General features: G+C 48.5%; 3 protein-coding genes and 1 pseudogene across 3 annotated transcripts in view; 1 reads left to right on the top strand and 3 right to left on the bottom strand.

Annotated features, from left to right (window-relative positions):
- The window catches only part of LOC113878349 (CMRF35-like molecule 6), a 2,897-nt gene extending 691 nt beyond the window's left edge, over positions 1-2,206 (bottom strand). The window contains exons 1-2 of the mRNA XM_027519365.1: positions 2,146-2,206; positions 1,340-1,669 (exon numbers count right to left, since the gene is read on the bottom strand). Of these exons, the coding sequence (XP_027375166.1) occupies positions 1,340-1,669; positions 2,146-2,206 (391 nt within the window). The remainder of the gene's footprint in view (positions 1-1,339; positions 1,670-2,145) is intronic.
- Positions 2,207-11,675: 9,469 nt separating this feature from the next.
- Positions 11,676-19,996, bottom strand: CD300H (CD300H molecule). Its single transcript, XM_027518903.1, has 4 exons — positions 19,786-19,996; positions 15,777-16,133; positions 14,400-14,538; positions 11,676-11,991 (listed from the first exon to the last, which is right to left on the bottom strand). Exons 1-4 carry the CDS (start codon positions 19,823-19,825, stop codon positions 11,859-11,861), a joined length of 669 nt encoding a protein of 222 aa, XP_027374704.1. The 5' UTR covers positions 19,826-19,996; the 3' UTR covers positions 11,676-11,858.
- A 19,599-nt stretch (positions 19,997-39,595) lies between these two features.
- Positions 39,596-46,981, bottom strand: LOC113878064 (CMRF35-like molecule 4). Its single transcript, XM_027518909.1, has 4 exons — positions 46,785-46,981; positions 43,917-44,246; positions 42,494-42,581; positions 39,596-40,669 (listed from the first exon to the last, which is right to left on the bottom strand). The coding sequence occupies exons 1-4, from the start codon at positions 46,837-46,839 to the stop codon at positions 40,534-40,536; spliced, it is 609 nt and encodes a 202-aa protein (XP_027374710.1). The 5' UTR covers positions 46,840-46,981; the 3' UTR covers positions 39,596-40,533.
- Positions 46,982-58,473: 11,492 nt separating this feature from the next.
- Positions 58,474-69,304, top strand: LOC113878348 (annotated as a pseudogene).
- The last annotated feature ends 1,510 nt before the right edge of the window (positions 69,305-70,814 follow it).

Raw genomic sequence — 70,814 nt, 5'->3', positions numbered from 1 at the left:
CTGGAGCGAAGCTCAGATCAAAGTCCTGCAGCTGAGCCTGAGCTGAATCAGTAGACCCCGTGTCATCTGTCAGCCAGGCCCAGGGCCCCAGGCAGTCCTCTCCGTGGGAGGGCGTGACCAGAAAGATCTAGAGAGATATCAACCTGGTGGACCCCGTGAAATGTGGCCTCTCCTGAGGTAAGTGGACAGAGCCCTTCCCCGACACACCCTGCGGAGCCAGTAACTCTCGGTTCCTTTCTTGTAAACAGAAACATACAAAGGAAACCTCCCTCGTGAGAGAGAAGCCTCGGCCAACAGGAAGGAACTCAGGGAGCCAGGCACAACCTCAGAACAAGAAGTCAAGGGGAGAAAGCGAATATATGGGCATAGTATCGTGACTGGGTCCTTAGGAAACCAGAGCAGCCTTCTGTTAAAGACTTACTGGGGCTTCCCTGGCGGTCCAGTGGCAGAGAATCTGCCTTCCAACGCAGGGGACGTGGGTCCGATCTTTGTCGGGGAAGATCCCACACGCCACTAGGCATGAACAACAACTGAGCCCAGGCTCTAGAGCCCGTCCTCCGCAGCAGGAGAAGCCACGGCAGCGAGAAGCCCGAGCGCCACGGCAAAAAGCAGGCCCTGCTTGCTGCAACCAGAGAAGGCCTGCGTGCAGCAACCAAGACCCAGCACAGCCAAAGAAAGAAAGAAAAGTGTAAAGATTCATTTGCAGCACGTGGCGGTCCGCTGAGGGCCTTAACACCTCCTAAGAGCCCTGTTCCTCATCCTTCTCTGCCCAACGGGCTCCTCTGGGTTTCCTCCTCGGGTGCCAGGTGCCGGAGGAAGAGGGTTAGGCAAGGTCAGGCTGTAGGCGGGAGGGGTCTCCAAAGCATCCAGAGCCCCACGTGGGCTCCGGGACTCCACCTCCCCCCTCTTGCGGCTGCTGCAGACCCCCAGGACCACCACCGCGAGGCTGGGGCCCCAGGAGCCCTCCACGACACTGCAGTGCCCCCTGCTGGCCCTGCTGGTCCCCGCCCCATAAGGCTGGCCAGAGAAGTCCAGGAAGAGACACAGGGTCACCTTCAGAGTGGACCTGACCCTTGTGAAGATGGCAAGGCAGCAGGCCCCCAGATTCAGGGCGTTTCCCCCTCCCTTTCCACCCAGGAGAGCTTCAGGTGTGAGGGTGTGTCGGGGTGGACACAGAGAGGGTCTCGAAGAACCAGAGGTGGACGTGTGCTGTGTGCCTGCCGACCACTCAGAGCCTGGGTCCTGATCACTGACCCTCGACACCCTCTGCTCCAGGTCCTTCCTGAGGGTCAGGGTCCCAGGTACGTCAGCAGCCCTAGAGCTGGTGTCTCAGGCTCACCTGGGATCACAGACACCTCCACCTGGAAGGTGGGGTCACGTGAAAGTGGCACATAGATCCCACATCCGTACGTTCCCTCATCCTCCTCTCTGAGGCTCTCCAAGGTCACTGTGAAGGTGAGGCTTGCAGGACGGTCTCTGATGGACACGCGGCCCCTCCTCACTTCTCTCTCTGACTCTCTGGTCTCCACAATCTTCCACGGTGACACACACGGGTGTTTGCACCAGTATTTGATGTCGTCCACGAATGCTTCCTGGTACTGACACTCCACGCTCATGGATCCCCCCACGATGCCTGTCACGCTTCGGGGGCCACTCAGGGACAAACAGCCTGTAAAACACAACCGAGTCCAGCTCCATCGAGTGAGTCTGGGTCTGGGGAGCCCTGGATGCAGGTCCATCGAGGGCCCGTGGGGTCTGGAGGAGGCCAAGGCAGGAGGCAGGCCCTTCCTCAGACCCAGGTGTGGAGGAATGGGGAAGGAGGTCCCTCCTCACAGAGGAGAGGGTTCCGTGGAGACAGAAAACTCAGGGTGTGTGTGCGTGTGTATGTGAGTATGTGTGTGTGTGTGTGTGGTGCCCCAAGAGGTCATCTCTGACTGTGACTGTTGAGGTTTGACCCTCACAGGCGCCCCCTCCCACCAGCACAGTGGACCAGGCTCACCTGCTTCGCACCCTGAACCCTCCTGCTCGCTGCTGAGACAGGCGACAGCCCTTCTGGAACCTTTTCTCCGTCCCCCGCTGCTGGCCCCCCACTCACCCAGCTCCAGCCCTGCCCCTCCCCTCCCCCAGGAAGGGCTGACTACCTACCTGGGAGCTGGAGCAGCAGCAGAGCTGAAGGCAGCCACCCGGCCCTGCCCCTCGGGGTCATTTCCCCGGCAGGGATGCCACCTGCAGCAGCGCCAGGCCCCGGGCAGGGACAGGGTCAGGCCTCCTCAGGGGATTCCCCCCCGATGCCCACTTCTGCTCCTCTGGGCCTCTCTGCTCCTGGCCCAGCCCTGTCCCTGGTCTCCACAGTCCTCCTGGCAGCCAGTACTGAGCCGCGTGCAGAAATCTCGGGGTGAGGAGCAGAAGGGCCGTGCAACGCCAGCCGGTGACCCCCGGCTTCTCTCAGTCTCGTGACTGGACGTCCGCGGTCACCTTCCGAGGATGAGCGGCCCACTCTGCTCAGCCCACAGCTGCCCCTGTGGGTCTCACGCGCGCCCCCCAACACCTGGGCCACGCTGGGCTCTTTCTCCGAGGTGCGTCCCACCCTTGGTGATACATCATTTCCTCTGTGGTCAGGGTGGACGGCTCCGGGGCAGGTGCCAGTTTCCTCCATCCTCCCTGGCCTGGGTGGTGACCACAGTGGGTCTGTGTCCTGCCAACCTGCAGACCCAGGCACCCGTGAGAGCGTGCTTCCAGAAGGTCCTGTCTTGGGTCCAAGAGCAAATCCCATAGCCCATGGCTTCCCTCCCAGTGTGTCTCCTGGATCCCTGACACAGACGGGGAGCCGCTGACCCCAACCCTCCACGTCCCTCACTTTTTACTCTTGAGAGTGGACTGCATCGTGAGCCTCAAGCACAGAGAACTGAGTGTGAGCGAGGGCAGTTCAGTGGTGAAAGATGCTAAGGGGAAAGCTGGGACCCAGGGAACTCACTCCAGCCCTTTACCCTCCACCCAACGGCGTGGAGGGGGCGGCTGTATAATATGGGGGCGGTCTGCCCGAAGACACCCAAGCTGGCCTCTCTTTAAGTTCGCAGTGATGAGCAGAGATGCAGAGAGGGGGGTGGTCCTTCCCAGGAGGTGGGCAGGCAGGTCTGTCCTCACTCAGAGTGACTCGTCCTCATGACGTCATGGTTTAGGGTCGGTTTCCCCTGGGATTGACAGGCAGGTCGGTCCAGGTACAGGGTCATCTCACCCACCTTATGCGTTTCTCCACCTTTTCCTGCAAAAGCCAGGTCTACTGATTTCCTCCTAAACACTCTCTTCCCAGATCTCTCCCTCTTCTAGACTGCCTTATCAAGATCAGAGGCCACAATAATCCTGGAACCCAAATCCTGTAGTCTTGGCTTTCTCGAACTCTCCCTCTTTCTCCCTCCTCTCCCTCTGGCATTACAATAGCCCTCTCTCCCGACAACACTGTGATTACAGCTGTCTCCATCTCAATCCTCCTGTGCCCTTCCTGTTTGCATGCTCTACCTCGATAAGAGAATTTAAGCACCAGTTTAGAAAGAACAAAATAGTGTTGTGTGCAGCAATATGAACGGACCCGGAGGATGTCACACTGAGTGAAGTAAGTCAGGGAAAGACAAATATCATGTATCATACATGGAGTCCAGTTGTTTTTTTAAATGATATAAATAAACTATTTACGAAACAGAATCAGACTCACAGATTTCAGAAACAAACTTACGGTGTACCAAAGGAGAAATGTGGGTGGGGTAGGCATACGTTAGGGGTTTGAGCTTAACAAACACATAATACTCTACGTAAAATAGATAGCCAACAAGGATTTACTGTGTAAAACAGGGAACTCTACTCAGCATACTATAATAACCTATATGGGAAAAGGATCCGAAAATGAATACATGTATGTGTGTAACTGAATCACTTTGCTGTACGCCTGAAACCAACACAACATTGTAATTAATAAACCTTTTTTGAAAGAATTTAAAAACCAAAACATGGAAATAAAAAATTAAGTCATGAAATTATGCTTCGGAAAGTTTGCTTGATTTTGGTGGGGGGGTGGAAATTGATCATTTACTGGTCTTTTTCCTGTAGTAAAGAGTATAGGGATAAACCTCACCTCTCCCCAACTACCTTTCCCACGAGTCAAAAGGTAAACAAACTGTATGTGTGTGTGTTCAGTCGCTCAGTCGTGTCTGACTCCTTGCAGCCCTCTGAACTGCAGCCCACCAGGCTCCCCTTTCCATGGGATTTCCCAGGCAAGAATACTGGAGTGGGTTGCCATTTTCTTCTCCAGGGGATCTTCCTGACCCAGGGATCGAACCCGCATCTCCTAAATGGGCAGGCAGATTCTTTACCGCTGCGGTACCCGGGAAGCCCAAGCAAACTGGCCAGAAGCATATCATAAGTGACGGTGTCAAGACCCGAACCCAGATCCCCCTGGCACAACAGCCCAAGTATCTCCTCACCATATGGTGACTCTGAAGGGGAAAGAGCCAGGAGCCAGCAAGAGGGAGAAGCACAGTCATCAGAGCCAGGAAGCAGAAGGGGAGGTTTGTTGGTCACCATCAGATCAGATCAGTCGCTCAGTCGTGTCCGACTCTTTGTGACCCCATGAATCACAGCACGCCAGGCCTCCCTGTCCATCACCAACTCCCAGAGTTCACCCAGACTCACGTCCATCGAGTCAGTGATGCCATCCAACCATCTCATCCTCTGTCATCCCCTTCTCCTCTTGCCCCCAATCCCTCCCAGCATCAGAGTCTTTTCCAATGAGTCAACTCTTCACATGAGGTGGCCAAAGTACTGGAGTTTCAGCTTTAACATCATTCCTTCCAAAGAAATCCCAGGGCTGATCTCCTTCAGAATGGACTGGTTGGATCTCCTTGCTGTCCAAGGGACTCTCAAGAGTCTTCTCCAACACCACAGTTCAAAAGCATCAATTCTTCAGTACTCGGCCTTCTTCACAGTCCAACTCTCACATCCATACACGACCACAGGAAAAACCATAGCCTTGACTAGACGAAACTTTGTTGGCCACCATGGTAACCTCAATTGAGAAACCTGATCTGGACTGTTTCCTACACCTTCTCCACCCACCAAGATCTCTCCCTTCTCACTAACTTCCCCAGGGAATCTTCCTTTCCAGAAAAACATTTCTTGAGCCGAAAGCAGTTTCTGCCGGCTCCTGGCTGTGCTGATTGGTTGGAAGAATCAACACGGGCAATGGCAACAGTAATTCAGGAAATGCATCTGGTTTTCTGTAGGGGTTCCTGTTGTGATGGTTAATTTTATGCATCAACCTGCCTGGCCACAGAGCGCCCAGATTAAACAATTCTGGAGGTGTGTGTGAGGACGTTTCCCGGTGAGATTAGCGTGGGCGGGGTGGACTCAGTGAAGCAGGTTGCTCCTGCCCAATGTAGGCTGTTGTTGTAGTTCAGTCCCTAAGTTGTGTCCAACTCTTTGCAACACCATGGACTGTAGCACGCCAGGCTCCTCTGTCCTTCACTGTCTCCCAGAGTTTGCTCAGATTCATGTCCCACTGACGTGGTGAGGCCATCCAACCATCTCATCCTCTGCCACCTCCTTCTTCTTTTGCCTCCAATCTTTTCCAGCATCAGGATCTTTTCCAATGAGTAGGCTCTTCGCATCAGATGACCAAAGCATTGGAGCTTCAGTGTCAGCATCAGTTCTTCCAGTGAATATTCAGAGTTGACTTCCTTTAGGATTGACTGATTGGATCTCATTTGATTTCCCAGGGTAGGTGGGCATCCTTTAGTCGGTCTGATGAAGTTAGCCTGACAGGTGGAGGAACAGGTATTCAGCCCTTCCTGCCTGGTTGCTTCCTATCCTTGGCACTTCTGTTTCTCAAACTTTTGACCTTGGCGTGAACTATACAGACAACAGACGGTGGTATTCCCAGGTGAGCCAGTTCCTTATAATACATCTCTTCATATGCAAACATCCATTGTTCTGTTTCTCTAGAGAGTGTTGACCAACATAGGTGTGTATCTGGCCCTGTGGGAATTTTCTTCTTCAACTCTCAAGTCTGCACGTGAAGACCTAACTCAGAAAGATTTCCTTCGAGGACTTGACAACAGGGATCCCAAACCTCTGTGAGGGAAATAAAGCTGATACTCCTGATCCACTCCCCTTCAAAGAGCAATTACGTGGCTTTAAGCTCAGGCGGTAAAGAATCCGCCTGCAATGTGGGAGACCTGGGTTCGATCCCTGGTTTGGGAAGATCCCCTGGAGGAGGGCATGGCAACTCTCCTATGGAGTGACATCCCCACCCCCTCCGCAGACATTCCCCGGAGCTGATGAACTGTTTGTGTTTCAGTGGGCTCCTAGAGAGACATGTAGAGCAAAAAGCCTAAAGTGTCAAGTGGAGCATTAAATAGCATAGGAACCAACCACAGAGTTAATTTGATAGGGACAGAGTAAAGGGACAAAGTAGGTGATTAAATAGTCACCCCACTAGGGATTGTAAGTAGAAAATAAATGGGTGTGGGGGCAGGGGTGAAAGTGAAAGTCGCTCAGTCGTGTCCAACTCTTTGCGACCCCACGGACTATACAGTCCATGGAATTCTCCAGGTCAGAATACTGGAGTCAGTAGCCTTTCCCTTCTCCAGGGGATCTTCCCAACCGCAGGGTTCGAACCTAGGTCTCCCACATTGCAGGGGGGATTCTTTACCAGCTGAGCTACAAGTCTTGTAATTTCATGATTACTCATGAAAACAGGTTTGCTTAACCACAAAACCAAGCAAGCTTGCTTAGCAACAAAACCTCCCAAAAATAAAACGATGGTGGCATGACCACATCCTGTCCAGTGAGCTCACTAATTAATGATCTCTGCACACATAAAAAAACAATAATTTGTGGACCTAGCTTGACCATGTAGGGACAAGAAAATTCCACTACTCAACCTGGAGGAGCTGATGATGGGAGCACTACGTCTATGCAAGGAAGACAAAGTTCTCCTCCCCCTCCCTTTTCCTTTGATTAGAAAACTGTAGCCCAGTAAGTTCTCAGGCGTGGTATCTCTCAGCCACCCTTTTGTAAACCTCACAAGCATCCTATTCTAATAAATGATTTCTTATCTACCACTTTGCCCTCACTGAATTCTTTGCACTGAGACATAAAGGACTGTGGTACAGAGCTCTTTGGAGCCCGCTGGACGACACCTAACAGTTTCAAATTGGTGCCGGCGCACTAAGCACGGCCGAGAGGAGCTACCCCACGTCCAAGGTCAAGGGCAGCGGCCGAGAGTGCCAGGCTGTGACGGCGCAGGAATGGCCAAGATGAGCTACACCGCATCCGAGGTCGGGGGGGGCAACGAGAGGAGTTACCCCGCGTCCCACCCTTATGTTGGGAGGGATTGGGGGCAGGAGGAGAAGGGGACGACAAAGGATGAGATGGCTGGATGGCATCACTGACTCGATGGACGTGAGTCTGGGTGAACTCTGGGAGTTGGTGATGGACAGGGAGGCCTGGCATGCTGTGATTCATGGGGTCACAAAGAGTTGGACACGACTGAGCGACTGAACTGAACTGAACTTCACTAGGGAAAACTATAATTAATAAAAAGTTGTGTGCTTAATCGCTCAGTTATGTCTGACTCTTTGAGACCCCATAGACTGCAGCCTGCCAGGCTCCTCTGTCCATGGCAATTCTCTAGGCAAGAATACTGGATCAGGTTGCTATGCCCTTCTCCAGAGGATCTTCCCAACCCAGGGATCAAACCCAGATCTCCCACATTGCAGGTGGATTCTTTACTGACTGAGCTTAAAGACAAGTAATTACCTGTCTTTGAAGGGGAGTGGATCAGGAGTATGAGTTTTATTTCCCTCTGGGTTTCAGGGTCTCTCTAAGTTCCACAGAAACCTGGAGAATAAGGTAGATACTTTATAAAATCAGTTCAGTTCAGTCACTCAGTCGTGTCCGACTCTTTGCAACCCCATGAATCACAGCACGCCAGGCCTCCCTGTCCATCACCAACTCCCAGAGTTCACTCAAACTCATGTCCATCGAGTCGGTGATGCCACCCAGCCATCTCACCCTCTGTCGTCCCCTTCTCCTCCTGCCCCCAATCCCTCCCAACATAAGGGTCTTTTCCAATGAGTCAACTCTTTGCATGAGGTGGCCAAAGTATTGGAGTTTCAGCTTCAGCATCAGTCCTTCCAAAGAACACCCAGGATTGATCTCTTTTAGGATGGACTGGTTGGACCTCTTTGCTGTCCAAGGGACTCTCAAGAGTCTTCTCTGACACCACAGTCAAAACCATCAATTCTTCGGCGCTCAGCCTTCTTCACAGTCCAACTCTCACATCCATACATGATCACAGGAAAAACCATAGCCTTGAATAGACGGACCTTTGTTGGCAAAGTAATGTCTCTGCTTTTGAATATGCTTTCTAGGTTGGTCATAACTTTCCTTCCAAGGAGTTAGCGTCTTTTAATTTCATGGCTGCAGTCACCATCTGCAGTGATTTTGGAGTCCCAAAAAATAAAATCTGACCCTGTTTCCACTGTTTCCCCATCTATTTCCCATGAAGTGATGGGACCAGATGCCATGATCTTAGTTTTCTGAATGTTGAGCTTTAAGCCAACTTTTTCACTCACCTCTTTCACTTTTGTCAAGAGACTCTTTAGTTCCTCTTTACTTTCTGCCATAAGGGTGGTGTCATCTGCACATCTGAGGTTATGTATATTTCTCCCAGCAATCTTGATTCCAGCTTGTGCTTCTTCCAGCCCAGCGTTTCTCATGAAGTATTCTGCATATAAGTTAAATAAGCAGGGTGACAATATACAGGCTTGATGTACTCCTTTTGCTATTTGGAACCAGTCTGTTGTTCCATGTCCAGTTCTAACTGTTGCTTCCTGACCTGCATATAGGTTTCTGAAGAGGCAGGTCAGGTGGTCTGGTATTCCCATCTCTTTCAGAATTTTCCAGTTTATTGTGATCCACACAGTCAAAGGCTTTTATTCAAAGCCTTTTATTTTTTGAAGCGCTTAGAGTCTCAAAAAAAGGAGCGATGCCAAAAGAAGACTATAAAAATTGCAGTGTATTTTAAATGCGCCAAGTTCACAAACTGACTTTCTGTTAACTTTCTGTTACTTTCTGTTACATAAAGTAGAATTAACTGGCTATAAAATGACTACTGGATTAAAACTTAATTTGCTGATGCAAGTTTGTGTGCCCGACACACAGTGAGGCCAAACAAATTGGAAAGTCAGAGTCCAGAGGAAAGGAAGTTTCATTGCAAGAAGAGGAGGCCTAGAAAGCCTTGGGCTCCCTGAAAGACTTCAGCAAAGCATTTTTAAAAGCCAGGTTGGCGGGGGGTGGCGGGTGTGTGGTCGCCAGGTCCCCCACGTTCCTCTGATCGGCTGGTGAGGGGGAGCAGGGGGTGTCACAGAGGTTCCATCCACCAGTACTGAGGCTCCAGGAGGCCTGGGGCCCGGTGCTCATGGTCTTCAAGTAGTCAACATCTTCCCTTTGGTGGGGGGTTTCCACCTCTGCAAAACAGCTCAGGAAATGTACATCACATACTATTACCTAGGTACTTCAGAGAGGAGCTAAAGCAGGGGATAAGGGGGAAGGCCTGACCACCCCACACACAGCCCCACCCTGGGAAGGCCCCATAGGGCCCTGCTCATTTATATATCTACTGGTGGTTTGATAGGAATAGCAGCTTCTCTCACTCATGGGCGATACAAGGAAACACTGACAGTCGTCACCACTTCGAGTTCCAAGCGAGTAGACACGTCCAGCCGGAGAAGGCAATGGCACCCGACTCCAGTACTCTTGCCTGGAAAATCCCATGGACGGAGGAGCCTGGTGGGCTGCAGTCCAAGGGGTCGCCAAGAGTCGGACATGACTGAGCGACTTCACTCTCACTTTTCTTTTTTTTTTTTTAATTTTTTATTCCTTTATTTCTCATGTGTTCCCCATCCTGAACCCTCCTCCCTCTCACTTTTCACTTTCATGCATTGGAGAAGGAAATGGCAACCCACTCCAGTGTTCTTGCCTGGAGAATCCCAGGGACGGGGGAGCCTGGTGGGCTGCCATCTATGGGGTCGCACAGAGTCGGACACGACTGAAGCGACTTAGCAGCAACAGCAGCAGCAGCAGACACGTCCAGCAGGGGGCGCTGGGTCTCTCCACTCCTCCCAGAGAGAGAGAAATCCCGAAGAGCAGTTAGGGAGCTGCTGCTCAGGGAAGCTGAAGATCCGACCCCTGGATGTCTGGGTCCTTGTCTGGTCGGTCCCAGGGTGGGAAGGTGACCCCTACTCAGACAGCTCAGGCTGACAAGAGGGAAGGGGCTGTAGGACTCAGCCTGGAGAGGAATGGCTGTCAAGATGCAACGGGTCTTGTTCTGATACGGTGGCCAGGATCAGATTCAGCAGCTGAGAGGCAATCCGGTTAGAGTAGAATTGTTCATATGTCCTTGAAGGAGTGAAGCTCTGCAAGAGGCCACTAGCACCATCTGGTGGTGGGCTGAAGAACTGCCACAAGTGTGCCCTGGTGTGTGCCGACTTGCCTCAGTCGTGTCCGACTCTGCGACCCCATGGACTATAGCCCACCAGACTCCACTGTCCATGGGATTCTCCAGACAAGAATACTGGACTGGATTACCGTGCCCTCCTCCAGGGGATCTTCCCGATCCAGGGATCAAACCTTCATCTCTTACGTCTCCTGCATTGCAGGCGGGTTCTTTACCACTAGCACCACCTGGGAAACCCGAGTGGTTGCCTTCTATTTTCGCCCTTGAGGTCAGGAAATAGAGACACCACATCCACCCAGCACGGTTTCCGGATGACCTGGGGCTCGGACACGGGGGATGGGTCCCAACGAGGTAAACTGCACCTCTACCCGAGCTCCCACTTCCCAGAGAGCAAGAGGCTGTGTTGCATGGAGACTGTTTTTGATGCTGGCTGACTTAGAGGAGATCACCCGGCTGGAGAGAGGGGGTTGTCACAGCCCCTGCTCCTTCTCGACCCAGGCCTTTGCCTCTGTCCTGCCCGTCCACCTCCCCCCTCCCCCAGCAAGCTGGAGGCTCTCATCCGAGAGGTCGTCTCTGCCCTCCTGTCGCCCCATCCTCTGAATTCTGGTCTGTTTTTTTCTCTGTAAGGCTTTTTTTTTTTTTTTTATGTGAACCATTTTTAAAGTGTGTATTGAATTTGTTACAACATTGCTTCTGTTGTTTATGTTTTGGTTTTTTGGCCATGAGGCATGTGGAATCTTATCTCCCTGACCAGGGATCAAACCCTCACCCCCTGTATTGGAAGGCAAAGTCTTAACCACTGGATCACCAGAGAAGTCCCCACAATGCTTATTATAAACCAGTGTTATATCTTTATTTTTTTTTTTTAAACTCCCATTAGAATATAAACCCATGTTTTAATGATTGCTCTCTCTCCGACACCTAGAAACATGCCAGGCTCTTTGTATTTGGTGAGTGAATGAAGAAATGAAGAGTTGAGAATCTACGCCTGGGGGAAAGGAACGCAGATGGGCGAGATGGCAGAAAATCAGGCCCTGGGTTCCCCTGACGAGCGGTGGTGCTGTGCCTGGGACTCCCTCCTAGGGAATGAGGGGTTCTGGGTGCCCTTGTGAAACGCTCTTCCCAGTTCTCCCCAGCCAAAAACCAGGCAGGTGAACATCATACAGACACTTGTATATGTGATATATTTCATTAAACTTTTTAAAGTTGGTTTTTTTTTTTTTTTAATCGAGTCTCTGGATATAAGGTGAAAAGCAACATGAAATTCAAGGTCAGTTCTTCTCTAGTCTGAGCAGCTGTGTCTCTGGACAGGATATTGGTGGGGGGGCGGGGCTGCAGGTTGTCTTGGTCAGACTGGTTCTGTCTCCCCACAAACTGCCCACTGAGGCCTGTTGACCCAGAGGGCAGCACCGAGCATGCCCAGGAGCAGGGGCACCTTCAGGAAGACCAGGAGCAGGAAGTGGGCGCTGCCCAGCAGGGGCCTGTGGGAGGATGCGGTGACCGGTGGTAAGTTTCTGCTTCAACAGGAGGCCCAGGCCCCTCCCCCATCTTCCTCTGTGCTCAGGTCCCATGGCCTCAACACTCAAAATCAAGGTCCAGTCTGGTTGGTATTGAGGCTGCACTGGGTCTTAGTAAGCGGTATGCGGGATCTTTAGTTGTGGCAAGTAGAATCCCTAGTTCCCTGAGCAGGGGTTTAATCTGGGCCGCCTGCATTGGGAGCGTGGAGTCTTAGCCACTGGACCACTGGGGAAGATCCCACTCACCCTCAACAACCGCGTGGGAGAGCATCTGTTCTGTTTAAATGGGTCCGCAGTCTCAACCACAACGACCTCAACTCCTCGCTCAGCCCATGGCCAGTTCTCTCACCTCTGGGTCCCAGGACCTGCCCTCACTCCAGCTCCTCACAAGTCCCATGTCCTCTTCCCATCCTGAGCCTCTGCTTAATCACTCTGCCTCCCCGGCCCTCCGCCTGGCTCCCAGCCTAAGGCGGCCCTCCAGGGTCACCTCCAAGATTACACTGGGCTCCTGTGGCCAACCCTGTTGGTACCCCACCTCGTGCCCTCCTTGCCCACATGACCTCTTGGCTGCTTGGACAGTACTGAGCCCACCAGTGGTCTCCCACATCCTTGGCTTGAGGGCGATCTCTGGTTTTTAGGGTGTGCGTGGCTTCCTGCACCAAGCAGGCCAGACATGCTATAGAATCCCCTGCCTGGACACTCCTCCAGGCTCCTTCTTGGTGGGCTCTCCCACTTCTTCAGGTTTCTGCTCAAGTGTCACTTTTTCTGAGAGGCCGTCCCTCACCACTCTGTATGAAAACCGCCAGCCTCTCCATCTTCTCCCACCGTGAGGACCAGTGTGTGTGGACCACCACCCTGGCTTCCTCACTGCTCTGTGGGACCAACCCAGCGGATGCCCCACAGAGTCTCTCTGAGGGGGAGTGAGCCCCGTTGCTACGGTGACACCTCTTTCACTGGTGTCTGCTTCACTGGCGTTCCCTGCTTCCCTGTTCCCTCACCATTATTCCTGGGATCTACTCGCCAAACGTGTCTTAGGATCGAGTTTGAAGAAACTAACCAAGACAGTCTCTTGGTTATTTGTTTTCACTGAGCATCTTGGTAGCCTTCATTATGCCCGTCATCTTCCCAAACATCTCTCACCCTACCCTACACACCCGCTTCATTTGCCTCACAGTGATTGCCATTAACTGACATTTCCTCTATTATTTATCTATCAGCTATCCAAGTATCTACCTCTCCATCTACCCCTATTATCTATCATATATCTATCCATCCCGTCACATATCTCTATCTCTACCAACTATCCTCTGTATGTATCTATCAATCATCCATCCATATCTATCTATATTCATCTATGTATGTATCATCCATCCATCCATCCATCTGTCCATCCATCCATCTATCCATCTATCCATCTGTCCATCTGTCCGTCTGTCCACCCATCCATCCACCCATCCATCCACCCATCCATCCACCCATCCATCCACCCATCCATCCATCCACCCATCCACCCATCCACACATCCACCCATCCACCCATCCATCCATCCATCCATCTATCCATCCATCCACCCATCCATCCATCCATCTGTTCACCCATCCACCCATCCATCTATCCATCCACCCATCCATCCATCCATCTGTCCACCCATCCATCCATCTATCCATCCATCCATCCATCCATCTATCCATTTGTCCATCCGTCCGTCTGTCCACCCATCCATCCACCCATCCACCCATCCATCCATCCATCCACCCATCCATCCATCCATCCATCTGTTCACCCATCCACCCATCCATCTATCCATCCACCCACCCATCCATCCATCTGTCCACCCATCCATCCATCCATCCGTCCATCCGTCCATCTGTCCGTCCATCTGTCCGTCCACCTATCCACCCATCCACCTATCCATCCATCCATCCACCCATCCATCCACCTGTCCACCCATCCATCCATCTATCTATCCATTGGTCCATCTGTCCATCCATCCATCCATCCATCTAGCCACATCTAGCTATCCTTCCTTTCACACATCTCTATCAATTGTCCTCTGTCTATTCCTATGTGTGTATGTATCTTTATATCTATCGATCATCCATATCTACCTACCTACCTATCATCTGTCTATCTTCTTATCCATCTTGCCATTGTCTAAAATCTACCCATCTGAAAGAAACTTCCATGAAAGCACAACCTTGCCCATTAGTTCACAGTCATATACCTAGCCTTTGGATCAGTTCCTGGCACACAGCAAGTAAATTAAATGTTTGTTGAGTGGTGACTCATTAAGGAAACCCGTATCTAGGAAGCCCTACCCTAGGGAAGAAGCTGTGAAGATGACAGAAGACACTAGGAGTCATGCACCTTACCCTTGCTGCTGGCTGAGCGATCCAGAAGTCCATGTAGAGCTGTTGCTACTGGAGGCTGTGATGGAGGGTGGAGTGAAGAACTGTGGAGGGTGAAGAACGGTGTCCTGTCCACGACTCTTCCCAGCCAGTTGCCTGTCACCTGCATGGTTCCCAGTCCACAGAGGAGAGGAAACTCACAGAAGGGACTGGACAGGTGTTCTGGGACCATCGCCTCCTCACGCTCAGACCCAGGTTTGACCAGCGTATAGGAGTATCTGCACCCAACTCCACCCCCACCTGTTCTGCGTCCAGGTGGAGACAACCAGGACCGGCGTCGCTGCCTCTAGCATTAAGCATTTTCCTTCTCCTCACCTCGTTGAAAACAGGAGTGCATGAAGGTCAGCACAAGAGTTGGACCTCAGGTCCCACCGCCTAGCCAGTGCATCCACATACCACCCCTCCCTCACCCTGGTTCAGAGTCCAGAAGGGAAAGGAGCAGAAGCAGAGGGAAGCTGAGGAGACAGAGAGGAAGCCAGACAGACAGAGACACAGCACTTATGCACAGCACAGACAATATGCACAGCATATTGAGTGCAGCACTTTCACAGCATCATCTTTTAGGATTTGAAATAGCTCCACAGGAATTCCATCACTTTCACTAGCTTTGTTCGTAGTGATGCTTCCTAAGGCCCAGACAGGGGCCAGAGGCTTGGGGGCTCCCTCTTGGGCTTTCCCTTGCCTACAAATCAATCCCCTTGGCCCCCAGCCCAGTTGCTGGTGCCTCCGGGAAACAGGTTTTCCCTGGGTCAGCACAGTGGTCAGAGGCTGAGGAAAGGCCCAGGAGAGGAGCTGGGGCTGGGGCTTGCCCTTCGGGATCATGCAGTCAGAGGGGTGAGCCTGGCAGGCTCGGCCGTCTCTGAGCCTGGGTCACTCGGGGCTCCTGGATGAGGATCTGGGTTGTTGAGAGGCCCCGGTTCTGACAGCGGAAGCCAGGGGAGAGTGACAAGAGAGTCTTCGGGAGTGGACCCCCCACCCACACACACACCTGTGCCCTGTGGGCACAGGGAGATGGCAAGAGCCCTTCAGTCCTGACGGATCCGGGATAACAGCGGGCCCTCCCCCCCAGCCAGCCTCAGAATCCCCGAGGCCCACAGACGTTGTCAGGGCCTGGGCGGTGGCAGGAACCCGGGTGCCCCCCCTCACTCTCACAGCCACTTACACACTCACACTCTCACACACCGGACACACTCACATGCACACGACGCACTTGGCCCTGAAGCTCTGACACACAAACACCAGGCCCAGTTCCTCTCCCCTGGGCTGAGATCTCCTGGGACGCCCCGCAGAGCTGAGCTCAGATTCCTTCACCACCGGTACTAGAGAGAAGGGGGGTCTTACCTGCAGAGACAATCACTTGAACCTGGAAAAAGGGATCAGGCAGGAAGCCGAGGAGTCCTTCTTCCTTCAGCATCGTTGCAACCCCACACCTGTATTTCCCTGCATCGTCTGCAGTGAGGCTTTCCAAGGTCACTGTGAAGGCGAGGTCCTCCGGATGGTCCGTGATGGACACCCGGCCGCTCTTCACCTCCACCTCGGGCCCACTGGTCTGCAGAGTCCGCTGCCAAAGCGGGAAACATGGCTGTCTGCACCAATATTTGTGAAATTCGCTGTATTCCTCCTCGTAGCGACACTCCACGCTCAGGGAGTCCCCCACGGCGCCCGTCACGGTGCTGGGGCCTCTCAGGGACAAAGAGCCTGGAAGACACAGTCCGTCTTGTCTTCATCCTAAAGAGCCTGGGCCAGGGGAGCCTGGGGGGTCAAGTCCTCTGGGAGCCTGGAAGTCACCCTGAGGCCAGAGGAAGGAGGGATCAGAAGCCAAGGAGGCAGCTTGTTAACCCAGTGTAAAGGTCGGGTGAGAAACGGTTTTGGCAAAGTACCAAACTGCTGAAAAAGAATTGTGTGTGTAATATACTTGTGTGTGTGTGTGTGTGTGTGTTAGTCGCTTCAGTTGTGTCTGACTCTTTGTGACTAACAAGCTATCATACTGACTAACAAACGTGTGAAGGAGGCCAGAACTCGGTGATGACTGTTGTTGTTTAGTCGCTAAGTCGTGTCCAGCTCTTTGCACCCCCATGGACTATATAGCCCGCCAGGCTCCTCTGTCCATGGAATTCTCTAGGCAAGAATACTGGAGTGGGTTGCCATTTCCTTCTCCAGGGCATCTTTCTGATCCAGGGATCAAACCCGGGTCTCTGTCATTGCAGGCAGGTTTTTTACCATCTGAGCCAGCAGGGAAGCCCAAATAATCTACTTACTGATCACCTATCTGTCTGTCCATCCAGCCATCCTTCCCTCCCTCCCTTTCTCTTTCCTTCTCTCTCCCCACCCACCCATCCAACCAACCATTCAGGCAATATACTGTCACCCACAGATTGGGAGCCTTTTGCTTTTGTTTAATGTTCAAATTAACATAAAAAGTACATTTTTGCTCCTTCATTTAAAAAAACATTTTTGGCTGAGCTGCCCAGCTTGCAGCATCTTAGTCCTCCACCCCGCCCCAGGGATCGAAACCAGCAGGAAAAGTGCCGAGTCCTAACCACTGGACCACCAAGGAATTCCCACTTCTTCACTTTTAATATCTTGAATTTGGACACTTTATTTCCCAGCAAGTCCAAGTGGCCCACTGACCTATATTCTGCAACAGAACGCTGTCTACTTCTCCCACCAACATCCCCTAGTGCAGTGGTTCCCAAGCAGCAGCGATAGTCTCCGCGGGAGATACCCGGCAATGTCTGAAGACATTTTTGAGGATCACCATTGCGGGGCGGAGAAGGCAATGGCAACCCACTCCAGTACTCTTGCCTGGAAAATCCCATGGACAGAAGAGCCTGGTGGGCTGCCGTCCATGGGGTCGCGAAGAGTCGGACGCGACTAAGCGACTTCACTTTCATGCATTGGAGAAGGAAATGGCAACCCACTCCAGTGTTCTTGCCTGGAGAACCCCAGGGACGGTGGAGCCTGGTGGGCTGCCGTCTATGGGGTTGCACAGAGTCGGACACGACTGAAGCGACTTAGTTTAGTTTATTGCGGGGTGGGGGGAGGGGGGAGAGGGAGGGTGTAAATTGCTCCTGCCATCCAGTGGGCAGACGCCAGGGATGCTGCTAAACATCTCTCAGGGCACAAGGCACCTTCACCACACAGAGCGATGCGCCCCCATGTCAGCAGTGCTGACGTCCAGCAACCTTGCTGGAGGGGGCGAAATGCCCCAGCCGGAGGACCTCCATACTGAGGCTTGGGACTCAAGGCGAGCCGGGGGCAACCTCGCGAAGCCGTCTCTGTGCATCTGCAGCTGTTCTGGGCTCACGCTCTGGGGGCGCTGTTCTGTCCGATTCTGACCGAGAGGATAGGAGGGAGGGGAAGGGAAGAGGGGAGGAGGGGAAGGGAAGAGGGGAGGAGGGGAGGGACAGAGCGCGGGAGGAGGGCGACTTCTGGCCTGGACTCTTGACATTCGACTCTTTCAGTTGCCCGGGACCCACCCTTCAAGATCTGGGGCGCTGCTTCCTCAGATGCGGACGGGAAACGTGAGGGAACGTTCCAGAACCTCCCTGCCCTCTGATGCTCCTCCAGACCCTGACCCCGAGCCAGCGAGAGCGGCTCCCCCAGCCCCACCTAGAGCAAGCTCCCTGCCCCCAAGGGCCTCAAAAAAAAACCTTGACTTTTTCTCTCAGACCAGGACTGACCATATTCCCAGCAGTCTTACTTTCCAGGGGCCCACAGAGCAGAAACACCCCCGCCCTGCCCCACGCGCCCTCCAACCTGGGGCCAGCCCAGACCCCAAGAGAAGCACCAGGCCCACAGTGCGTCAGGGCCTCCATACAAAAAGGGGTATTCACTAGGGGACTTAGAAGTAACTGACATTGTACTATTAAAAAGACCGATGCCCTTGGATATAAAAGTATTTGGTTTGAATCTTGACTATGTCTTTTATATAGATATGTGTGTGTGTGTGCACACATACATATTTATCTACTTATTTTGCTGTGCTGGGTCTTACTTGCAGCATGCAGAATCTTTAGTTGCAGCATGTGGGATCTAGTTCGCTGACCAGGGATGGAACCCAGGCTCCCTTCATTGAGAGGGCACAGCCTTAGCCACTGGACCTCTGGAGAAGTCCATTGGCTTTGTGTGTCTTTATGAACTGATTTAGAATAAATTATCTGCACCTCTCTGAGTTTGCCTCTCTTTTTCTAAATGTATTTATTATTTTTATTTATTTAATACAATAAATAATATTACTGCAGATGGTGATTGCAGCCATGAAATTAAAAGACGCTTACTCCTTGGAAGAAAAGTTCTGACCAACCTAGATAGCATATTCAAAAGCAGAGACATACTTTGCCAACAAAGGTTCGTCTATTCAAGGCTATGGTTTTTCCTGTGGTCATGTATGGATGTGAGAGTTGGACTGTGAAGAAAGCTGAGCGCTGAAGAATTGATGCTTTTGAACTGTGGTGTTGGAGAAGACTCTTGAGAGTCCCTTGGACTGCAAGGAGGTCCAACCAGTCCATCCTAAAGAAGATCAGCCCTGGGATTTCTTTGGAAGGAATGATGCTAAAGCTGAAACTCCAGTACTTTGGCCACCTCATGTGAAGAGTTGACTCATTGGAAAAGACTCTGATGCTGGGAGGGATTGGGGGCAGGAGGAGAAGTGGACGACAGAGGATAACATGGCTGGATGGCATCACCGACTCATTGGACATGAATTTGAGTGAACCCCAGGAGTTGGTGATGGACAGGGAGGCCTGGCGTGCTGCAATTCATGGGGTTGCAAAGAGTCAGACACGACTGAGCGACTGAACTGAACTGAATGCATAAATAATATAATTAATTTTATATAATTATTATTTTTTAATTTTTTACAATGTTGTGTTAGTTTCTGCTGTACAGCAACATGAATCCATTATATGTCTACATATATCTCCTCCTTTTCAGCCTCCCTTCCACACTACAGTCTCTTGTTTTAATAAGAATTAAGGATTGGATTAAGTAACAGGAGAAAATCTTATCTAACTGATTTGTCCAATTAGTATTAGTTCTCTGCCCACCCCCTGCCCTTCTCTCTGGTGTATCAAGACGACATTCCTGATTTTAATCATGTTGGGGATAAAGACTCAAGTGGCCAGATATAAACTTAGGGCTCAGTATGTACTGTCTGTGTGGGAAGCAAGCTTTACATCTCATACTCCTCCTTTCCCAGTGTGCAAATACGCTGAACTGGGGTTTTTAGGGGCACATCGCGCCCTCTGTTTCCTTGTGCTTCTCCTTCCCATCAGCACCCTTTGCTCACACCGTGCTCGCCCTGACTCGCCTGCATGAACTTCCCCATGTCAGGCCCAGCCCCGCTCACCTGGGACGCAGAGAAGCAGCAGAGCCACCAGCAGCCGCATGGCCCGGGCCCCCCGGTGATCTCTCCAGGCTCCTGCAGAGCCTGGAGCCTCCTCACCCAGTTCCACTCACTGTTTCCCTTTTCTGCTTTTCTTGGCACTTTTCTGCTTTTCTTGGGACGTTTCTGCTTCCTCTGTCAGCCTCCTAGAGCTGTTCTCAGTTGGTCAGAAAATGAGGGAAGCTGGGGCCTTGGGACATCAGATGATGATGCTGAGAACTTGTTGAAAGTCATTCTCATGTAGCACATTTGAATGTGCGGTTCCAGTTTCTGTTCCTTGTGAAGATGATGCCCTTCCCATTCCTTGCCTGTGGTTGATGGGCCCATCCCCCCTTCTCTAAATCCGTATTGCTCAGACAGCCAGGCCAGTCTCGGTTAAATTCTATCTAGATTTTCTGAGCAAGTCCTCCTCTTTGTCAAGAGAGTCCATTTCCTGTGGCTGGCATGGGCAGTCCCGTGTGATCAAGCATTGACTAAGCCTTGTCTGGGCACAGTCGGCTGTTTGCAGGGCCCAGTGCAAGATGAAAACATCCTCATTCTGGAAATATTAAGAATTTCAGGAGTGGTCTAGTGGCTAAGCCTCTGTGCTCCCAATGCAGGGAGCCCAGGTTTGATCCCTGGTCAGGGAACTAGATCCCACATGCCACAGCTAAGACTGATGCAATGAAGATCGAAGATCCTGAGTGCCACAACTAAGACCCAGTGCAGGCAAATAAAGAAAGAAATACTAAAAAAAAAAAAAAAAAGAATTTCAAGATGGCGGCAATGGAGTATCAGCCAAGCATGTGGCCCTTCTAAGTGTGAAGCCTGATGATGCAACACCCGTGAGGCTGGCTCTGTCTTGGCCCTTGATGGCACAGATCAAGGGCATTGTGGAGGCCAGTGAGGCTGCCAAGGACGGGATGGAGGGAGATTAGTTGGACATGATGTCAGAGAGAAACTCAAGAGTGAAGTGGGGACCTTGGAGGGTTTTGAGCAGAGGAGTGGCATGATCCCACGTTTGTTTTCAAAGCATCGTTCTTGCTGTTAAGTGGGGAATGGGGGCCTCCCTGGTGGGCCAGTGGTTAAGACCTCGCCTTCCAATGCAGGTGGGTAGGTTCAATCTCTGGTTGGGGACTTGAGATACCACCTGTCTTGTGGCCAAAAACCCAAATCACAGAACAGAAACACTATTGAAACACATTCAGTAGAAACTTTAAAAACAGTCCAGATAAAAATATACATATATTTTTAATAAATGGAGAGTAGACCATCCCCTCCCCAAGATTTAGACCATCTCCTCCCCAAGAAAAAGAAATGAAAAAAGGCAAAATGGTTGTCTGAGGAGGCCTTACAGATAGCTGAGAAAAGAAGAGAAGCTAAAGGCAAAGGAGAAAAAGAAAGATAAACCCATTTGAATGCAGAATTCTAAAGAATAGCAAGGAGACATAAGAAGGCCTTCCTCAGTGATCAATGAAAAGAAAAAGAGGAAAACAATAGAATGGGAAAGACTAGAGATCTCTTCAAGAAAATTAGAGATACCAAGGGAACATTTCATCCAAAGATGAGCACAATAAAGGACAGAAATGGTGTGGACCTAACAGAAGCAGAAGATATTAAGAAGAGGTGGCAAGAATACACAGAAGAATTATACCAAAAAGACCTTCATGACCCAGATAACTACGATGGTGTGATCACTCACCTAGAGTCAGACATCCTGGAATGTGAAGTCAAGTGGGCCTTAGAAAGCATCACTATGAACAAAGCTAGTGGAGGTGATGGAATTCCAGTTGAGCTATTTCAAATCCTGAAAGATGATGCTGTGAACGTGCTGCACTCAATATGCCAGCAAATCTGGAAAACTCAGCAGTGGCCACAGGACTGGAAAAGGTCAGTTTTCATTCCAATCCCAAAGAAAGGCAACACAAAAGAATGCTCAAACTACTGCACAATTGCACTCATCTCACACGCTAGTAAAGTAATGCTCAAAATTCTCCAAGCCAGGCTTCATGAACCATGAACTTCCACATGTTCAAGCTGGATTTAGAAAAGGCAGAGGGACCAGAGATCAAATTGCCAACATCTGCTGGATCATAAAAAAAGCAAGAGAGTTCCAGAAAAACATCTATTTCTACTTTATTGACTATGCCAAAGCCTTTGACTGTGTGGATCACAACAAACTGTGGGTAATTCTGAAAGAGATGGGAATACCAGACCACCTGATCTGCCTCTTGAGAAATCTGTATGCAGGTCAGGAAGCAACAGTTAGAATTAGACATGGAACGACAAACTGGTTCCAAACCAGGAAAGGAGTATGTCAAGGTTATGTATTGTCACCCTGCTTATTTAACTTATATGCAGAGAACATCATGCCAAATGCCAGGCTGGATGAAGCACAAGCTGGAATCAAGATTGCTGGGAGAAATATCAATAACCTCAGATATGCAGATGACACCACCCTTGTGGCAGAAAGCAAAGAAGAACTAAAGAGCCTCTTGATGAAAATTAAAGAGGGGGGTGAAAAAGTTGACTTAAAACTCAACATTCAGAAAACTAAGATCATGGCATCCAGTCTCATTCAGTTCAGTTCAGTTCAGTTGCTAAGTCGTGTCCGACTCTTTGTGACCCCATGAATCGCAGCACGCCAGGCCTCCCTGTCCATCACCAACTCCCAGAGTTCACTCAGACTCACGTCCATCGAGTCAGTATGCCATCCAGCCATCTCATCCTCTGTCGTCCCCTTCTCCTCCTGCCCCCAATCCTTCCCAGCATCAGAGTCTTTTCCAATGAGTCAACTCTTCACATGAGGTGGCCAAAGTACTGGAGTTTCAGCTTTAACATCATTCCTTCCAAAGAAATCCCAGGGCTGATCTCCTTCAGAATGGACTGGTTGGACCTCCTTGCAGTCCAAGGGACTCTCAAGAGTCTTCTCCAACACCACAGTTCAAAAGCATCAATTCTTCGGCGCTCAGCTTTCTTTACAGTCCAACTCTCACATCCATACATGACCACAGGAAAAACCATAGCCTTGAATAGACGGACCTTTGTTGGCAAAGTAATGTCTCTGCTTTTGAATATGCTATCTAGGTTGGTCATAACTTTTCTTCCAAGGAGTAAGCATCTTTTAATTTCATGGCTGCAGTCACCATCTGCAGTGATTTTGGAGCCCCCAAAAATAAAGTCTGACACTGTTTCCACTGTTTCCCTATCTATTTCCCATGAAGTGATGGGACCGGATGCCATGATCTTCGTTTTCTGAATGTTGAGCTTTAAGCCAACTTTTTCACTATCCTCTTTCACTTTCATCAAGAGGCCTTTTAGTTCCTCTTCACTTTCTGCCATAAGGGTGGTGTCATCTGCATATCTGAGGTTATTGATATTTCTCCCAGCAATCTTGATTTCAGCTTGTGCTTCTTCCAGCCCAGCATTTCTCATAATGTACTCTGCATATAAGTTAAATAAGCAGGGTGACAATATACAACCTTGATGTACTCCTTTTCCTATTTGGAACCAGTCTGTTGTTCCATGTCCAGTTCTAACTGTTGCTTCCTGACCTGTATATAGGTTTCTCAAGAGGCAGGTCAGGTAGTCTGGTATTCCCATCTCTTTCAGAATTTTCCACAGTTTGTTGTGATCCACACAGTCAAAGGCTTTGGCATAGTCAATAAAGCAGAAATAGATGTTTTTCTGGAACTCTCTTGCTTTTTCCATGATCCAGCAGATGTTGGCAATTTGATCTCTGGTCCCTCTGCCTTTTCTAAAACCAGCTTGAACATCAGGAAGTTCACGGTTCACGTATTGCTGAAGCCTGGCTTGGAGAATTTTGAGCATTACTTTACTAGCGTGTGAGATGAGTGCAATTGTGTGGTAGTTTGAGCTTTCTTTGGCATTGTCTTTCTTTGGGATTGGAATGAAAACTGACCTTTTCCAGTCCTGTGGCCACTGCTGAGTTTTCCAAATTTGCTGGCATATTGAGTGCAGCACGTTCACAGCATCATCTTTCAGGATTTGAAATAGCTCAACTGGAATTCCATCACCTCCACTAGCTTTGTTCGTAGTGATGCTTTCTAAGACCCACTTGACTTCACATTCCAGGATGTCTGGCTCTAGGTCAGTGATCACACCATCATGATTATGTGGGTCGTGAAGAACTTTTTTGTACAGTTCTTCTGTGTATTCTTTCCACCTCTTCTTAATATCTTCTGCCTCTGTTAGGTCTATACCATTTCTGTCCTTTATCGAGCCCACCTTTGGATGAAATGTTCCCTTGGTATCTCTAATTTTCTTGAAGAGATCTCTAGTCTTTCCCATTCTGTTGTATTCCTCTATTTTCTTTGCATTGATCGCTGAGGAAGGCTTTCTTATCTCTTCTTGCTATTCTTTGGAACTCTGCATTCAGATGCTTATATCTTTCCTTTTCTCCTTTGCTTTTCACTTCTCTTCTTTTTACAGCTATTTGTAAGGGCTCCCCAGACACCCATTTTGCTTTTTTGCATTTCTTTTCCATGGGGATGGTCTTGATCCCTGACTCCTGTACAATGTCACGAACCTCAGTCCATAGTTGACCAGGCACTCTATCTATCAGATCTAGGCCCTTAAATCTATTTCTCACTTCCACTGTAGAATCATAACTTCATGGCAAAAAGATGGGGAAATAATGGAAACAGTGACAGACTTTATTTTTCTGGGCTCCAAAATCACTGCAGATGGTGATTGCAGCCATGAAATTAAAAGACGCTTGCTCCTTGGAAGAAAAGTTCTGACTGACCTATTGGTCATAACATATTAAAAAGCAGAGACATTACTTCGCCAAGAAAGGTCTGTCTAGTCCAAGCTATGGTTTTTCCAGTGGTCATGTATGGATGTGAGAGTTGGGCCATAAAGAAAGCTGAGCGCTTAAGAATTGATGCTCTTGAACTGTGGTGTTGGAGAAGACTCTTGAGAGTTCTTTGGACTGCAAGGAGATCCAACCAGTCAATCCTAAAGGAAATCAGTCCTGAATATTCATTGGAAGGGCTCATGTTGAAGCTGAAACTCCAATACTTTGGCCACCTGATGCAAAGAGCCGACTCACTGAAAAAGACCCTGATGCTAAGGAAAAGATTGAAGGCTGAAGAAGGGGACAACAGAGGATGAGATGATTGTATGGCATCACTGACACAATGGACATGAGTTTGAGTAGGCTCCAGGAATTGGTGATGGACAGGGAGGCCTGGCGTGCTTCAGTCCGTGGGATTGGCATGCTGCAAAGAGTCGGACAGGACTGAGCAACTGAACTGAACTGAGTAGACTCTTCAGTTGAGGAAGGGGGTCTAACATGAGAACTGGGAGACCAGTTAGTCTGCAAAAGTCCAAGAGTTGATGATGACTGGCTCTCAAATTTAGAGCAGGGGAGGGAGTGGTTAGATCCTGCAGATCGGTATTTTGAAGGAAAGGTATTTTAACAGATCAGATATGGTGTATGAGCAAAAGAGAGAGGTCAAGGGTATCACTCCAGTTTGGGGAGCAATGGGAGGAATTGAATCCAAGTAAACTGGAGTGGGAAAGCTGGTTTGGGGATGAGATCCCAGTCTGACTTGTTTTGTTGTCTCTGTTGTCTTTAAATTTTTTGGCTGCACAGCCTGTGAGATCCTAGTTCCTCGGCCAGTAATTGAACCCAGGCCCCCTGCATTGGAAGCACAGAGTCTTCACCACTGGACCACCAGGCAAGTCCCTGATTTATGTTTTAAGGTGTCTGTCAGTCATCCATCATGGACCAAACATCTGTGTCTCCTTCCAACCCCAGTTTATATGTTGAAGACCTGACCCTCTAGGTGACCTGACCCTCCTGGGGAAGGTAACCACATTAGATGAGGTCATGAGGGTGGGGCCCTGTTCTGATAGGACGGTGGCCTTATTACAAGAGGAAGACTTCTCTTCCTCTCCCTCCATCTCTCTCTTTCTTTCTCTCTCTCTCTCAAAAAGATAAAAGCAGACTTCAGTGAATTTTAAAACAGAAAAGTGGTAAAACCATGAACAAACCCAAGGGCTGACCTTTTGTGGAGTGGAGGAAAATGTGAGGAAAAAAAGACAATACAACAGAGGAATTAAAAAAGAGAATATTCCCAGATAAATAAAAAATTAAAAGACTCTCATGTGAGCATTTTGAAAAAAATATTTACAAGTATACTCATAAACTGAGATTAGACCAGCAATTTTCTAGGGAAATATACATTACCTAAGCTTACTGCAGAATAGAAATCTTCAAAATACTGTAGGAAGGGCTTCCCTGATAGTTCAGTGGTAAAGAATCCTTCTGGCAATTCAGGAGACACGGGTTTGATCCCCGGTCCCAGAAGATCCTGCATGTCCCGTGGGCCACGACTACTGAGCCTGTGCTCCAGAGCAGCACTCATGACAAGAGAAGCCACAGCAATGAGGAGCTCGGTCACTGCCACTGGAGTGTAGCCCCCACTCTCTGCAACTAAAGAAAAGCCCATGCAGCAAGGAGAACAGCCAAATAAATAAATAAAATTATTTTCTTAAAAATGCTATGGAAAAATCTGAGAATGTTACCAAGGAACTATGTATTCCCTCCAGTCCCCACTCCAACCCTCAAAATGATGAACAAACCCCAGTGATTTATCCTTCCAAAACTTCAAGGAACAGATACTTCCAACACTGTGGAAACCATTCCAGGCCATCCAGAAAGAAGGAACATTTTGGGGTGAAGTCAGCATAATACTGATATGACAACCTGACCAAGAGAACATTTATGAGAAAGAAAATATAGTCCAATCTCATTGATTGGCATTGATGCAAAGGTTCTTATATTAAAAACTCAAAGATAAATTTGGGGAAGTACTTTAAAAGAATGATACAATATGATCAAGTTTGATTCATTCTAGGAATCTCAGGAATCTAGGAATCACAGGGTGATTCATATGGGAAATATGTTTTTATTATTAATCACTTTAAAATTCTATTGAGAGATAGAAATATAAGTAAATGGAAAGCTATATTTCTTTCAACCCCATGGACAGAGGGACCTGGTGGGTTACAACCTATGGGGTTGCAAAGGGTTGGACATGACTGAGTGACTGATCACACACACACACACACACACACACACACACACAACTCTTTCAATACTGTGAATGTGTGTGTGTGCCATGTGCCCTTCTGTTCCCTCTTTCAGTCCCATCTTGGTTCTGACCTAGAGCTGGTCACAGAGTCAGGAGGCTGGGGGGCACATCAAGCCTAGCGACAGCTCCACCTCATCCTACTAACCCTGCTTAGATGCCAGTCCTCATGCTGTTCTTGCCTTCAGTAAATATCTGTGCCCCTCCTTCTTAGCAGTTAGAGGGACCCTCGTTTCCTTTATCAAGAAGAACAGTTGTGCTATAGATCAGGCCAGGACCAAATTTTTTTAATGGTTCTTTCAATTATATTTTTTAATTGAAGTATAGTTGATTTATGATGTTGTGCCAATCTCTGCTATACAGCAAAGTAACTCAGTTGGACACATGTAGAATATATATATATTTTTTTCTTTTTCCCTTATGGTTTATCACAGGATATTTCAATAGTTCCTGTGCTATACAGTAGAATATACTTGCTGTTTATTCCCCTACAAAAAAATAGTTTACATATGCTAAACCCACACTCCCACTCCTTCCCTCCTGAACCGCCCTCCCCCCTTGGCAACCACAAGTCTGTCCTCTGTATCTGTGAGCCTGTTTCTGTTTTGTAGATATGTTTATTTGTCCCATATTTTAGATTCCACATATAAGTGATTGTTGTTGTTGTTGTTCAGTTGGTAAGTCGTGTCCAACTCTTTATGACCCCATGAACTGCAGCACGCCAGGCTTCCCTGTCCTTCACTATCTTCCTGAGTTTGCCCAGACTCATGTCCATTGAGTTGGTGATGCCATCCAACCATCTCATCCTCTATTACCCGCTTCTCCTCCTGTCTTCAATCTTTCCCAGCATCAGTGTCTTTTCCAATGAGTCAGTTCTTTGCATCAGGTGGCCAGAGTTTTGGAGCCGCAGCATCAGTCCTTCCAATGAATATTCAGGGTGGATTTCCTTTATATATGAAATCATATGGTGTTTGTCTTTGTCTTTCTGGACACAGCTCCCATCACCTGCTGCAATTCATCTTCTCAAAGAGTGACACCCTTTCCTCCTAATATATAAAATGCAAAAAGTAGGTGCTGACAGTGGGAAATGAATCAAAGATGAGTGCAAAGGAGATTCAAGCAGCTTCACTTAAACCCTAAGGACATCCAGGGTGTCCATTCTTGACCTTGGCTTTGCATCCTTGAAGGGTATTGAGCGTGTGTTACCACCGAGGATGGGAGGCTGGACCATGTGGCTGCTCCCAGCTCTGCTCCTTCTCGTCATCCCAGGTGAGTGGGGCTGGTGCTTCAGACACTGAAGTGACTGAGGTTGGGCAGGAGATCATGAGGGTCTGTCCTGGCTTGCAGATAGGCAACTTCTTACTGTGACCCTGCCTCTGTGTCTATGCAGAGAGAGACAAAGTCTGGACCTCCAGGGAATTCTAACAGGCTCTTGAGGAAATCCACTCTGGAACTTTTGACTGTGAGCACAGTATCAACTTCCCTGACCATTCAGAGGAGTGTTAGCACCTGCTCAGGACCCCACGTAGCCTCATTCCTCTGGCTGTCTCCCCACTCAGGCGGAGTTAGCAACCATGTCCACTGCTTGAAGTTATATCCACTAGAAAAAATGTTCCCCTCTTCCATGCTTGGTTTACAGTGGGTTTCTCAACCTTGACATTGTGGACACTTGGGGCCAGATCGTTCTTTTTCGTAGGGACCTTCCTGTGGTAAGCAGCATTCCCGGCCTCTATCCACAAGATGCCGATTGCAACTCCTCCCCAAGTGATAATCAAAAATGTCTCCAGACCCAGCCTAATGTCCTCTGGGAGCAGGGGAAGGGGTGATGGCAAAACACCTCCATGAGAAGCGCTGCCTTCGGGTCACCCCTACATTTATCCAAGTGCTGGAGCTATTCACTTACAGGAGGTTCAGCACACCACGCGGAACCACCTGATCCGGTCTACTCATGAATGCGACCAGCTGGTGCCTCCAGGACCTGCCTGGTCCCCATCTGACACAGAGGATTTCCTTTTGATTCTTGATCTTCAGTGTTCTCAGGTCAGGAGATGCCTTGGCAAACAACACAACCTGTAATGTCTCATAAACACTGTAGCAAAAGAATGCACATTGTGCCAGGAGAGTGCCACTTCACGTGCCACTGAAGGATGGACAAGAGTCCCAGCTGGCTTCCAGGCGGAGGGGCCTTGACGGGGATGCTGGGCAGAGACTAGTGTAAAACGAGCAAGGACGCAGGGGCCTGACTGCATTGTTGCAATAGTGCTGGAGTGCCTAGACTGTTGTGTGAGCTATGAGAGTATCTCACCCTGTGAATATCATGGTGAGGTGATGTGCTTAGTTGCTCAGTAATGTCCGACTCTCTGCTACCACATGGACTGTAGCCCGCCAGGTTCCTCTGTCCATGGGATTTCCCAGGCACAAATACTGGAGTGGGTTGCCATGCCCTCCTCCAGGGGATCTCCTCAACCCAGGGATCCAACCCAGGTCTCCCACATTGCAGGTGGATGGATTCTTTACCATGTGGGTTTTTTTTTTTTAAGACTTCTTTTTTAATGTAGACCACTTTAAAGTCTTCATCACTTTAAAATATTGCTTCTGTTTTATATTTCTTGCTATTTTGGCAAAGAGGCCTGTGGGACCTTAGCTCCCCAATCAGGGATCGAATCCACATCCTCTTCATTGAAAGGTGGACTCTTAGCCACCAGGGAAGCCAGGGAAGCCCCAGTGTGCTGCAATTTTATTTGCTAAATGTGATAACCCTATCCTCTGGGGTACTCAAGCTGGGGCCCCCATACATGGCCCCTCTGATGTTTCCTTGTGTCAGCAGAGTCTTTGGGAAGTCTGGGGTGGGCCTCCCCAACCTCATTTTGTCTTTGAATACAGTCAATGTCCCACCTGAGCTTTAGCTACATGAAGGCAAAATCTTCAGCTGGATGGCAGGACAGAAGGCTGAAACCCTGGTTTCTCTCCTATGTGCCCCTCACCTCTCAGGGGGCAAGACAGAGTCTCAAGGTTTCACCTCTAACAGATTAGAAAAAGAGACTTCTCGGAGAATATCACATGACATCCTTGTGGAATCTTAAATGATGCAAATTATTTTACTTACAAAACAGAAAGAGATTCCCAGACTTGGCGAATGAATGTATGGTTGCAGGGGAAAGGATGGGGGAAAGGATAGTTAGAAAGTTTGGGATAGACATGTGCACACTGCTGTATTTAAAATGGATAACCAGGGGCGGTCATAAGATGGCAAAGGAATAGGACGGGGAGACCACTTTCTCCACCACATAGTCGTCGAAAGATCATTTGAATGCTGGACAAATTCCACAAAACAACTTCTGAATGCTGGCAGAGGACATCAGGCATGCAGAAAGGCAGCCCATTCTCTTTGAAAGGAGGTAGGACAAAATATAAAAGATAAAAAGAGAGACCCATCCCAGGGAGGGAGTCGTGAAAGAGGAGAAGTTTCCAAACACCAGGAAACCCTTTCACGGGTGGGTCTGTGGGGAGTTTTGGACTCTCAGAGGGCAACATTACTGGGAGGGGAAAAAAAAATCCCACAGATTATGCGCCTAACCAGAACTCCCAACAGAGAAGTAGCCCAGACACTCACATCCACCACCAGTGAACGGGGCCTGAACAGAGAGGTGCAGACTGCATGTTAAGGGTAAGGGCCAGGCCTGAATGCTCTGAGGACAATCTGGGGGAGCTAATGTGAGATAGCGATCTAAACTGTGGGAGAGCCAGAGAGAGAAAAAAGAGAGAGAGAGAGAGAGAGAGAGAACTTTTCCACGAAAAGCTCTAAGGCACAAGCTGGCCCGCTCACTGAACAAAGGATTGAGTGAACATCAGAAGAGAGCCAGCCAGCTGCAGACCGGCCCATCCCCCGCTGGAGGCAGAGAGGCAGGCGGGTGACATCCAGAGCCGGAAGGTGAGGGGCAATCTCGGCACCAGAGAAGGCATCCTCCACCAAACTGTGAGCAGCCTCCCAGTTGCTAACCAAGTCTTCCTGGGATCCTGGACAGTTGACATCTACCAGGAGGGTCGCGGTCAGAGATCAGCTCCCCAGAGGAGATACATGGCACATCTGAGACAGAATTCTTGCGGTGCACCCAGGAAACCCAGCAGCTGGGACCAGGGAGTTGATAAGATGCATCGCCCACCTGGGGAGAGTGCACTCGCCAAGCACCTGGGCACCTGAGCCACTCGGACCTGGGAAGGACACAAAACTCAGACCCAACTGAGTCTGTGCCTTTGTGGAGTACCCGAGAACCTGAACCTGAGTGGCTTAGACCTGGGAAGTGCACGTAACCCAGGGCCCACCATAGACAGTTCCCCTGCAGAGCAACCTGGAGCCTGAGCAGTGTAGACTGGGAAAGCACACACACCGTGAGTGGGGGCAAACCCAGTGTGGCCCAGACACTGCGAGCACTGCCCACACACGCCAGTGATATTTGTTTGCAGTGTTTCTCCCTTCCCACAGCACAGTTGAACAAGTGAGCCTAAATAAATGACTGCCTTTGCCCCCTTGTGTTAGGATGGAAATTAGACCCTGAACAGACTTGCAAACAGAGGGAGCCAAAATAAAGAAAAGGGAACCGCTTTGGAACTGACAGGTGCAACATATTAAAACCTGTAGTTAGCATTGACTACATTGGAAGGGGCCTGTTGACATTGAGAAAAAATATAAGCTGGAACAAGGAATTATCTGAAACTGAACTGACCCCACACTGCCCTCAACAGCTCCAGAGAAATTCCTGAATGTATTTTACTATTATCATTTTTAATTTTTTTTAATTTTTAAGCTCTTTACTACTCCTTTAATTTTAATTTTTAAAACCTACTATTACCTTGCAAAAAAAGACCCTATTTTTAAAGCAAATTTCATATATATATATATTTTATAATTTTTGCAATTTTGTTGTTTTTTAATACTGTATTTTTGAGAGTCTAACCTCTACTCTAGATTTTTAATTTCCTTTTTTGGTATTTGTTATTAATTTTGTACCTTTAAGAATCCAATCTTCAGTACCCATTTTTAGTTAGGAGTGTGATTACTGGTTTGATTGCTCTCTCCCCTTTTGACTCTCCTTTTTCTCCCCCAGGTCACCTCTATCTCCTCCCTCCCCCTTCTCTTCTCTACTTAAATCTGTGAATCTCTTTGGGTGTTCTGGGCTGTGGAGAACACTTAGGGAACTGATTATTGGCTAGCTTGGTCTCTCTCCTTTTGACTCCCACTCCTCTCCTCCTGGTCACCTCTCTCTCCTCCCTCTTCTCTTCTCCATATAACTCTGTGAACCTCTCTGGGTGTCCCTCACTGTGGAGAATCTTTTCACCATTAACCTAGATGTTTTATCATCAATGCTGTATGGATGGAGAAGTCTTGAGGCTACTGTAAGAATAAGACTGAAAGCCAGAGGCGGGAGTCTTAAATCCAAAATTTGAGAACACCAGAAAACTCCTGACTCCAGGGAACATTAATTGACAAGAGCTCATCCAAAAGCCTCCATGCTGCTGCTAAGTCACTTCAGTCATGTCCGACTCTGTGAGACCCCATAAACAGCAGCCCACTAGGCTCCCCCATCCCTGGGATTCTCCATTGCCATTTCCTTCTCCAATGTATGAAAGTGAAAAGTGAAAGTGAAGTCGCTCAGTCGTGTCTGACTCTTAGCGATCCCATGAACTGCAGCCTACCAGGGTCCTCCATCCATGGGATTTTCCAGGCAAGAGTACTGGAGTGGGGTGCCATTGCCTTCTCCGAAAAGCCTCCATACCTACACTGAAACCAAGCTCCACCCAGAGCCAACAAGTTTCAGAGCAAGACATACCAAGTTAATTCTCCAACAATGCAGGAACATAACCCTGAGCATTAAAATACAGGCAGCCAAAAGTCACACCAAACCCATAGACACCTAAAAACTCACTACTGGACACTTCATTGCACTCCAGAGAGAAGAGATCCAGCTCCACCCACCAGAACACTGACACTAGCTTCCCGAACCAGGAAACCTTGACAAGCCACTCATCCAACCCCACCCACAGGGAGGAACCCCCACAATAAAGAGGAAACACAAACTTCCAGCATACAGAAAGGCCACCCCAAACACAGCAATCTAAATAAGATGAAAAGGCAGAGAAATATTCAGCAGGTAAAGGAACATAATAAATGCCCACCAAACCAAACAAAAGAGGAGGAGATAGGGAGTTTACCTGAAAAAGAATTCAGAATAATGATAGTAAAAATGATCCAAAATCTTGAAAACAAAATGGAGTTACAGATAGTCTGGAGACAAGGGTTGAGAAGATGCAAGAAAAGTTTAACAAGGACCTATAAGAAATGAAATAGTCCATCAATAATGAATTATGCAATAACTGAGATCAAAAGCACTCTGGAGGGAACCAACAGTAGAATAACTGAGGCAGAAGATAGGATAAGTGAGGTGGAAAATAGAATGGTGGAAATAAATGAAGCAGAGCAGAAAAAAGAATTAAATGAGGACAACCTCAGAGACCTCTGGGACAATGTTAAACACCCCAACATTTAAATCATAGGAGTCCTAGAAGAAGAAGACAAAAAGAAAGGCCATGAGAAAATACTGGAGGAGATAATAGTTGAAAACGTCCCTGAAATGGGGAAGGAAATAGCCACCCAAGTCCAAGAAACCCAGAGAGTCCCAAACAGGGTAAACCCAAGGTGAAACACCCCAGTTCAGTTCAGTTCAGTTGCTCAGTCGTGTCTGACTCTTTGTGACCCCATGAATCGCAGCATGCCAGGCCTCCCTGTCCATCACCAACTCCCAGAGTTCACTCAGACTCACGTTCATCGAGTCAGTGATGCTATCCAGCCATCTCATCCTCTGTCATCCCCCTCTCCTCCTGCCTCCAATCCCTCTCAGCATCAGAGTATTTTCCAATGAGTCAACTCTTCACATGAGGTGGCCAAAGTACTGGAGTTTCAGCTTTAGCATCATTCTTTCCAAAGAAATCCCACGGCTGATCTCCTTCAGAATGGACTGGTTGGATCTCCTTGCAGTCCAAGGGACTCTCAAGAGTCTTCTCCAACACCACAGTTCTAAAGCATCAGTTCTTCGGCACTCAGCCTTCTTCACAGTCCAACTCTCACATCCATACACCCCAAGACACATATTAATCAATTTAATGAAGATCAAACACAAAGAACAAATATTAAAAGCAGCAAGAGAAAAACAACAAATAACACACAAAGGGATTCCCATAAGGATAACAGCTGATCTTTCTATAGAAACTCTTTAGGCCAGAAGGGAAATGGCAGGACATACTTAAAGTGATGAAAGAGAAAAACCTACAATCCAGATTACTTTACCCAGCAAGGATTTCATTCAAATATGAAGGAGAAATCAAAAGCTTTACAGACAAGCAAAATCTGAGAGAATTCAGCACCACCAAACCAGCTCTTTAACAAGTGCTAAAGGATCTTCTTTAGACAGGAAACACAGAAAAGGTTTATAAACTCGAACCCAAAACAACAAAGTAAATGGCAACAGGATCATATTTATTGATAATTACGTTAAGTGTAAATGGGTTGAATGCCCCAAACAAAAGACAAAGACTGGCTGAATGGATAAAAAAATAAGACCCCTGTATATGCTCTCTACAAGAGACCCATCTCAAAACAAGGGAAACATACAGACTGAAAGTGAAGGGCTGGAAAAAGATATTTCAGGCAAATGGAGACCAAAATAAAGCAGGAGTAGCAGTACTCATATCAGATAAAATAGACTGTGAAATAAAGGCGATGAAAAGAGACAAAGAAGGACACTACATAATGATCAAAGGATCAATCCAAGAAGAAGATAAAATTATAAATATATACACACCCAACATAGGAGCACAACAATATGTAAGGCAAATGATAACAAGTATGAAAGGCAAAAATAACAGTAACACAATAATAGTGGGAGACTTTAATACGCCACTCACACCTATGGATAGATCAACTAAACAGAAAATGAGCAAGGAAACACAAACTTTAAATGATACAATGGACCAGTTAGACCTAATTGATATCTATAGGACATTTTACCCCAAAACAATGAATTTCACCTTTTCCTCAAGTGCACATGAACCTTCTCCAGGATAGTTCACATCCTGAGCCATAAATATAGCCTTGGTAAATTCAAAAAAATTGAAATCATCTCAAGCATCTTTTCTGATCACAATGCGGTAAGACTAGATGTCAACTACAGGGAAAAATTGGAGAAGGAAATGGCCACCCACTCCAGTGTTCTTGCCTGAAGAATCCCAGGGATGGCAGAGCCTGGTGGGCTGCCATCAATGGGGTCGCACAGAGTCGGACATGACTGAAGCGACTTAGCAGCAGCAGCAGCAACAGAGAAAAAAAACTATTAAAAATACAAACATATGGAGGCTAAGCAACATGCTTCTGAATAACCAAGAAATCACAGAAGAAATAAAAAAAGAAATCAAAATATGCATAGAAATGAATGACAATGAAAACACAACAACCCAATGCCTATGGGATTCAGTAAAAGCAGTACTAAGGGGAAGGTTCATAGCAATACAAGCTTACCTCAAGAAACAGGAGAAAAATCAAATAAATAACCTAACTCTACACTTAAAGCAACAAGAAAAAGAAGAAATGAAGAACTCCAGGGTTAGTAGAAGGAAAGAAATCATAAAAAATTAGATCAGAAATAAATGAAAAAGAAACAAAGGAGACCATAGCAAAAATCGACAAAGCTAAAAGCTGGTTCTTTGAGAAGATAAATAAAATAGACAAACCATTAGCCAGACTCATAAAGAAAAAAAGGGAGAAGAATCAAATCAACAAAATTAGAAATGAAAATGGAGAAATCACAACAGACAATACAGAAATACAAAGGATCATAAGAGATTATAATCGGCAACTATATGCCAATAAAATGGACAACTTGGAAGAAATGGAAAAATTCTCAGAAAAGTATAACTTTTTAAAACTGAACCAGGAAGAAATAGAAAATCTTAACAGACCCATCACAAGCATGGAAATCGAAACTGTAATCAGAAATCTCCCAACAAATAAAATCCCAGGACCAGATGGCTTCACAGCTGAATTCTATCAAAAATTTAGGGAAGAGCTAACACCTACCCTACTCAAACTATTCCAGAAAATCACAGAGGAAGGTAAACTTCCAAACTCATTCTATGAGGCCACCATCACCCTAATACCAAAACCAGACAAAGATGCCACAGGGAAAGAAAACTATAGGCCAATATCACTGATGAACATAGATGCAAAAATCCTTAACAAAATTCTAGCAAACAGAATCCAACAACATATTAAAAAGATCATACATCATGACCAAGTGGGCTTTATCCCAGGGATGCAAGGATTCTTCAATATTCACAAATCAATCAATGTAATATATCACATTAACAAATTGAAAGATAAAAACCATATGATTATTTCAGTAGATGCAGAGGAAGTCTTTGACAAAATTCAGTATCCATTTATGATAAAAGCCCTCCAGAAAGCAGGCATAGAATGAACCTACCTCAACATAATAAAAGCCATATATGATAAACCCACAGCAAACATTATCCTCAATGGTGAAAAACTGAAAGCATTTCCCCTAAAGTCTGGAGAAGGAAATGGCAATCCACTCCAGTATTCTTGCCTGGAGAATCCCAGGGACAGAGGAGCCTGGTGGGCTGCCATCTATGGGGTCACACAGAGTCAGAGACAACTGAAGTGACTTAGCAACAGCAGCAGCCCCTAAAGTCATGAACAGGACAAGGGTGCCCACTCTCACCACTACTATTCAACATAGTTTTGGAAGTTTTAGCCACAGCAATCAGAGAAGAAAAGGAAACAAAAGGAATCCAAATTGGAAAACTCTCACTGTTTGCAGATGACATGATCCTCTACATAGAAAACCCTAAAGCCTCCACCAGAAAATTACTAGAGCTAATCAATGAATATAGTAAATTTGCAGGATATAAAATTAACACAGAGAAACCCCTTGCATACCTGTACACTAACAATGAGGAAACAGAGAAATTAAGGAAACAATTCCATTCACCATTGCAACAAAAAGAATAAAATACTTAGGAATAAATCTACCTAAGAAAACAAAAGATCTATATATAGAAAACTATAAAACATTGATGAAAGAAATCAAAGATGACACAAATACATGGAGAAATATACCATGCTCATGGATCAGAAGAATCAATATAGTAAAAATGAGTATACTACCCAAAGCAATCTACAGATTCAATGCAATCCCTATCAAGCCACCAACGGTATTTTTCACAGAACTAGAACAAATAATTTCACAATTTGTATGGAAATACAAAAAACCTCAAATAGCCAAAGCAATCTTGAGAAAGAAGAATGGAACTGGAGGAATCAAACTGCTGACTTAAGGCTATACTACAAAGCTACAGTCATCAAGACACTATGGAACTGGCACAAAGACAGAAATATAGATCAATGGAACAAAATAAAAAGCCCAGAGATAAATCCATGCACATATGGATACCTTATCTTTGACAAAGGAAGACGAATATACGATGGAGAAAAGACAATCTCTTTAACAAGCTGTGCTGGGAAAACTCATCAACTACTTGTAAAAGAATGAAACTAGAACTCTTTCTAACACCATAAACAAAAATAAACTCAAAATGGATTAAAGATCTAAATGTAAGACCAGAAACTATAAATCTCCTAAAGGAAAACATAGGCAAAACATTCTCTGAAATAAATCATAGCAGGATCCTCTATGATCCACCTCCCAGAGTAATGGAAATAAAAGCAAAAATAAACAAATGGGACTTAATTAAATTTAAAAGCTTTTGCAGAACAAAGGAAATTATAAGCAAGGTGAAAAGACAGCCTTCAGAATGGGAGAAAATAATAGCAAATGAGGCAACTGACAAAGAATTAATCTCAAAAATATACAAGCATCTCCTGAAGCTCAATTCCAGAAAAATAAATGACCCAGTCAAAAAATGGGCCAAAGGACTAAACAGACATTTTTCCAAAGAAGACATACAGATGGCTAACAAACACATGAAAAGATGCTCAACATCAGTCATTATCAGAGAAATGCAAATCAAAATCACAATGAGCAGTCAGAATGACTGCTATCAAAAAGTCTACAAACAATAAATGCTGGAGAGAGTGTAGAGGAAAAAGAATCCTCTTACACTGTTGGTGGGAATGCAAACTAGTACAGCCACTATGGAGAACAGTGGGGCAATTCCTTAAAAAATGAAATAGAACTGCCATACAACCCAGCAATCCCACTGCTGGGCATACACACTGAGGAAACCAGAATTGAAAGAGACACGTGTACCCCAGTGTTCATCACAGCACTGTTTACAATAGCCAGGACATGGAAGCAACCTAGATGTCCATCAGCAGATGAATGGATAAGAAAGCTGTGCTACATATACACAGTGGAATATTACTCAGCCATTAAAAAGAATGCATTTGAATCAGTTCCAATGAGGTGGATGAAATGAGCCTATTATAGAGAATGAAGTAAGTCAGAAAGAAAAACGCCAATACAGTATATTAACACATATATATGGAATTTAGAAAGATGATAACAATGACCCTATATGCGAGACAGCAAAAGAGACACAGATATAAAGAACAGTCTTTTGGACTCTATGGGAGAAGGCAAGGGTGGGATGATTTGACAGAGTAGCATTGAAACATGTATATTATCATATGTGAAACAGATCACCAGTCCAGGTTTGATGCATGAGACAGGGTGCTCAGGGCTGGTGCACTAGGATGACCCAGAGGGATGGGATGGGGAGGGAGGTGGGAGAGGGGTTCAGGATGGGCAACACATGTACACCCATGGCTGATTCATGTGAATGCATGGCAAAAACCACCACAATATTGTAAAGTAATTAGCCTCCAATTAAAATAAATCAATTAATTAAAAAAATAATAAATGGATAACCAACAAGGACCTACTGTCTAGCACAGGGAAGTCTGCTCAATCTTATGTGGCAGCCTGGATGGAGGGGAGTTTGGGGGAGAATGGATACATGAATATGCATGGCTGAGTCACTTTGCTGCTCACCTGAAGCTATCACAACACTGTTAATCAGCTATACTCCAACACAAAATAAGAAGTTTTTTAAAAAATGAAAAAGAGGCTACTTTCCCATCTGCTCCTGGTGCAGCCCCCTCCCCCAAGTTCAGAGTGACAACATGAGTAGCCTCCCTCTCTGGTCTTAAGGCAACCCAGAAGTAAAAGTCCCAGGGAGGAACTTGAGAAGAAGAAAACAGTTGACCTTTTCTAAACTAGCTCCCTGAGGCCCTGCCCACTTCCCTCCCAGTGAACCACAGGAAGAACTTAATTCATGTCCCAGGACTCTTAGTCTAGCGATCTTTTTAGGAAAAGAGTCCTCTCCAAGCCCCACCCTCCACAGCCCACCCTAGCTCATAGCTGCAGATCTGTGCTAACTCCAGGGTCTGACTGATGGATTACTCCACAGTCCCCAAAATTCATGGAGGATCTCCTTGCAGACCCCAAGTGAGAGTCACAGCCAGACTGAATACATTCAAGACAGGGAAGAAAATGGAGATATTAATGGGGCGGGAACTTATGGTGACAAGGAGAGGATGTGAGGTCGTTCTCATCTTCAGGTGTGTCCAGGACGTGAGGGATGGCGCTGGTACTAGAATCTCATTTCAAACACACAAAATACATCAGGGCAGGGATGCCAGAGTCTTCTGACCTCTTTTTAAGAAAATATTTTCTTTATTTATCTGGCTGCATCGCCCCCCGGGATCTTCATGAGTCATGCAGAATCTTTCGTTGCACTGCACAGTCGTGGTTCCCCAACCAGGGATTGAGCCCACAGCCCCTGCATTGCAAGCCAGATTCTTACCCACTGGACCACCAGCAAAGTCCCTCTGTCCACTTATACTTTCATATCTTCACATGCAGTTGGCATATTATCATCGTTTTGCACATTTTTCTACTTTCATGGGGTCTAGAATTTCCCAGGTGGCTCAGTGGTCCACTTGCAAATGCGGGAGATGCAGGAGACACGGATCAACACCTGGGTCGGGAAGATTCCCTGCAGGAGGAAATGGCAACCCACTCCAGTATTCGTGTCTGGGAAATCCCATGGAGAGAGGAGCCTCGCGGGCTACAGTCCATGGGGTCACAAAGAGTCGGACACGATCGAGCACACACACACAGAATCTCAAGCCCACGATTGGCTGACCCCTGCCCCGCACACAATGCAAGAATAAGTGCATTACGTTGTGTGTGACACAGACTTGAGATCATATATGTCCTCCAAGGAACTGGGCCCAGAAGAAGGCATCCGCTCTTCCATTCCTTCCTGTAGTTTCTCCTGTGTTGGAGGCCTCAGGATGAAGAAGGCCAGAGGCTGTGCAGGGAAGGGCGAAACTAGAGCCAGACTGGAGCATCAGAGCAGCAGGTTTCCAGGGACTAGGGGACTGATTCTTGAAGCGGGGGGCCACGCTGCCTCGAGAACCACAGTCGCCACTGACCACTGTCATTGCCTGAGAAAAATGCCTTTTTGTTCCGTTTGAGGGTCTTTAATCTCTGGACAATATTGAAGAGCATGGGGGCTACTGGTTTTTCTCGGGATTCCCCCCAGAGCTCCTCAGAGGCCTGTTGACCCAGAGGACAGCACCGAGCATACCCAGGAGCAAGGGCATCTTCAGGAAGACCAGGAGCAGGAAGTGGACGCTGCCCAGCAGGGGCCTGTGGGGAACATGGGGACAGGAAGTGAGATGCCCCCCAGGTCCCCTCCTCCCAGCTCTCCCAGGTCCCAGGTTCCAATACCCTACACGAGGGCCAGCCTGGGACCCCAGGGTGACAACAGCCTTCACCCCCCAGACTCTCCTTCTTCATGTCTCCCTGTTCTGACCCTCGCTGCTCTCCTGGGCAGGAAAGGACCAGTGTCCTCATCAGAAGGAGAAGAGCTTAGAACATAAATACACAAAAAGGGGAAACCACGAGATGCACAGCGAGGAAGACGGCCGTCTACACAGCTAAGGAGGGAGCCCTTGGGAGAAAGGAGATACGCTGACACCTTGACCACAGACCCTGGCCTCCAGAGCTGTGAAAAATGAATGTTGTCTAAGCCACCTGGCCTGTGTTACTTTGCCATGGCAGCCAAGCTAATACAAGAATCATCCCTTATTCTTCACAGAAATTTGTCAAATGAAGTCACCAATCAATCACTTAACTCTGGTACGTTGATTAGGTGATATAAGTACCTGGAAGGCAGACAGCTGGATATTTGGATAATCCTCATATCCCCTCATATTTCTAAAACAGGGATGGGCAGGCTTCCCTGGTGGTCCAGTGATAAAGAATCCACTGCCAATCCAGGGGTCATGGGTTGGATCCTTGGTCTGGGAAGATCCCACATGCTGCAAGCATCTAAGCCCATGTGCTACATCTTCTGAAGCCCATGCAGCCCAGAGCCCTTGCTCCATAAGAAGAGAAGCCACTGCAAAGAGAAGTCTACCGACCACAACCAGAGAGAGCCTGCGTTCAGCGATGAAGACCCAGAGCAGCCAAAAAGAAATAAACCAATTAATTGAAAAACAGGACTAGGTAGGAGTGGGTGCTCAATGCTTAATTGTTGGATAAGTGAGTGAATTGGCCATCTCATGTGCATCCAAGGCCCTGCCTGACACTTACGGGTGGCTTTGATCCATTCATTGAAGATATTTCTTAGTGATCCTTAGTGATTCCTTATTCACAGCAGTTTGGTAGAAAGAAACTTTCCAAACACACAGCAAAAGTGACAGGGGAAGGCAAGTGTTCCCGGAGGAAGAAGGGGGGTGGCCCACAGATATTCTGTGTGAAGGCCCAGCAATAGGAAATGGGGCAGATCTAGAAGCAGAGAGGGCCAGGGAGAGTGAAGGAGGAAGTGAGAGGGACCTCGCAGCGTACAGAAAGCCCCTTTGGCTGCACTGGCTGGGCAGGGCACTAAGGGGCATGGGTGAGACTCAGTTGGTTCCTCTGTGAATGGGGAACGTGCCTATCTGTCCATTCCTTCTCATAAGTGGTGTAGGCAGGGGCGAAGAATTAACAGAATAATGACAGGAAAGCCTCTGTGAGCTGCCAGGAGATATGAGTGTCACTGCTGTTGCCATAGCAGAAGTTAGGGGAAACAGGGCTTATCAGGCCTTCCCTGCTCTCCCAGAATCTGGACCAGGAGCCCCGCTGGGGCCCACACACACCAGCCGTGCCCTCCACACTGGCTGCCGTCTCGACCGAGTCCCAGACTCAGAGTCTCCATCTCTGAGCTCGGCAGGAGATGCTCCTTGTCTGTGTCCCCACACAGTGCAGGGCACGTGGAAGTTCACACAGTAAAAATGGGACGGATGGACGTTGGAAGCAATACGCCTGCAAAAGGCACTGAGCCCAGGACAAAGAAGACCGAACATATCCAAAAAAATTAAATAATTTTTTTTTTAAGGGATGGGCAGGAGTGGGTACGCAGTGCTTATCTTTTGGTAAAATGAGACAGTCAGACATCTCGTGCAGATCAAAAGCCCAAATGGTACTTACAGTTGCCCTTGATTCTCTTTTGGGGCAACTGGTGCCGTGAACATGTTGGCATTGGAGGTGGCGAGGGTGGAGATCGACACTGTAGGTGCTGCAAAACATACAGACCAGGTTACACACCACTCTGCCTGCTCACCTGCCCGCCGCCCTAAATGTGGCTCTGAGTCTGGGGGATGGGGGTTTGGGGAGCATGGGCCTCCTTGCCCAGAGGAGTCTGGAGCAGGGCCAAAGGAGCGGCCAACAGCCTGGACTGCTTATATCTCCCTGGCCTCCGGGAGACTCAGAGCCTCAGAGGCAGTGGGGCTGGCACAGGTCCAGGGAGGTTAGAGGGGCCCAGGGTCACCTCAGGCCAAGGGCAGCTGGAGGGCAGCAGAATTCAAATGCTCCAGCTGCTCATGACAGGGCCGCGGCCAGTGCCTCCCCCATCTGCTTATCCACGAGGACAGGAGTAGAATGGGGGCTGCCAGGCAGCTGACACAGCCAAGATCTGTGACTTCAAAAGTCAGGACCAGCCCTGAGCAAAATCCCAAGGTTCAGGAAGAGCCTGCACTTGGAGGATGTTATTAAGCTCCCGTGATGGGGATAGTTACTCTCAGGAGTGTTGTCAGGATTGACTGAGATGAACCTGCTCTGCTTTGCAAGTATAATGGGCCTCCAGGTTCAGGGTGTATGTGTAAGGGAGCCATTGACTGTGTGTCCACCCCTCTCTGCCAGAGGTGCCCAGTGAGGGGGCTCGCCCAGTCCGAGGGTCAGCAGAAGCAGAGACCAACAGACAAAATTGGTCAAACCAAGGTGCCTCCGCTAACATGCCCAGGAGTGCTTGCCTTCTAGAAGGACTGAGGAAGAGAGTGTTCTTCAACTTAGATGTATAAATGGCTCATGATGGGGTTTCATGCACCAGAAATGCAGCCTTCTGACTGTGAAGCCCTTCCCAGACCCCAGAATTAAGCACAGCATCCCCCACTGGGCTGGGACTTCCCCCTGAGATGGGCTATGGAACACACGGTGGGCATGGCAGCTCTGAAGTCCCAACCCCGAATTCCAGAAAGAGCAGGAGCACCCCCAGGGCAGCAGGGGTCCCAGGAAAGTGCTGCAGGAATCGGGGTCTCCAGGTCCCACAGAGGAAGGTCCCTTGGCCCACAGGCTGACACTGGTCCCACCGCCTTCATCTCCTTGGGAGCAGACTCGGGCACTGACTGTGTGCAGGGAAACAGGGTGTTGGGAAAGCCTGATCCCAGCCTGGAGGCGGCCCTGGAGCCAGGAGAGTGTCGAGGGGAAGCCCAGCCCCTCCCAGCCCAGGTGGTCAGGGGGGCTCCGTGAGCCCTCAGGACTCCCCCACCCCTGGGACATTCCCTCTGAGGGACAGTTGGGTCCCTGGACAGAGCAGGCCCTGAAGAGACACGTCCACACACACACATACTCTTACCTGGGTCAATGGTCACTTCTACTGGGTTCCCCAGGTCAGGTCCAGTTCTCTCAATCCTACACCAGTAAGTGTCTGAATCGTCCAGCCTGAGCTCCTCCATGGTCACGGTGAACAAGCGGTCTTTCTGGTTGTCCCTGATGGACACCCGGCCCTTCTTCACCTCCTTCTCTGATCCAGTGGTTTTAATAACGAAGTGACAGTTGTTCCAGGCAGCCCCCCGGCACCACCACTTCACGTAGCACTCATACCCAGGGTCGTATCGACACCGCACAGTCAGTGAGCCCCGCTCCACACCTCTCACTGCTCTGGGACCCGAGATGGCAGATGAGCCTGGAAACACAAATCCATGTACCTGTCACCTCCCACCCTGGGGCAGGGCCACAGCCTCCTGCATTGTGAATAGTTCACCAGACCCAAGGGCCTCCTGAGCGGAGTAACAGTCAAGGAAGGGATACACCTTCCACAAGATGGACCTTTTGCCCTTCAAAATCCTAGTCAAAGCCACCAGGAAAATCCCATAAAAGCACAACTGAGGATCTCGAAGAAACACAAACACTGACACAGAGCAAGAGCAACTTCCTGAGATCATCCCACTTCCCCTGTCTGCGGCCAGTGAGTCTTTCCATTCCAGCCACGTCCGTTTGCAGCCATCCCTGTGTTATTCTGCTCTGATGGGGAGGAAAGACCCGAGGACCCATTTCCACAGAAGATGACTCTGCACTGACGACCTCAGGAGGTCCAGCTGAAACACCCCCTTAACACGTCTGCGGGGAGGCTGTTCCCACTGGCTACGATGTAGTAAAGCGGTAAACTGGGTATGGTGGAGTGAATGTGCTGCAGGGGCCTCCTCGAAGCTGACCAAGGCAGTGGTTGCTACTGGGGCTCCCTGTGCTGTGGACTCCATACAGGACACGTCCCATTATGTTCACTGAACTGTAAACTCCACTCCCAAATTCCTGGGAGAAGTGCTTTTGTAGGACAAAGGCAAGGACAGGACAGCACTCACTTGCTCATTATTTTCAGTCTAGGTCTGTCTTTTCAAGGGTATGGTTTTCCCACTAGTCATGTATGGACGTGAGAGTTGGAATATAAGAAAGCTCAGTGCTGAACAATTGATACTTTTGAACTGTGATGTTGAAGAAGACTCTTGAGAGTCCCTTGGACAAGGAGATCCAACCAGTCCATCCTAAAAGAAGTCAGTCCTGTATATTCATTGGAAGGACTGATGCTGAAGCTGAAACTCCAATACTTTGGCCACCTGATGTGAAGAGCTGACTCATGGGAAAAGCCCCTGATGCTGGGAAAGATTGAAAGTGGAAGGAGAATGGGATGACAGAGGATGAGATGGTTGGATGGCATCACTGACTCAATGGACCCGGGTTTGAGTAAACTCCAGGAGTTGGTGACGGAAAGGGAGACCTGACGTGTTACAGTCCATGGGGTCACAACAAATTGGACACAAATGAGCAACTGAACTGAACTGAAACTTGCGTAAAGGCACTCAGAGCACTGGAAATCACTTAAATCAGACCTCCATTAATAATTATTTAAATTTACTGAAGTCACCGCAAACCCGGAGCTTCCCAGTGGCTCAGGGGTAAAGAATCTGCCTGCAATTCAGGAGCCGCAGGAGACAAGTTCCATCCCTAGGTCAGAAAGATCCCCTGGAGGAGGGCTTGGCAACCCACTCCAGTATTCTTGCCTGGAGAATCCAATGGACAGAGGAGGCTGGCAGACTACAGTCCATGGAGTCACAAAGACTCGGACACGACTGAAGCAGCAGCATGCATGCATGCAAATGCAAACCCACTCACAGAAACTCTGACGCTTCTTTACAGTCAGTAAACATTCAGCGTGATTGTTCAGCATGAGTTTGAGATGCAACTAGAAGCATGTGGAACACGATCTAACAACTTCAAACAACACGTTTTTTGAAAGCACATAGAGAACATTTACAAAAATTGACCATTAAAGAGACTGCCACAAAATAGGTCACTGAAATTTTCCAAGGACTGAAGTCATTGAGAATGTTCTCTGGATATAATTCAACTAAGCTAGAAATTAATAATAAAACAGAAGTTAAACATTTCCACATGCTCAGAAAATAAAATGGAAGTGTTATCGCTAAGTCGAGTCTGACTCTTTGCCACCCCACGGTCTGTCATGGAATTCTCTAGGCAAGAATATTGGAGTAGGTTGCCAGTCCTTTCTCCAAGGATCTTCCTGACCCAGGGGTTGAACCAGGATATCCTGCCTTATAGGTGAATTTTTTTTACCATCTGAGCTACCAGGGATGCCCCAAATCAACAAAATAGTGAGGAAAAAATCACAATAAAAACTTTAAGGACTTCCCGATGGTCCTATGCAGGAGCACAGGTTCCACCCCAGGAAGACTCCCCATTCCATGGGTGGGGCAGGCAACTCGGCGCCTGCACCACAGCTGCGGAGCCTGCACCCGCTGGAGTCTGTGCTCTGGGACCAGAGAAGCCACTGCTATGAGAAGCCCACGCGCCACACCCAGAGAAAGCCCTCAAGCACCCCCACGCCCCAGTGCAGCCAGAAATAAAGCTTTAAAAAGCTCTTCAGGAGTGGATTCCTTCATCACCCCCGTTTTCATTCATTCATCTGTGTGTCTAGAATGGCCAAGGTTGAAAAACACTGTCCTACGGGGGGGACACTTGGGTTTGGTTTGGTTTCTTGTTTCTCAGCACCTAACATAGAAGCTGTGAGGTGTTAACAGTAAACATGATATTTGATTCACAAATCAGTGTCTGGATGAACGAATGGACCCTGCCATGTTCCCCCAGGACAGACCCTCAGGATCTCCTGCCTCAGTCACTCCAGGGTCGGAAGCCCCACCCCACTCACCTGGGATGACAAGAAGAAACAGAGCCGGGAGCAGACACGTGGTCCTGCCTCCCATCCTCGGAGCTAACGAGCTCTCGGTCCCTTCAAGGACCGGCGCCAAGGTCAGAAGTGGACACGCCAGATGTCCCTCAAGCCTCGAGAGATGTTTGCTGAATCTCCTTTGCACTTGTCTCTGGTTCACTTCCCACGGTCAGTACCTACTTCTGCATTTTACATATTAGGAGAAAAGGCTGTCACTCATTGAGAGGATGAATTGCAGCACGTGATGAGAGCTGTGTCCAGACCTCTGTGCCTCTGGGGAGAACAAGTGGTCCGGGTCCGGGCGGGTTGCCCACGAGGAACCGAGACATCGCTGCTGGGGGAAGGGGGCAGAGCTGGTGGTGGGTGAATAGAGAGGACCCCAGAGCAGGGGTTGGACACAGGAATGGACTCAACTGGGTCTGCACTTGGGGAGAAGGCGGAGCTCGGGGCTCAGGTCCAGCCTCACTGCAGACACAGTCCCACCCTTCCCTCTCTGCAGGCAGCACCCCCACCTGCATCTCAGACCACCTTCCTGCCCTGAGCCTGACCCCTGCCCCTCCCTGGGCTTGGCTCCCTTTGAGGTCCTGAGTCTCTGCAGAGCAGAGGCCGCCCTGGGGCAGGATCAGAAAGGAGAAGCCCCTTTTCCTTTCACCCATTTTGCCCAGAGCCTTCCTCTCCCACGTCTGCACGTGCCCCCCGGCTCCTGGCTGCTGGTCACCGCCCTGCACAGGCACTGCTTATTCTTCTGTCTCCTGTGTGACCCTCCCCACTGCCCCCAGGGGCCCCCTGTGTCCCCTGCTCCCTCTCCCCCTCCTCTCTGGACTGATTCTTTGTCTCTCCTATTCTCTGTCATATTTTAGGAGGCGAGTTTCTCTGAGCCTCTGACCCCTTCTTTCTCACTCTGTCCTGGCCAGTTCCGCTTATTTCATTTAATGTGTGGTTTTGTGGCTTCTGTGCTGCTAAGAGCTACCCAGAGGTGAACAGGGCCCAGCTCCCCAGGGTTGGCAAGTGTGCTGAGTGCCCCTGTGCTGTGTGTGTGTGTGTGTGTGTGTGTGTGTGTGTGTGTAAGCCCCACGTTGAAAGACTCCTCCTCGGTCACCATGAGATTCCACCACCAGGATCTGTGCCTTGAGATCCACTCCCAGGTACGCCCTCTGGTCATGACGAAAGGAGCTCATTTTCTTATCTGCAGCAGGGGAGCCACTGTCTTCTAACGGGTGTTCGGACCTCTTCTGCCCACCCTGAGGGTTCAAGCACCTGGGCAGGTGGTGAAGAGCTTAAGTGCACTGGTCTCAGGGACTGTTTCCCTCCAGGAAATGTGTGTCCTGAATCACTGGTTGTGGCTGAGGATTTAACCCTGGCTGAAATTCCACTTCTCTTAAAAGTAGGTCCCGGTCATTTCTCCAAAGAAGACATCCCAATGTTCTATGTAGGCACATGAGAAGATGCTCAGCATCACCAATAAGTAGAGAAATGCAAATAAAAACTCAGTGCGATATCACCTCACACTGGTCAGAATGGCCATCATTAGAAGGTCTACATTTAACAAATGCTGGAGAGAGAGTGGGAAAAAGGGAACCATCCTACCCTGTTAGTGACAATATAAGTTGGTGCAGAAACTATGGAAATTGAGTGGAGGTTCCTCAGTAAACTAAAAATAGAATTACAATAGGATCCACCACTCCCACACCTGGGCATATACCTGGACAACACTGTTTCAAAAAGATGCACACACCCCTATGTCCATAGCAGCGCTGTTCACAATAGCCAAGACATGGAAACAAGCTAAATGTCCGTGAACAGGTGATGGATGAGGAAGAGCTGGCGTGTATATATCCACATACATAAACACACTGGAATACTACTCAGCCATAAAAAAGAATGAATAATGCCACTTTCTGGAGAAGGAAATGGTAACCTACTCTAGTATTCTTGCCTGGAGAGTCCTATGGACAGAAGAACCTAGTGGGCTACAGTCCATGGGGGTTGCAAGACTCAGACACGACTGACTGTTTTCATCAACATGGGTGCAACTAGCGACTACCCTACTAAGTGCAGTAACTCAGAAAGTCAAAGACGAACACCATATGATATCACTTATATGTGGAATCTCAAATATGGCATAAATGAACATATCCACCAGACAGAAACAGACTCACGGATGTAGAGAACTGACTTATCGTTGCCAAGGGGGAGGGAGGGAAGGAAAAGGCTCGGAGTCTGGGGTTAGCTGACGTAAGCTGTTACATGTGGATAGATAAACAGCAAGATTCTACTATATACCACGGGGGATTATCTTCAATATCCTGTGATAAATCACAATGGAAACGAATATTTTAAAAAAGAACGTTTCTATACGTATAGCTGAGTCACTCTGCTGCACAGGAGAGGTTGGCACAACATTGTCAATCAACTCTACTTCAATTAGAGAAATAAAATGAAAAGACCCATTATAAAAATTAGGTCCTGACCTGATCTATACACGATTGTTTCTTCCGATAAAGAAAACAGGGTCCCTTTAAATGCTAAGAAGAAGGTATATAGATGTTCACCAAAGGCATGGGCCACAATGTCAGGGCAACACTCCTCATAACAGTCAAAACTTGATACGACTCAGACACCCAACAGAAAGCATCGGGACTTCCTGGTGGCTCAATGGGTCAGAATCCACCTACCTATGCAGGGGACGTGAGCTTGACCCCTGGTCCGGGAAGGTTCCACATGCTGTGGAGCAAGCAAACCTGTGTGCCAGGGCTACTGAGGCCTAGAGCCTGAGAACCACAGCTGCCAAAGCCCCGCCCCCCGGAGGGCCCCGCCCCCCGGAGGGCCCCGCCCCCCGGAGGGCCCCGCCCCCCGGAGGGCCCCGCCCCCCGGAGGGCCCCGCCCCCCGGAGGGCCCCGCCCCCCGGAGGGCCCCGCCCCCCGGAGGGCCCCGCCCCCCGGAGGGCCCCGCCCCCCGGAGGGCCCCGCCCCCCGGAGGGCCCCGCCCCCCGGAGGGCCCCGCCCCCCGGAGGGCCCCGCCCCCCGGAGGGCCCCGCCCCCCGGAGGGCCCCGCCCCCCGGAGGGCCCCGCCCCCCGGAGGGCCCCGCCCCCCGGAGGGCCCCCCCCAGAGACAAGAGAAGCCACCACAATGAGAAGCCTGCCCCCTGCAACTAGAGAGTAGGCCCTGCTCACCACAAGTAGAGAAAGCCTGGGTGCAGCAACGACTCAGCCAAGCCAAAAAATAAATAAATAAATCTTTAAAAAATATATATAAGAAGAAGCATGGGGGCGGCTGGGCAGGGAAGCCAGTGCGTGTTTCTTCTCATGCTCCCTCTGCCGGGCCCTGGAGGCTGACCCAAGCCAACAGGGAAGACAAAAGGCTCAGCTTTCCAACCACAGGACCAGGAAGCCGGGGGAAGGGGTCAGGGAGTTGAAGAAGAGGAAGCAGCTCCAGAAAGGGACCCTGGGCAGTCAGCTCACCCTCCAAGCTGTGCGAGCTGGCAGGACCCTGAGACAGTACCCCAGACGGAGAACTGGGGAAAGGTCACCCCTGTGTCACGGACTAGCCGCTGGGTGGCGCACACGGGCCAGGTCCGAAAGCACCTCAAAGCCTCTGAAAGCTGAACTCCATTGGAACAGCAGTCCTGGGAAGCCTTCAGCGCGTGAAACTCTTGACGGCCTGACATTAAAGAAGTAGAATCCACAGTTAAAGACCCTGGAGCAAAGTGATGCAATTGTGCTGTATGTTTGCGGCGGTGTTTGCAAGAAACGATGCCTGCGTAAAAAATTCATCAAAGTATACATCACAAAAGAGTGAGTCACTCTGTGCAAAATTTGAAAAATAATAAAAAAGAAAAACAAAAGGAAAACAGATTTCAACTCGGCACTTTCAATGTACACAGTTTATTTTATCCCAATTATACCTCAATAAGGGGCTTCTTATTGATAAGAATACTTACCACCTAGTCAACTGGGATGGCCACCCACTCCAGTATTCCTGCCTGGAGAATCCCATGGACAGAGGAGCCTGGCGGGCTACAGTCCACGGGGTCACAAAGAGTCGGGCATGAGTTAGTGACTGAACAGTAGCACACCTCAATAAAACCACTGAGAACTGAAGGGAGGGAGACAGGGAGCTGGTGTTCCCTGCAGTCTTGCCCACCCCCATCCCTTCATGAGTTCTTGGCTGCAGGCAGAAGCATCTGGGCTCACTGGACTCCCTGCCCTGCCCTTGCCTCCTCCCAGAAGAACCCTCAGTCCTGGGACATAAACGCACACAGAAGCGGCTCAGCCTCTTCCTCCTCAGGGCTCCCTCCCCAGAACCGGCTCACCACCCCTCTCCTGCTCCTGCAGACATGTCACTGCACCTCCAAGCCCCCCTCCCCTGCAAGGCCCTCGGAGGGTACAGGAGGCAGGAAGAAGACTCGGGGGGCTATGTCTTTGGAAGGCTAGTCCAGAGAGGGAAGCCTTAGCCACAAAGAGATCAGTCTGAGGACTGGAGTCACAAGGACTTTCAAGGAATTTCCTTCTGAGCGTATCTGAACTCTGCAGAAGTGCATTGGCTTTGAAAGCCAAGAGCCGAGTCGAAATGGGGGCGGAGATGTGCGTGTGACGGCCCTGTGCGTGGAGGGGACGCTGGAGAGAGCGCTGGGGATGCTGCTCAGAGACGAGGGCAACAAGGACAGAGTCCGGGAGACGCCGGGGTGAGGGGCATGAGAGCGAGAAGAGGAACTCGGCCAAGTGAGAGGAGACTTCCCTTGTGGCTCAGCGGTTAGGAACCCGCCTCCCAATGCAGGAGACACGGGTTTGATCCCTGACCCGGGAAGATCCCATGTGCTGTGGAGCAGCTAAGCCCATGCGCCTCAACTACTGGGCCTGAGCCCTGGAGCCCGGGAGCCACAACTACTGAGGCCTTGAGCAGCCTAGAGCCTGTGCCCTGCGGCAAAGAGAAGCCACCAGGACGAGAAGCCCGTGATTAACAACCAGAGAGCAGCCCCCTGCTCTCCACAGCTAGAGAAAAGCCCGCACAGCAGCAAAGAGCCAGCACAATCATAAATAAATAAATGCATTTTTTTAGATAAAGGAGAGGGGGCAGGGCACAGAGGAGCAGGGCACCCCGCAGGGAAGTGGGGAGGGGAGTGCAGAGTCAGTGAAATAAGCAGCTCAGTGGTCAGCAGCCCAGAGCCAGGAGAAATATGCGAAGAGGTGGGAGCGGCAGCAGAATGAGGGGTGGGGAAGGCACCTCTCCTTCCTTCTAACTCCCCCGTGGCAGCCTCTGCTTCCTAGTGACTCTGGACCTTAGGAGGCCAACCTAAAAGAGGGCAGGCATGGGGCTCAGGAAGGGACCCTGGCCCAGGGCAGGAAGGTGATCTGAGATGCACAGTGGATGGGGGGCGGGGCTGCTTGCAAGGAGGCTAAGATGGGGCTGTTTGTCCAGCGAGGCTGGGCCTGAACCCCGAGCGCTACATTCTTTCCGATCACAGACCAACGTCTCTCCATCACTCGTCTCCCCGGCTCTGCAGCACTCTCCTCCCAGCCCCGAAGCACACATCATGCTGTTCGACTGGCGGCCACCTCCTCAGGCCCTTACACACACTTGCAGGGAGATCTTGGGCAACTGGGATGCTCTGTGTGTCCCCAGCCATGGAGGACACATTATCACATCCATCACATGTTCTAAAGGACAACAATTCATGAAATGGGGAAGTAAGAGCAGAAAAACATAAGGGAAGTAGATGAGAAATACTAAAAACTAATGATTTCAACGCATAGAGGGCGCTTTGCCTATGGGTTCAGTTTGCGTCCCTGGAGAGCAGCTGGCATTGATCATCCACAGGGAGGGGACCGGGGCAGGACCATGTGGCTGCTCCCAGTCCTCCAGATGAGAGGGGCTGGGCTTCGGGAACTTGGACCTGCCAGGCTGGGCTGGGACACAGAGAGGGTCTGTGCATGGGGTAAACAGCTTTCCTGAACGAAAGTGACACGGCTCAAAATAGCCTGGAGTTAAAACTCCCCTCCAAGTCCCCCCCCCACCATTCTATACAGAGTAAAGAACTTTCTCCCCACGAAGAACAGAATGGACGCTATGATGGATTAAGTTCAGCTCCCAGCCAATCCCAGTCTCCAGCCGGTCTAAGGAATTCCTTGCCCCAGTTGTTGAAAGCTAACTAATCAAAAGTAATCTTGAGGAAAAACAGATCCCCTCAAAACAATGTATCTCTCCATATATATGTTTTCCATATATACCTACTCTCTTCTTGACTTAGCGCAGCAACCCACTAATCTGACTGCTGCCCCTACTTGCCTCATTAAAGGTGATCTGTTCCTGTAAAGTGCCGGTCTCATTCTTTTTCTGAACCTCGCCTTCTCTAGTTCCCTTGACTTACATTTTTGGTGCCAAAACCCAGGAGGTTGAGTTTCCTTCTCATTCTCCATGGCCGGCTCTTCGGAGTGTGGAAGCCTGCCAAGCTCACTTTCCTGCCCAGGCCTTCAAGACCTCCTCAAGAGACGCCCTGCGCCTTCATGAGTGGTACAAGCCCTGAATAAGGGCTTTATTGGTTTTCCACGTACCCCAAGGAATATTGGCCTCTCTCTCTCTCTTTCTCTCTCTTCCTCTTTTCTCTACACTCTCTTTTTCATGAGACCGACCAACTCCAGGGCAGAGGCCTTTTGCCATTCGACCTCCCTCCATCCACCACAAATTCTTGCCTGACCCAGTAGCCCAGGGGAGTTCAGACGGTACTCTAGGACGCCATAGACTATTGATTTCCGGGTTCCCTGGGAACCCTCCGGCCAAAAGACCCTCTGGGGAGGCACTTGGGGAAGCCCCTCCCTCCTTCAGAGTCTCTCTCCCTTTGCCAGGTCGAAGGATTAGGGGATGACATTTTCTCTCTACTGGACCATCGTTAGCCATTTGCTATGGGGTCAAGCCAATCCATCCTGCAGGACTCTCTCTTGGCCTGTGTAAAATGAAGCCTCAAACCTCTACTCTTGACCGATCTTAAGGTTCATAAGCTCGAGTCACTTTGCACTCAAATTTGGCCTCAATACAAATTGGATAACCAAAACCACTGGCCTGAGTTCAGGACTTCTGATTTCAATATTTTATCAGATCTCACTAACTTCCTCAAACGGAAGAGCAAACGGTCGGAGGCCCCCTATATTCAAGCCTTCTGGAACCTTCGAAGCCGTCCTTCTCTCTGCAAGGACTGTTCTACCTATCAAATCCTCCTCTGCTCTCTCTCCCCCTCCACTACAAAAGAATCTGACTCTTAAGCCCCTAAAAGGCCCCCTAAACCCTCAGCTGCCAATTTGGACCCGGCAGATGGACCTCCTCCCTACCACTCCAGAGGTGAGGTTTCCGGAGACGAGACCCCACCCTCTAGCCCTTCCTCCTCCAAATCAGGAAGCGATGACTCCAAAACCCCGAAAGAGATTTCCACTCCCCTCCTCCATTGACCAGGACCCGAAGCAAACACAGATTTCCTCCCAGAGAGGAAGGGACTGGAGGGGACTGCACGGGTCCATGTGCCTTTCAATTTCTGATATGAACCAAATTGAAGAAAAAGTGGGATCTTTTTCAGAAAACCCTACTAGATACAGGAAGAAATTCCTCCATCTTACACAAGCATATCATTTAACCTGGAATGATCTCTATTACATCCTAAACGCCGCTTTAACCCCTGATGAAAAGGAAGGGATATAGCGGGCAGCCCGAGCTCATGCTGATCAGCTCCATAACCAAGACAGGGCTAATCCGGTGGCTGATGATGCAGTCCCTTTAACTGAGCCATGGTGGACATATCAAGCCGGCAATGCCGGCATCCAGTACCTGCATCGTATGATCACCTGTTTACTAGAAGGAATGCTAAAAAGCTCTCACATTCATGTGAACTACAATAAGATTAGGGAAGTGACTCAAGAAAAGGATGAAAACTCTGTCTTTTTTCTTCCATGGCTTACTGAGGCAGTCCAGAAATACACTAACCTAGATATTTCTACCCCTGCCGGACTCTTGTACCTACACGTCCAGTTCATAAGCCAGTCAGTCCCCGATACTTGCTGAAGACTATATCAGTTACAAAAGGGCCCCGAAACCCCTCAGCGAGAGCTCCTAGAAATAGCCTTTAAAGTTTTCAGTAATAGGGAGGTAGAAGCAAAAAAGGAAAAAGAAAAGGAAAGAAAGGCCAAATATGCTTTATTCGCTGCAGCTATCCAAGAAAAAACTTCAACCCGTTTGGCACGCCAACCTCGGCCCAGCCGTATGGGACCTAACCCTCTAGGCCCCTGCTTCAGAAGTAACCAAACTGGACACTGGGCGAAGGCCTGCCCCAACCCCCGGCCACCCACCAAACCCTGCCCCACCTGCAAACAAGGAGGCCACTGGAAAATGGATTGTCCTCAGACACTACCCACCAAATCTCAGGGTCCACCTCAGGCCCACAGCAATGGGCTGGAACCAGACTCTGGGGGGCCCTGGCACCCCAGACCATGGCTCTTCAAATGATAAGGGAATTGACCCAATTGTGCCTGAATTATTCCAGTGACGGACCCCAAGCTTCAGACACCAAGTGCAATCCGTACAGATGGACTCGGAGCTTCGGGTAATTGGCACGGTGGCTGGACACAAAGTCTTATTCCTAATAGACACTGGGGCAACCTTTTCACTTTTAACCTCCTTTCAGGGCCCTCTCCAACCTTCAGAAGTGGCTATCAAAAGGGTCTCAGGTGTCCCTTTTTATCCCAAAATAACCCCTCCTCTCCTTTGTTCCTTTGGCAAAACAACACTAACACATTCTTTCATGTAGCTCCCAATGCCCAGTGGCATTGGCGGGATGCGATCTTCTGGCTAAGCTACAAACTTCCATAAACCTCCCATTCTTAGATCCCGTATCAATTCTTTGCCTCCAAATGGCACCCGAACCCGTGGCCAGCCCTCACTCCCAAAACTTGCCCCCTGATCTTCCCCCGATAGAGCCTCGGGTTTGGGACACCGAAGCCCCATCAGTAGCCTGACATCATTCCCCAGACAGGTTTTTCTTAAAAATCCCTCTCAGGTCATAACCCAAACTCAGTATACCCTGACCACAGAATCCCGACAAGGACTTAAACCAATAATCTCTCCCGACTGCTCAAAGCCGGCCTTTTGCAGCCTATCTGTTCTCCCCATAATAATAATAATACTCCTATACTGGCAGTCGAAAAGGGACCCCACTCCTGGCATCTAGTCCAGGATCTTCACAAGATCAATGAGGCCATAATACCTGCACACCCCGTGGTCACTAATCCCTACCCCCTTCTCTCACGTAGTCCCCTGACACACTCTACTTCAAGGTATTGGACCTCAAAATGCCTTCTTTACTATTCCTCTACACCACTCTTCACAGCCCCTATTTGCCTTCACCGGGACGGACCCAGATACATAGCAATCTCAACAATTAACTCGGACCGTTTTACCACAAGGGTTTAAAGATAGCCCTCATTTTTTTGGGCAAGCCCTCCAAAGAGAGCTACAAACTTCAGACCTAGGCTGTACTACCTCACTCCAATACATAGACGATTTACTGTTAGGTAGTTTCTCTCACCTAGTCCTAGTCCACACCGCAACAGATTAAATCCCCTAGGCAACGGGGGCTGCAGCGTCTCGCTCTCCAAAGCGCCGATTGCTTCCATCAGTGTCAGTGACATGGGATTGCTTCTCACTCCCACATCCAAAATAATTCCAGCTCAGAGACTTCAAGCCTTGACACAGACCCCCAGGCCCCAAACAAGGAGGGGACTTCTTTCTCTATTAGGTCTATTAAACTTCTTCCGAATGTGGGTCCCAAATTTTCCCCTCCACGCAAAACCTCTCTACCAAGCTACTCGAGGAAATTTAGATGAACCCTTATAGGCCCCCACCTCTCTCCACACCCCAATACAGACTCTTATCACACATTTCCCACAGGCCCCTTCTCTTTACTTGCCTGATTACACCAGGCCTTTTTTCCTTTTTGTACATTCTCAACAAGGACATGCCTTAGGGATTCTGTGCCAGAAATTGGGGGACATATGGGGCCCTCTAGCTTACTTATCCAAACAACTCGATCTCATCACGTCGGATGGCCACCTTGTCTCCAGGCCTTAGCTGAAACTACCCTCTTAATACCTGAAGCCCAAAAACTAACCCGAAAGACTCCTCTAAATGTATGCTCACCTCCTTCCTTCAAAGATTTACTCTCTCATCAGGCTTTCCTTTCTCTGCCCACTGCTCGACTACAGATCCTCCACACACACCTCCTCGACCCATCCCTTTCTTTTATGCCTTGTAAACCTCTTAATCCTGCTAGCTTACTCCCTACACCAGATCCAGAAGCAGAACGCCTATCTCATGACTGTGTTCAGACCTCAGATATGACACTTAATCCCTTTGAATATATAACTGGTCATCCCCTTACTGGCCCCAAAGTCCCAGAATACTGGTTCATAGATGGCAGTGCCCAGACATAAGCCCCATTTGGGGCTGGATACACTATAGTGCAGGGACAGCCTGACAAAGTTATCCCCCTCGCCTCATCAAATCAGCCACACTCCCAACTCACACATCCTCACAGCAGGCTGAACTGATAGCTCCTACACAAGCTTTGACCCCAGCCAACGACCAGAAGGTAAACATTTACACTGACTCCAAGTATGTCTATAACATATTACATTCTAACATTATAATCTGGAGGGAGAAGGGATTCCTGACTCAGAAGGGTACGCCTATTCTCAATGCTTCTTTGATTTCTGAACTCCTCCACATGGCTCAGCTCCCAAAACAAGCTGCGGCAATACGTTTCCGGGGACATCAGTGACATGGTCCTATCTCCTTTTATAACAACATAGCAGATCACGAAGCAAAACGGCAGGCTGCCCTCTGTTAGTCCAGTCTTTACTATAGTCCAGATTGACAAGCCTAACATCCGCACATTGCTTTCATATTTACACTCCCTTTTCCACCCTCTGCAAGAGTACTTAAGACTTTCCTTCAGAACTTTACTGGGCTGACTAAGGATGATGTGACTTATTTAAATAATCTGACCCAAACTTGTACCACCTGTCAGCAGACAAACCATAATTCTAACATTCACCCCCCTCCTTTCCCCACCCACCAAATTCGCGGACATCTTCCCACACAAGTAGATTTCACCCACAAGCCACCCGTAAAAAGGGGTAAATTTCTCCTAGTCTTCGTAGATACATTTTCTGGGTGGATTGAAGCTTTCCCGACTACTAACAAATGAGTCCCTCCTGTGGCTCGCCTTATTCTTACTGAAATCCTCCCCAGGTTTGGAACGCTTTCCTCCCTCCAGTCTGACATCAGGCCGAGTTCACATCCCAGATCACCCAAAATACTGCACGAACCCTTCAAATTCCTCGGAGGTTTCATATTCCTTATCGCCCCTGGTCCTCCGGTAAGGTTAAGAGAGCCCACCGAGTCCTAAAAGAAACTCTGACCAAATCAACAATCGAACTTCATCAAGATTGAACTAAACTCCTCCCTTTAGCCCTCTTAAAGGTCTGGGCCTTACCAAAAAAGCCTCTAAACGTCAGTCCGTTCGAGGCCACGTATGGGAGGCCCATAATAGCTTTAGGACTCCCCCACTCCCATGACGGTCCCAAACTGCCATCCCACCTTCCTTTTCCCTTACTTGCCCAGATGCGAGATGCCCTTTGAAGACATATGGATAACCTACTCCCTCGACCACATCGCTATCTCCCGTACCCATCCCTCCAAATAGGAGACAAAGTCTATATGACAGTTCAGTCCCACTCAGATCTAACTCCCAAATGGCAAGGACCCTACACAGTAATACTGCTGACCCCTACTGCTGCAAAATTAAAAGAAATCACCCCTTGGGTGCACGTTACTCAGCTGAGAAAGGTTATGCAGCCCAATGATGAGAATGCTTACCAGACTAATACTTATCAAGTTTCTCACCCAGGCCCTACAACTCTAGAGTTCTCATGGCTTAAACAGGCCCCAACTGATGATGAATGAGCCTATCGGTTTCATGGCTACAATTATTTCCGGAACAACTCCTAGCAGATATCTGGGTCTCGAGTCCTCAAGGATCCACGTTCGAACACGTTGAAGATTACATCTCCACCCTGTGGCTGCAGGGAACCTTTTATAACTTTTACCCTTTTGAAATCCAATTCTTCTCCATAGTAGTTTATCTTATATTCACTTCCCCAAATGTTGGTTAACATCTTCTTATCTTCTTTCTTTCCTCTGACCCAAGAACTCTTTCAAAACCCTAAACTCAACTATCTACTCCGGACCCTTAATTTAACCCATACTCTCCCCAATGCTTCTAACCCACAGTTGGCTAAAGACTGCTGGATATGTCTATCCAGTCCTCCGGGAGATTCAGCCCTCCCCACATCCATCCTAGACTGGACCACTGGTAACATATCCCTACACCACGCATACCATGGAGAGCCTTTATTCGTCTCATATCTTAAATCTTCACACTAGTGATCAAATCTGGAATTCGGACAAACTCTTAGAATCTTTACTCACTGACCTTCCCTCCCACAATGGAAAACCTCCAATAGGAGGCCCTGTCGCCCAGAGAGTAACACTATTACAGAACGAAGTGAAGTGAAGTGAAATCGCTCAGTCATGTCCCACTCCTTTTGACCCCGTGGACTGTAGCCCACCAGGCTCCTCCGTCCATGGGATTCTCCAGGCAAGAGCACTGGAGTGGGTTGCCATTTCCTTCTCCAGGGGATCTTCCCAATCCAGGGATCGAACCCAGGTCTCCTGCATTGCAGGCAGAAGTTTTCCTTCTTCTGAGCCACCAGGGAAGCCCCATTATTACACTGTTACAACCAGCTCCTTTTTGCATATCTAAAAACAGTTCATATGACCAAGCCATGGGCATAATCCCTAAACCCACGTGTAGTCATCCCTCCACTTTGCTCTTTGCCACTGGAGAGGCTATATATAATGTTCCTGGTCCTGCAGGACACTTTGCCTTCACAGCACGGCTTCCCTCAGCACACTCACCCGCTTCTCCCCTCACTGGGGCCACCTTAGTGGAGTCCCTGACCGTTCTTGAATGAGCGATCAACCCTGCCCCCCTCCCAAGACTCCTCTTCGCCATCAACTTTAGCTGTTGTATGGTGACACCTGGCCTGTTTTTCTTGTGTGGGACGTCTACATACCTCTGTTTACCTACTAATTGGACCAGAACCTGCACCCTGGTATACTCCAGTCCAAACATTTTTAGAGCCCCCAGTGATCAACCCCTACCTATTCCTCTCATTCACAAACAAATGAAACGAGCCATTCATCTCATCCCCCTCCTAGTGGGACTAGGAATAGCGGCTGGAATTGGAACAGGAACCGCAGGCCTAACCACCTCCATCCAAAACTACCCATCAGACAGCCTCCAGGAAATAGCCCAAGGTCTAGTAACTATCCCAAATTGACTCGATTCCTTGGCGGCAGAGGTGTTACAAAATGGAAGAGGATTAGATCTACTAACTGCAGAAAAGGCAGGTTTGTGTCTTTTTCTGGACGAATCCTGCTGCTTCTATGCCAACTAGTCGGGTATTGTTCAGGAAGCTGAAAAATACCTTCCAGATCGAGCCTCTCAAATCCGCCAGAGATTAAGCAACTCCTGGCAGTCACGGTTGATGGACTGGAACTGGATGCCTTGGGTTTTGCCCCCAAATCCTTCATATTCATTATCACCCTATTCACATTTGGACATTGTTGGTTTAATCTTTTCCAGGGATTCCTCCAGGACCGAATCCAAGCCATTTCTCAACATCAAGTCAAAACTGTTCTTCTGCTCGAGACCCTGGCAGCTAGAATAGAAAATCAACACTATGGGCCTTAGACTTCCTTCCTCCCAGACCACAAACCCCCGACCCTCATTTACCAGCACGAAGAAGCCCTGAACATTGGCAACGCCCACCTCTCTTTCTCTTTGTATGTATTCCTTAGGGTCTGGAATGAAGGAAAGCTGCACAGCGCAAAGTAACCTAGAGTTAAAACTCCCCCCAGGTTCTTCCCACCATACCTTACAGAATAAAGAACCTTCTCCCCCGAAGAAAGGAACGGACGCTAAGATTACATTCAGCTCCCAGTCGATCCCAGTCTCCGGCGGGTCTCAGGAATTCCTTGCCCCAGTTGTTGAAAGCTAACTAATCAAAAGTAATCTTGAGGGATTACTCAAGAAACAATGTATCTTCGCATATATATGTTTTCTATATATATCTACTCTCTTCTTGATTTAGCGCTGCTGCTGCTGCTGCTGCTAAGTCACTTCAGTCGTGTCCAACTCTGTGCGACCCCATAGATGGCAGCCCACCAGGCTCCTCCATCCCTGGGATTCTCCAGGCAAGAACACTGGAGCGGGTTGCCATTTCCTTCTCCGGTGCCTGAAAGTGAAAAGTGAGAGTGAAGTCACTCAGTCATGTCCAACTCTTGGAGACCCCATGGACTGTAGCCCACCAGGCTCCTCCATCCATGGGTGCAGCAGCCCACTAATCTGACTGCTGCGCCTTCTCGCCTAATTAAAGATGATCTGTTCCTGTACAGTGCCAGTCTCGTTCTTTTTTCGAACCTCACCTTCTCTAGTTCCTTTACCTTACAGGGCCTATTCATTCATCCATGCACTTAAAAGAAAGGTTAATACGTTTATGTTCTCTGACATGTTCGAAGTTAGGTGTTGGGGGGAAAAATGAAAATGAATAAAATAAAGATCTGTTTTCTAGGGTACTGTTTCTCAAGGCTGCCAGATAGATGAGAAGACAGAAATATGGGTAGAGAAATAGAGGGAGGCATGCGTGTATGGATGTGTGCATGAATGTGTGAATCTGAGGAGCTTTCTTTTTTAATATGTATTTATTCATCTGGCTGCATCAGGTCTTAGCTGTAGCACAAAGGATCTTCACTGAGTCATGCGAGATCTTTCACTACAGCCCATGGACTTTCTAGTTACGGCTTTCCAGATGGCCATGATCTCCCTCCCTCCTAGGCTCTGACACTGATGCCACTTTTCTTTATGCATGGAGTGCTTTTCTTATAATAAAGAAGCATTTCACTGTACCCTGAACCTTCCAGAAGTGAGAAAGTGACAGAAAGAACAAGAAGAATATATAAGAAAATGCTGTTTAATTCTATAATACCTGCCTTACTGCAAAGGTATAGTATTCAAGATAGTATGGACTGGCATAAGCACAGACAAATTGATCAATGGAAAAGAATGGAGCATCCATAAAGAACTCACGTGTTTGCGTTTTGACAAATCATCTAAAGAAATTCAATGGGAAAAAAAAAAAAGAAATTCAATGGGAAGAAATGGGATCTGGGTAATAAGCATTCCAGAACATGGGGAGACTGATTGGCATCACTGCTTTGGTCAATTTCAAAGGTTCTTCTACCAGGCTGGTTTACTGTAGATCCAGTAGAAACAGAATCGTGAGGAACAGTTTCTCCAGAGCTGGGTGATGGGGTGGTTTCCCCTGGGCCTTCTGAGGTCGTCAGTACAAAGTCATCTTCTGTGCAAATAGGTCCTCTGCTCATTCCTCCCCATCAGACCAGTATAACACAGTCAGTTCAGTCGCTCAGTCATGTCCGACTCTTTGCAACCCCATGAATCGCAGCACGCCAGGCCTCCCTGTCCATCACCAACTCCCAGAGTTCACTCAAACTCACGTCCATTGAGTTGGTGATGCCATCCAGCCATCTCATCCTCTGTCGTCCCCTTCTCCTCCTGCCCCCAATCCCTCCCAGCATCAGAGTCTTTTCCAATGAGTCAACTCTTCACATGAGGTGACCAAAGTATTGGAGTTTCAGCTTCAGCATCATTCCTTCCAAAGAACACCCAGGACTGATCTCCTTTAGAATGGACTGGTTGGATCTCCTTGCAGTACAAGGGACTCTCAAGACTCTTCTCCAACACCACAGCTCAAAAGCATCCATTCTGCTCTCAGCTTTCTTCACAGTCCAACTCTCACATCCAACATTCCATGACTACTGGAAAAACCATAGCCTTGACTAGGCGAACCTTTGTTGGCAAAGTAATGTCTCTGCTTTTCAATATGCTATCTCGGTTGGTCATAACTTTCCTTCCAAGGAGTAAGCGTCTTTTAATTTCATGGCTGCAATCACCATCTGCAGTGATTTTGGAGCCCACAAAAATAAAGTCTGACACTGTTTCCACTGTTTCCCCATCTATTTCCCATGAAGTGATGGGACCAGATGCCATGATCTTCATTTTCTGAAGGTTGAGCTTTAAGCCAACTTTTTCACTCTCCTCTTTCACTTTCATCAAGAGGCTCTTTAGTTCTTTTTTGCTTTCTGGCAAAAGGGTGGTGTCATCTGCATATCTGAGGTTATTGATATTGATATTTCTCCTGGAAATCTGGATTCCAGCTTGTGTTTCTTCCAGCCCAGCATTTCTCATGATGTACTCTGCATATAAGTTAAATAAGCAGGGTGACAATATACAGCCTTGACGTACTCCTTTTCCTATTTGGAACCAGTCTGTTGTTCCATGTCCAGGTCTGTGGCTTCCTGACCTGCATACAGGTTTCTCAAGAGGCAGGTCAGGTGGTCTGGTATTCCCATCTCTTTCAGAATTTTCCGCAGTTTATTGTGATCCACACAGTCAAAAGCTTTGGCATAGTCAATAAAGCAGAAATAGGTGTTTTTCTGGAACTCTCTTGCTTTTTAGATAATCCAGTGGATGTTGGCAATTTGATCTCTGGTTCTTCTGCCTTTTCTAAAACCAGCTTGAACATCTGGAAGGTCACGGTTCACGTATTGCCTGGCTTGGAGATGACTGCAAATAGACATGACTGGAAATGGAAAGACTTACTGGCTACAGACAGGGGAAGATGGGGTGAACGACAGGAAGCTACTATTGCTCTGGGTCAATGTTTTTACTTCTTTGATCTGTAGTTGTGCTTTTATGGAATTTTCCTTTTCTATTGGCTTTGACCCAGTAGAATTTTGAAGGACAAAAGGTCTGTCTTATGGAAGGTGTATTCCTTCGTTGACTGTTATTCAAGGAAGCCCTTGGGTCTGGTTGAACTCTTCACAGTGCAGGAGGCTGTGGCCCTGCCCTCAGGGCGGGAGGTGATAGGTACACGGATTTGGGTTTTCCAGGCTCATCTGCCATCTCCAGGCCCAAAGAAATGAGCAGCCTGGAGCAGGGCTCACCGACTGTGCGGTGTCGATACAGCCCTGGGTGGGAGACCTACGTGAAGTGGTGGTCCCAAGGGGCTGACTGGGACAGCTGCCAGTTCGTTGTTAAAACCCTGATCAGAGAAGGAAGTACAAAAGGACCGCGTGTCCATCAAGGACAACTGGGAAGACCACTCAATCACCACGACCATGAAGAAAAGTGAAATAAAGGTGAAAATTGCTCATTTGTGTCTGACTCTTTGCAACCCCATGTACTATATAATCCATGGAATTCTCCAGGCTACAATACTGGAGTGGGTAGTCTTCCCCTTCTCCAGGGGATCTTCCCAACCCAGGGTTCAAACCCAGGTCTCCTGCATTGCAGGTGGATTATTTACCAGCTGAGCCACAAGGGAAGCCCAAGAATACTGGGGAGGGTAGCCTTACCATTCTCCAGGGGATCCTCCCAACCTAGGAATCGAACAGGGGTCTCCTGCATTGAAGGCAAATTCTTTACCAACTGAGCTATCAGGGAAGACCCACCCATGGAGAAGCCCAGGCTGGACGATTCAGACACTTACTGGTGTGGGATTGAGAGACCCGGACCTGACCTGGGGGACCACGTTGACGTGACCATTGACCCAGGTAAGAGTATGTGTGTGTGTGGACGTGTCTCTTCAGGGCCTCCTCTGTCCAGGGACCCAACTGTCCCTCAGAGGGAATGTCCCAGGGCTGGGGGAGTCCTGAGGGCTCACGGAGCCTCTGCTGACCACCTGGGCTGGGAGGGGCTGGACTTCCCTCGATGCTCTCCTGGCTCCAGGGCCACCTCCGGCTGGGATCATGCTTTCCCAGCACCCTGTTTCCCTGCGCACAGTCAGTGCCCGAGTCTGCTCCCAAGGAGATGAAGGTGGTGGTCCCCGTATCAGCCCGCGGGCCAAGGGACCCTCCTCTGTGGGACCTGGAGACCCTGATTCCTGCCAGTGCTTTCCTGGGACCCCTCCTGCCCTGGAGGTGTTCCTGCTCTTTCTAGAGTTTAAGTCAGACTTCAGAGCTGCCATGCCCAACCCCTGTTCCATATCCCATCTCGGGGGAAAGACCCAGCATAGTAAGAGTGCTGTTTTTATTATTTGGTCTGAAAAGGCCTCCACACTCAAAGGGCATTGAAATCCACCAAATTCATTTATCTGACAATCATATGATATTCTCTTTACTTCACGAATACGGTATATCACACTTACTGACTTTCTAATGTTCAAACAGTTTTGCTTGCTTGGCATAAACCCAAATTGGTCATGAGGCATGTTTTTTCTATTTCTGGATTCAGTTTGCCAATGTTTTGTTTCAGACTCTTGCATTTACACTCATGAGTGATAACCGCCTATCATATTTCTTCCTTTCGCTGCCTTGTCAGGTTGGCATCAAACCTATGCCAGTCTTATGGAATGGATTAGGAATTACATCTTTCCTCTGTTCCAAAATTTTTTTCAATATATAAGATAGGCATTATTTCTTCCTTAAATGCTTAGTAAATATTGACATTGAACTTCAATAAATAATCTAGCATTTTCCTTGGGGGATATTTTTAATAATGGAGTTGATTCATTTAAATAGTTGTAAGATTATTTCAACTTTTGTAATTCTTTTTGTGCTAACTTTTGTATATTATTTTTCAAAGAATTTGTTATTTCATCAAAAGTTTCCAATTTACTGGCATAACTTTGTTTAGTGTCATTTTATTATTGTAGCCGCATATCATCTTATCCTTGTATTCAGTCCAGTCGCTCAGTCGTGTCCGACTCTTTGCAGCCACGTGGGCTGCTGCACTCCAGGCCTCCCTGTCCATCACCAACTCCAGGAGTTTACTCAAACTTGTGTCCATCGAGTTGGTGATGCCATCCAACCATCTCATCCTCTGTCGTCCCCTTCTCCTCCTGCCTTCAATCTTTCCCAGCATCAGGGTCTTTTCCAGTGAGTCAGTTCTTCACATCAGGTGACCAGAGTACTGGGGCTTCGGCTTCAGCATCAGTCCTTCCAGTAAACATTTAGGACTGGTTTCCTTTAGGGTGGACTGGTTGGAGCACGACCACTTATGCCAGTTCAAAAACATCAATTCTTTGGCTTCAGCGCTCAGCTTTCTTTATGGTCCAACTCTCGCATCCATACATGACTACTGGGAGAACCATTGCTTTGACTAGACAGACTTTTGTTGGCAAAGTAATGTCTCTGCTTTTAATATGCTGTCTAGGTTAACTTTTTAATATGTGCAGGATATATAGTGATGTCTCCCATCTCACAATTGATTATTCAGACCCCCAATCTTTCTATTGTAAATATCTTTCACGAGCTTTTTAAAAAGCAATCATTGACTTTGAGGATCTTCTCTATTTTTATCTTATTTTCTACTTCATTAACTTTTGCTCTTTTTTTTTCCAGTATTTTCTTCCTCCTACTTTTTCCTGAGCAAGTGACCACTGACTGTCATTACAGCCCAGGGTGGGAAGAAACATGTGAAGAGGTGGTGTTGAGACGTTGATCAGCAGAACTGTATCATCCTGATTCAAACCATGTCATGCAAGCAGAAGGAGATGGCGAGCCATGTGTGCTGCAATCAGAACAAACGTGTGATCACCATGACCACGTCTTTTGAGAAAAACACTTGTTTTTCTGACTTGCTACCTAGGCATGTTATAGATTATCTTCCTATAACCTACAGAGCTTGGATATTCAGATAAAGATCTGAGTTTAAGATTCCCACCAGAAGTTCCTGCTTTACTGCTCCCAGGGCACCTTTAAAAATAACCACTTAGGGACTTCCCTGGTGGTCCAGGGAAGACTCTGCACTCCCAAGGCAGGGGGCCCAGGTTTGATCCCTGGTCAGGGAACTAGATCCCACATGGTGCAACTAAATATCCCGCATGCTGCAACTAAGACCCAGAGCACCAAACACATTTTGAAAAATAACCACTTTGAGTTAAGCCTGCTAAAAATTAGCGACCTCTGCTCTAACCACCTACTAAGTAACAGGTGCTTGCTACCGTGCTCTCTGTCTTCTCCTCTCTCATGACCTGGGAGTGAGAAGCACCCCTTCCTTGGCTCATTGCCACCCCACCTCACCTCCCCAACCCTTCTTCTGAGATCTGTCAGTAATAAATCTTTTGACTCTACTTCCCTCGTGCAGGTGCAGTGACACTTTGCCCTCAATCAAAGGCTTCCCTGGTGGCTCAGCGGTTAAGAATCCGCCTGCAATGCAGGAGATGCAGGTTCAATCCATGGATTGGGAACATCAGCTGGAGAAGGAAATGGCAACCTACTCCAGTGTTCTTGCCTGGGAAAGCCCAAGGACAGAGGAGCCTGGTGGGCCACAGTTCATGGTGTCGCAAAGAGTTGGACACTATTTAGGGACTAAACACTTCAACCAAAAGGACCTCCTGGGTTTCACTTCCAAAGTGGGATATTTGGGTGCTGACAGTCAGCTACCTGCCGACCCTGGGTGAGTTGCTTGTACCTCTGCATTCAATGGGTTATCATCTGCATATTCTTTTTTTTATTTTATTTTGGGGATTTCAAACTCTTTTTTAAATGAATTTTTTATTGAAGTGTAGTTGATTTACAATGACGTGTTAATTTCAGGTGTATGGCAAAGTGATTCAGTTGTACATAATACGTATCTTTTCTCAGAATCTTTTCCCTTATAGATTATTAGTAATACAAAGCATGAGTTGAGTTCCCTGTGTTATAAGTAGGTCCTTGCTGGTTATCTATTTTATATATAGTAGTGCGTATGTTCATCACAAACTCTTAATTTATCCCTCCCCTTTCTTTCCCCTCTAGTAGCTATAAGTTTGTTTTTTTAGTCTCTTCGTCAGTTTCTGTTTTTTATATGTTCATTTGTATCATCTTTAGATTCCACATATGAGTGATGTCATATGATATTTGTCTTTCTCTGACTTACTTCACTTAGTATCATCATCTCTAGAGGTCCAGCCACGTTGCTGCAAAGGGCACCATTTCCTTCTATGATCTGCATGGTTTTCTTTCGACACCCTAGCTCCAGCTTCTCAACACAGCTGCAGGAGCTCAGGGCAAACAATGCAGACACTTACTGATGTGGGGCTGAGAGAACCAAAGCGGACCCTGGGGTCTAAGCTAAAGTGACCACTGACCCAGATAAGGAGTCTTCCTCCCTGTATCATGTTGCTGGGATTGAGGTTTCAGGATCCCCTCCATTCTTATTCAGGCTATAAAAATGAATTCCCGAACGCTTCCCTGAGACCGCGTGTGCGAGTGTGAGTGAGGGAAGGAGTGAGTGTGTGACATCAGAAGATGACTGTCTTAGCCTCTCAGAGCAGGACATGCTCAGCTCAGGTAGGAGAATTTGAAAAAGAACTGTCCCCATTTTGATCACTGATGGCACCCACTCTGCCTTCCTTGGAGCTGGGCAAGCCTGACAGTCCTACTGCAATGGAACCTCCAATTTTTATTGTAAGGATTTTCCCAATATTTCATGGGATGTACTTATATTTTCAAAGTATTTGCTGTTTAGTCAAACTTCAATTATAATTGAGTGTCCTGTGGAGCTTTTTCCAAGACTTTTTTTTTAAATGTATACCACTTTAAAGTTTTATCAGTTTAAATTATTGCATCTGTTTTTTATATTTCTTGCTTTGTGGGCCACAAGGCATGTGTGATCTTAGCTCCCCAATCAGGGATCCAACCCACACCCCCTACACTGAAAAGTGCAGTCTTAACCACGAGGGAAGCCAGGGGAGCCCCACATATGCTACAGTTTTATTTGTTAAACCTGATAACTCTATCCTCTGGGGTACTCAGGCTGGGGCCCCCACACATGGTCCCTCTGATGTTTCCTTGTGTCAGCAGAGTCTTTGGGAAGTCTGAGGTGGGCCTCCCCAACCTCATTTTGCCTTTGAATACAGTCAATTTCCCACCTGAGCTTTAGGTACATGGAGGCAAAAATCATCAGCTGGATGGCAGGACAGGAGGCTGAAACATTGATCTCTCTCCTACATGCCCCTCACCTCTCAGAGGGTAAGAGAATGTCTCAAGGTTTGGCCTCTAGCTTTAGAAGAAAACAGTTGACCTTTTCTAAACTAGCTCCCTGAGGCCCTGCCCACTTCCTTCCCAATGAACCAACAGGAAGAGCTTAATTCATATCCCAGGACTCTTAGTCTAGGGAATCTTCCTGAGAATGAAGAGTCTTCTCCAAGCCCCACCCTCCACAGCCCACCCTAGCTCATAGCTGCAGATCTGTGCTAACTCCAGGGTCTGACTGATGGATTACTCCACAGTCCCCAAAATGCATGGAGGATCTCCTCGCAGACCCCAAGTGAGAGTCACAGCCAGACTGAATACATTCAAGACAGGGAAGAAAATGGAGATATTAACGGGGCGGGAACTTATGGTGACAAGGAGAGGCTGTGAGGTCGTTCTCATCTTCAGGTGTGCCTAGGAGGTGAGGGATGGTGCTGGTACTAGAATCTCATTTCAAACACACAAAATACATCAGGGCAGGGATGCCAGAGTCTTCTGACCTCTTTTTAAGAAAATATTTTCTTTATTTATTTGGCTGCATCACCTCCCCCCCCTCCCCCGACCCCGGGATCTTCATGAGTCATGCAGAATCTTTGGTTGCACTGCACAGTCGTGGTTCCCCAACCAGGGATTGAACCCACAGCCCCTGCATTGCAAGCCAGATTCTTACCCACTGGACCACCAGCAAAGTCCCTCTGTCCACTTATACTTTCATATCTTCACATGCAGTTGGCATATTATCATCGTTTTGCACATTTTTCTACTTTCATGGGGTCTAGAATTTCCCAGGTGGCTCAGTCGTCCAGCTGCAAATGCGGAAGATGCAGGAGACACGGGATCAACACCTGGGTCGGGAAGATTCCCTGCAGGAGGAAATGGCAACCCACTCCAGTATTCGTGTCTGGGAAATCCCATGGAGAGAGGAGCCTCGCAGGCTACAGTCCAAGGGGTCACAAAGAGTCGGACACGATCGAGCACACACACACAGAATCTCAAGCCCACGATTGGCTGACCCCTGCCCCGCACACAATGCAAGAATAAGTGCATTACGTTGTGTGTGACACAGACTTGAGATCATATATGTCCTCCAAGGAACTGGGCCCAGAAGAAGGCATCCGCTCTTCCATTCCTTCCTGTAGTTTCTCCTGTGTTGGAGGCCTCAGGATGAAGAAGGCCAGAGGCTGTGCCGGGAAGGGCGAAACTAGAGCCAGACTGGAGCATCAGAGCAGCAGGTTTCCAGGGACTAGGGGACTGATTCTTGAAGTGGGGGGCCATGCTGCCTCGAGAACCACAGTCGCCACTGACCACTGTCATTGCCTGAGAAAAATGCCTTTTTCTTCTGTTCGAGGGTCTTTTGCTCGGGGAATGTTGAAGAGCATGGGAGCTGCTGGTGTTCCTGGGGCTTCCCCCCAGAGCTCCTCAGAGGCCTGTTGACCCAGAGGACAGCACCGAGCATGCCCAGGAACAGGGGCACCTTCAGGAAGACCAGGAGCAGGAAGTGGACGCTGCCCAGCAGGGGCCTGTGGAGAACACGGGGACAGGAAGTGAGATGCCCGCCAGGCCCCCTCCTCCCAGCTCTCCCGGGTCCCAGGTTCCAATACCCTACACGAGGGCCAGCCTGGGACCTCAGGGTGACAACAGCCTTCTCCCCCCAGACTCTCCTTCTTCATGTCTCCCTGTTCTGACCCTTGCTGCTCTCCTGGGCAGGAAAGGATTAGTGTCTTCATCAGAAGGAGAAGAGCTTAGAACATAGACACACACAAAGGGGAAACCACGAGATGCACAGCGAGGAAGACGGCCGTCTACACA

This window comes from Bos indicus x Bos taurus, chromosome 19, assembly GCF_003369695.1.
Source record: "Bos indicus x Bos taurus breed Angus x Brahman F1 hybrid chromosome 19, Bos_hybrid_MaternalHap_v2.0, whole genome shotgun sequence".
NCBI lineage: Eukaryota > Metazoa > Chordata > Mammalia > Artiodactyla > Bovidae > Bos > Bos indicus x Bos taurus.
The sequence above is the reverse complement of the archived record's forward strand: the minus strand, read 5'-3'. Positions and strand labels throughout refer to the sequence as shown.

Bases quoted from the DNA above. Each gene is read 5' to 3' on its own strand.
- CD300H (XM_027518903.1), bottom strand. From the start codon at position 19,825: ATGCGGCTGCTGGTGGCTCTGCTGCTTCTCTGCGTCCCAG. The intron at 16,134-19,785 runs GTGAGCGGGGCT...TGTGTCTTCCAG, and splicing joins GCTGCTTCTCTGCGTCCCAG to GCTCTTTGTCCCTGAGAGGC. The intron at 11,992-14,399 runs GTAAGGTGCATG...ATCCTCCCACAG, and splicing joins TCGCTCAGCCAGCAGCAAGG to GCCCCTGCTGGGCAGCGCCC.
- LOC113878064 (XM_027518909.1), bottom strand. From the start codon at position 46,839: ATGGGAGGCAGGACCACGTGTCTGCTCCCGGCTCTGTTTCTTCTTGTC. The intron at 42,582-43,916 runs GTAAGAGTATGT...TATGTTTTGCAG, and splicing joins AGAAGTGACCATTGACCCAG to CACCTACAGTGTCGATCTCC. The intron at 40,670-42,493 runs GTAAGTACCATT...TGTTCCCCACAG, and splicing joins AAAGAGAATCAAGGGCAACT to GCCCCTGCTGGGCAGCGTCC.